Source organism: Papaver somniferum, chromosome 2, assembly GCF_003573695.1.
Source record: "Papaver somniferum cultivar HN1 chromosome 2, ASM357369v1, whole genome shotgun sequence".
NCBI lineage: Eukaryota > Viridiplantae > Streptophyta > Magnoliopsida > Ranunculales > Papaveraceae > Papaver > Papaver somniferum.
In genome coordinates, this window is record NC_039359.1 from 194,513,229 (window position 1) to 194,585,317 (window position 72,089).

At 36.3% G+C, this 72,089-nt stretch overlaps 2 protein-coding genes and 3 long non-coding RNA genes across 11 annotated transcripts in view; 3 read left to right on the plus strand and 2 right to left on the minus strand.

The window, feature by feature from the left end:
• The first annotated feature begins 26,309 nt into the window (after positions 1-26,309).
• Positions 26,310-30,250, plus strand: LOC113354343. Of its 4 annotated transcripts, none has more exons than XR_003361826.1 (11): positions 26,310-26,657; positions 26,780-27,104; positions 27,210-27,328; positions 27,441-27,541; positions 27,624-27,765; positions 28,003-28,056; positions 28,223-28,484; positions 28,834-29,117; positions 29,205-29,320; positions 29,472-29,546; positions 29,913-30,250. It is a non-coding gene; the product is annotated as an uncharacterized LOC113354343 (long non-coding RNA). The 4 variants fall into 4 exon arrangements; XR_003361824.1 differs by having other exon boundaries at positions 28,834-29,097; XR_003361825.1 differs by having other exon boundaries at positions 29,014-29,117.
• Positions 30,251-35,901: 5,651 nt separating this feature from the next.
• LOC113350107 lies at positions 35,902-39,538 on the minus strand. Of its 4 annotated transcripts, none has more exons than XR_003360623.1 (6): positions 38,957-39,538; positions 38,609-38,818; positions 37,967-38,504; positions 37,655-37,741; positions 36,377-36,471; positions 35,902-36,185 (listed from the first exon to the last, which is right to left on the minus strand). It is a non-coding gene; the product is annotated as an uncharacterized LOC113350107 (long non-coding RNA). The 4 variants fall into 4 exon arrangements; XR_003360624.1 differs by having other exon boundaries at positions 37,948-38,504; XR_003360622.1 differs by having other exon boundaries at positions 37,838-38,504.
• A 9,085-nt stretch (positions 39,539-48,623) lies between these two features.
• LOC113354344 lies at positions 48,624-50,973 on the plus strand. The gene is made up of 3 exons (XR_003361827.1): positions 48,624-48,796; positions 48,893-49,046; positions 50,714-50,973. It is a non-coding gene; the product is annotated as an uncharacterized LOC113354344 (long non-coding RNA).
• Positions 50,974-52,075: 1,102 nt separating this feature from the next.
• On the plus strand, positions 52,076-52,495 carry LOC113352544 (110 kDa antigen-like). The gene has a single exon (XM_026596356.1). The coding sequence runs from the start codon at positions 52,076-52,078 to the stop codon at positions 52,493-52,495; it is 420 nt and encodes a 139-aa protein (XP_026452141.1).
• Positions 52,496-66,590: 14,095 nt separating this feature from the next.
• The window catches only part of LOC113350108 (long chain acyl-CoA synthetase 6, peroxisomal-like), a 5,980-nt gene continuing 481 nt past the window's right edge, over positions 66,591-72,089 (minus strand). The window contains exons 2-23 of the mRNA XM_026594192.1: positions 71,699-71,759; positions 71,489-71,566; positions 71,284-71,355; positions 71,122-71,203; positions 70,831-70,936; positions 70,662-70,738; positions 70,513-70,557; positions 70,314-70,400; positions 69,835-69,924; positions 69,669-69,748; positions 69,463-69,556; positions 69,255-69,343; positions 69,066-69,154; positions 68,717-68,846; positions 68,486-68,604; positions 68,234-68,357; positions 68,059-68,145; positions 67,737-67,840; positions 67,558-67,643; positions 67,337-67,423; positions 67,159-67,245; positions 66,591-67,071 (exon numbers count right to left, since the gene is read on the minus strand). Coding sequence (XP_026449977.1) covers positions 66,982-67,071; positions 67,159-67,245; positions 67,337-67,423; positions 67,558-67,643; positions 67,737-67,840; positions 68,059-68,145; positions 68,234-68,357; positions 68,486-68,604; positions 68,717-68,846; positions 69,066-69,154; positions 69,255-69,343; positions 69,463-69,556; positions 69,669-69,748; positions 69,835-69,924; positions 70,314-70,400; positions 70,513-70,557; positions 70,662-70,738; positions 70,831-70,936; positions 71,122-71,203; positions 71,284-71,355; positions 71,489-71,566; positions 71,699-71,759 — 1,964 coding nt within the window. The 3' untranslated portion in view covers positions 66,591-66,981. The remainder of the gene's footprint in view (positions 67,072-67,158; positions 67,246-67,336; positions 67,424-67,557; positions 67,644-67,736; positions 67,841-68,058; positions 68,146-68,233; positions 68,358-68,485; positions 68,605-68,716; positions 68,847-69,065; positions 69,155-69,254; positions 69,344-69,462; positions 69,557-69,668; positions 69,749-69,834; positions 69,925-70,313; positions 70,401-70,512; positions 70,558-70,661; positions 70,739-70,830; positions 70,937-71,121; positions 71,204-71,283; positions 71,356-71,488; positions 71,567-71,698; positions 71,760-72,089) is intronic.

A 72,089-nucleotide genomic window follows, 5' to 3' on the forward strand; every position in this document is an offset into this window, starting at 1 on the left:
ACCTGTGCTTAGGTAGAATTTTTTTTTTAGGTTTATTATTTTTTTTAGAATTGTTTGTTCCTTTTTACGTTTCTTTTTGTCTTTATTTTGCAGGTTCAAAGTGAAAACTAAGGACTTGGAGAGGAAAAAGCTTAAAGCGAAAAGCGAAAAGAGAAGAAAAGAGGACAATTTTAGGATTTAATTTTTAATTCTTTTTGAGTGTGTGAGGAAAACTGTTATTTTTTTTATTTTTTCTTTTTGAACTTTAAATTGGACTGGACATTTGGACTTTTATTTTTAAACCCTACGGAAGGGTACCCTTAAATACAAACTGTGTGCAGGGAAGGACGGTGATTACAATATCACCTCGGCCCCTCGGGTTCGCACACGGAATAGGAGTCGTGGCCCGAGTCGATGACAACGGTTCATCCCCCGTCTGGTACGGGAGGTAAGTCCAATCGAAACACTCGCGAATCCCCTGCAAGCGAGTTATTGTACTCCTTAAGGTGCTAATTGTTTGAGGACGAACCAGACTGTCTTTATTTTCCTAGTAAAGGGCAAGGCCTGGCCTAAACAAGATAAGGGTTCGGATTTCATCACCGCTCCCTTCTTGCCCGCTTTAGGAGAACAAAACCTAACGCGAACCCAAGCTTTAAAATCTGATTAGAAAGAGACCTATATGGTATCTAGCTTGTTAGGAAAAATTTCGAAGGATATTGGTTATTCTTTTAGCATACTTCGAAGTTCATGACGGTTTCTGTGAGTTGAATGCGTGACTGCGCCGCCTTGTACTGCGGTGAGGCCTTGGGTATCAAAGCTCCACTAAGCTTCCCTCGCCTCGATTCAACTTAATTTGACTCAGATTGATTCCAGAGGGGTTTGCTTAAATTGTAACGAATTCCCTTTCGAGATATAGAATCTAGTCTAGAGACAATCTAAGTGATCCATCATGCTTGTTGTTTGCTAGAAATTTCTAGGTTTGCTGTGGTAAAGTCGAGTCAGCCTGTTGTGTGATTGCTAGAACCTTCCTGTTAGGATTTTTATTTCTTTTTCATTTTTTTTAGTGTATGCCCGATTTTGTTAATAGGGCTTGGAAAAGAGATACTCTAGGTCGATTGATTAGCGAAAAACCTAGTAGTTCTTCTGATATAAGCAGGGAGCTCGAAGATTGTTCTTTTGAGAGCCCTGTTTTTGGAAACTTCAGTTTTAAGAATCTGTCTCTTCGTGAGGAAAGTACCCCTAGTACTTATGTTGTGCCAGCGATGGCAACTTTGAAAGATTACATGTTCCCAACTAGGTCCAACCGAGCTTCGTGCATTAAATTGCCAGCCACTACGGCTAATTTCGAGATAAAACATAGTATTCTTCAGATGATCCCTATATTCTTAGGAAAAGATGATGAGAATACTTATTTCCATATTAGGGACTTTGAGGAAATTTGCGGGACAATTAGAATAAAAGACCTTACTGATGAAGTCTTGAAACTTAAGATGTTTCCCTTTTCCTTGAGAGATAAAGCCAAGACCTGGCTGAACAACCTACCATCTGAATCCATAGAAACATGGCAGGAACTTATCGCTGCCTTCTATATGAAGTTCTACCCTAAGCATAAAACTGCAGTTGTTAGGCAGAACATTAGTACTAGTGTGCAACAAGAGGGAGAGTCTCTTTATAGGTTTTTAGAGAGATTCAATGATCTCCTATCCCAGTGTCCTCACCATGGATTTGATAAGATGAAACTTGTAGAGATTATTTATAATGGTTTAGACTATTCGACCAAAGCCATGGTCGAGTCTATGTGCGCTGGTGAGTTCACTAGTAAAAATGCTGATGATGCTTTTACCTTCTTAGGAGCTATCGCTGAGAAATCCCAACAGTGGGAGTCTTGTGTGGAACCCCCTAAAAGACTCTTATTCAATAGAAGTAGCACCAATATGGTAGATACAAGTTTTGCGTCAGATGCCAAGTTTGCTGCTTAATCTAGAAGGTTAGAAGCGTTGGAAATGGGTCAACCTAAAAATAAGTCCCTTGTTGAACCTAATAGAGCCTCTCAAATCCCTTGTGAAGAGCAAGCTCATGCTGTCTATAACAATGCTAGGTTTGAGAACCGTCAGAAGTTTGACCCCTACTCAGAGACCTACAACCCTGGTTGGAGAAACCATCCTAATTTCTCTTGGTCTAAGGGCCATAATCAAGGCCAGTCTAGTAATTCTCAGACTCCCCCAGGTTTTGGTTATACTAAGAACCCTTCAGGACAGACCCAGAACCCATCTGAGAATAGAATAACTAGCTTAGAGGAAACCCTTAGTATATTAAGGAAGAGCCAGGAAATGTTATCACAAAGCCAGGAAATGTTAGTAAAAAGCCAGGGTAATTTTCAAGAGGAAACCAAACAGAATTTTAAGAATAGTGCCCAGTCTTTTGCTAAATTAGAACTTCAAGTCGGCCAAATAGCTAAGTATATTAATGAGAGAGAGGAAGGAAGGTTCCCTAGTCATACTGATCCTAACCCTAGAGGAGAGAAATCGTACAGTCATGTTAACTCTGTTACGACCCTTAGGAGTGGAAGGAAAGTTTATAATAAGGTCGACATACCTGAAAGTGAACATGTTGTAGTTCACCCGTCTGAATCAGAGAATGAAGAGACTGATAGAGTCTCTAAAGAGACCAATGAGGGTCATGTTGAGTCTAATTTTGTTCCCAGAGCCCCATTCCCACAACTTCTAGTTCCGACTAAGAGGGAGTCCAACTTTAATGATATATTGGAGGTTTTTAAGCAGGTTAATATCAACCTTCCATTATTAGATGCAATTAGGCATATTCCCTCTTATGCCAAGTTCCTTAAGGACTTGTGTACGCGAAAGCGTAAGCTCAGTGTCCAGAAGAAAGCCTTCATAACTAGTCACGTGAGTTCTATTATTCAGAATACCACTACTCCTAAGTATAAAGACCCAGGGTCCCCTACCATTGCTTGTACAATAGGTAAGTACCGTGTTGAGAAAGCATTGCTTGACTTAGGAGCCAGTGTGAACTTACTGCCATACCATGTGTACCTTAAGCTAAGACTTGGTGAGATGAAACCTACCCAGATGACACTTCAGTTAGCTGATAGGTCCGTTAAAATTCCTCGTGGTGTGATCGAGGATGTTCTCATAGAGGTCGACAAGTTTATATATCCGGTGGATTTTGTTATCCTAGATACCCAACCTGTCCCTGACCCAGAGAACCAAATACCAGTGATTTTAGGTCGCCTGTTTTTAGCTACATCCAATGCGATCATTAACTGTCGAAATGGTATTATGAATTTGTCTTTTGGTAATATGACTATTGAGCTGAACATTTTTAATATTAGTAAGCTACCCTCTGAACTAGATGACTCGAATATAGAAGAGGTGAACATGATAGGAACATTAGTCGAGGAGTCATTACCAAACACTTTGTTAGAAAATCCATTAGAGAAATGCCTAGCTCACTTTGGGATTGATTTTGATGATGATAATGTGATTAATGAGGTGAATGCTTTGTTAGATTCAACCCCTTTGTTAGATACTAGTAATGGATGGAAACCTAAGTTTGAACCACTACCAGTTTCTAAGTCTACCCTAGTTCCTTCTTTAGAAGAGGCTCCTAAGTTGGACCTAAAACCATTTCCAGATACCCTGAAGTATGTGTTTTTAGGCCCGTCTGAGACTTTACATGTGATTGTTTCTTACGACTTGGATAGAGATCAGGAAAGTAGGCTAGTAACCGTCATTCAAAACAACAAGGAAGCTTTAGGGTGGACCATAGCAGACATTAAGGGTATAAGTCCTACTATTTGTATGCATCAGATCTATTTAGAAGAAGACACCAAACCTTCTAGGGAGATGCAACGTCGACTAAACCCCAATATGAAAGAAGTAGTTCGAACTGAGGTTCTTAAGCTACTAGATGCAGGCATTATCTACCCTATCTCAGACAGTAAGTGGGTTAGCCCCGTTCAGGTTGTTCCCAAGAAATCTGGTATTACTGTAGTCCAGAATGATAAAAATGAGTTAATCCCGACCCGAGTGACCACGGGTTGGCGTGTTTGTATTGACTATAGGAAATTGAATAAGGTCACTAGGAAGGACCACTTTCCCCTTCCCTTCATCGACCAGATGCTAGAGAGATTAGCTGGGCATAGTCACTACTGCTTTTTAGACGGCTACTCTGGATATAATCAGATCGTTATTGCCCCAGAAGACCAGGAGAAAACCACTTTTACTTGTCCCTTTGGTACCTTTGCGTATAGACGCATGCCTTTCGGGCTATGTAATGCCCCTGCGACTTTTCAGCGTTGCATGATGAGCATATTTTCTGACATGGTAGAACGGTTCTTAGAGGTCTTTATGGATGATTTTTCAGTGTTTGGTTCGTCTTTCGATGAGTGCTTGCATCATTTGTCATTATTTTTGACTAGGTGTAAGGAAAAAAATTTAGTGTTTAATTGGGAGAAATGTCACTTTATGGTTCCTTCAGGAATTGTTCTAGGGCATATTGTATCTTCAAAAGGTATAGAGGTAGATAGAGCCAAAGTTGACCTTATTAAAACTTTACCGGTCCCAAAAACCGTAAGAGATATTAGGTTATTCTTAGGGCATGCTGGTTTTTATCGTCGTTTCATTAAGGATTTTAGCTTAATGTCTAGACCTCTTTGAAATTTGCTTGCAAAAGATGTTAAGTTTGTCTTTGATGATGCTTGTTTAGAGGCTTTTGAGAAACTTAATTCATTACTCACTACCGCTCCCATAGTCCAGGCACCCAACTGGAACCTACCCTTTGAGATTACGTGCGATGCTTCAGATTATGCTATTGGTGTTGTGTTAGGATAGCGAGAAAACAAATTACTTCATGTGATTTACTATGCTAGCAAGACTCTGAACGAGGCCCAGTTGAACTATACCACTACAGAGAAGGAACTTTTAGCCATTGTGTTTGCTCTAGACAAGTTTAGACCCTATCTCTTAGGTTCTAAGATCGTAATCTATACTGATTATGCTGCTTTAAAATACCTTTTGTCTAAGAAGGATACGAAACCTAGATTGATTAGGTGGATCCTATTGTTGCAAGAATTTTCCCCAGACATTAGAGACAAAAAGGGCGCATAAAATGTAGTAGCAGACCACTTTTCTAGACTCGTTGTTAGTTCCCCTAATGACTCCCTTCCTATAAGGGATAACTTTCCTGATGAACAATTGTTCTTTGTTACCCAATCGCCTTGGTACGCAAATATAGTGAACTATCTTGTTACTGTTCGAATGCCCCAACATTGGGGTAAACAAGATCGTTCTAGGTTTTTAGCCGAGGTTAAGCACTTCTTTTGGGATGATCCTTATTTGTTTAAGTATTGTCCAGACCAGATTATTAGGAGATGTATACCTGAGAGTGACCAGTCCAGTATTATTTCCTTTTGTCATGATCATGCTTGTGGGGGTCACTTTAGTGCTAAGAAAACTGCTGCTAAGATATTGCAGTGTGGATTCTATTGGCCTTCGTTGTTTAAAGACTCTCACAGTTACTACGTTACTTGTGAACGATGCCAGAAATTAGGAACCATTTCCCGTAGGAACATGACGCCCTTGAACCCTATTTTAATTGTTGAGGTCTTTGATGTGTGGGGTATTGACTTTATGGGTCCGTTTCCTAATTCTTTTGGTAACCTATACATCCTTGTCTCCGTAGACTATGTCTCCAAGTGGATTGAGGCGGTTGCGTGTAAAACCAATGACCATAGGGTTGTGATTGAGTTCTTAAAAAATAATATACTTACACGTTTTGGTACACCGCGAGCTATAATTAGTGATGGAGGGTCGCACTTTTGTAATGGGCCTTTTAGGCTTATGATGAAGAAATATGGTATTACACATAAGGTAGCTACCCCGTATCATCCACAGACTAGTGGTCAGGTAGAGGTTTCCAATAGGGAGATAAAACGTATATTAGAGAAAACAGTTAATCCTAATCGGAAAGACTGGTCGTCTAGGCTTACTGATGCCTTATGGTCTTACCGTACCGCGTTTAAGACCCACATTGGAATGTCGCCTTATCGGCTTGTTTATGGCAAGGCATGTCACTTACCTGTTGAGTTAGAACATAGAGCTTATTGGGCTGTTAAGCAGCTAAATTTTTCACTTGACGAGGCAGGAGCCCATAGGAAACTCCAGCTCAATGAGTTGGACGAGATTCGTATAGATGCTTACGATAGTGCGAAGGAGCATAAGAACAAAATGAAACTTGTGCATGATAGAAACATTTTACGGAAGTCATTTTCTCCAGGTCAAAAAGTTCTTCTGTATGATACCTGCTTGCATCTTTTCCCTGGGAAGTTACGTTCTCGGTGGACGGGTCCTTTTATTGTTCGCACTGTTTTTCCTCATGGAGCTGTTGAGATCGAGACACCGGATGGTAGTATTTCTTCGAAGGTTAACGGTCAGAGATTGAAACCCTTTTTAGAGCCCTTTCCTACAGGTGATGTTGAGGAGGTCCCTCTGGAGGACCCTGTTTACCCTTGATTGACCATCGAGGCGGTTGTATGTTGTATATTAGTTTTTGATTTTCTTCACCCAGGTACTATCTTTCCAACTTCTCCTCGTGTTATTTTACTTTTGGTACTGCTCTTTAATTAGAAACATTGAGGACAATGTTAGATTTAAGTTTGGGGGTGGGTAAGAAACTTTTTGTTAGCTTTTAGTTGCAATAAATAAACTCCAGAGCCTAGAAATTTATGCGTATTCTGGATGGCACTAACTAATCTAAGTGGATGGAAGCATCTTGGTTGTAGGAGTTGAGGAACCAATCTGAATAGATGGAAACATCTAAAGAGTCTATTCATAAAAGCACAGAGCTCAGGTGTTAGAAATAACATGATAGTTTCACCATATCTCGTTGAGTCCTTTTCACTTCTATTTTTATTTTATTTTGTTTTTAAACTATGTACTCTAAGTGATCAGGTGGGGCTCACGATTCAAGTTGTTACCAATGCTAGGGTGAATTAGAGTGATTGAGATATATCAAAAAAAAAAGAAAAAATAATTGAAAAAATGGTAGTTACCAAAAAAAAAAAATTGAGACCAGACCATTTGACCAAAAGGAATAAATTCAATAAAGTCGACCACTGGTACCCTTGTATATGCCAGTTGTGTTGACCTAGAGTTAGGTTATCGACCATTGGTTCCCTTGTATATGCCAGTGTGTTGATATTAGTCAGACTAGTATCTCAATCCATTAGGATATGTTCATTTTTGCGGAGGCCTTCAGACAGATATGGGAAACGCCGTTCACTTAGTAAACATCAAAACCATCTATGTTTTTCTATATCCATATCTTAATCTTTCCATGTGATTAGTTTGACTCCGAATATGATGTCCATAGTGCAACTATCTGAGTAGAGCTCTGTCACTTATATATGAATTTTAGTATGCTTGAGTGCAAACTCGTGTACATCAATTGGAATTTCGCATCAGGGTACTTCCTCTTGTAGTCAATAAGTATGCCAACCAAGGAGATTCTTTAGTGCCTTCCAAGGTTCGTCGTAGATAGCTAGGGTCTGGAGTATAAAGGTTTTGTGGGTACACCTCTGGTAACCCTCCGGAGACAACACTCCGCCACTAGGGCCACCTAGTGGTTTAACGGCTTGCTGCACTTGCTAAGTGTAGTCATTTTATTAGATTTGCTCGAGGACTAGCAAATAATAGGTTTGGGGGTATTTGATAGACACATTTTTGTGTCTAATTTGTCCTCAATGTCTTATTGTTGGAACTCTATTTTTGTACTAATATTGTGTTTTTATGTATTTTTAGGAAATAAACATTTTTGGAAAATTCGGCTCGAAAAGTTGATTTTGGCACTCGGAGGACAAGTGTTATTCGGACTCTCTCTTTTGGATAAGGGGTAACCTAATTACTAAGGGGAACCCCCAGGTCTCCCCCAAGGCATCTGCTATTCGCACCCGAGTCCAGGATAGGGGGCATATCATCTTCAACCTTTTGAAATTCAAATTTTGGCGGGAAAAAATTGTTCTTGAACTGCCGTGACTAGGGTTGAGGATTTGAAGGTGTTCCAGTGAGATTCAACGGCCCAAATTAAATGGGTTTGTTCCTAGGGCCTAGACAGAGCTAGTATGGGTGTTGGATTCGGTCAAATTTGGTTAGATAATCGGTGGGAATCAAAACAGGGAAGATATTCTCAAATAGGGAAGATATTCTATTCTTGGAATTGTTGGATGGAAGAGACGTGCATGGGTTAACTCTATTGGCTGGAAACTTCTCCTACAGCTCAGAGATGATGCGTGAAAGAGATAAACCAGGAAACAATCCGTAACAAATCAGAGAAATAAATAAAAATATTTCGGAAAATATTCTTTTTATGGCCGGATATTCTTGGAGTTATTACAAGGATTGGAGTGACCTGTTGTGTATAAATAGGTCCCTAGTGTCGAGCAGAAGGGGTTAGCGAAGTTTAGAGAGAATTGGGAGAGGTTGAGAGCACTACACAGCAAGAAAATCCAAGTTGCAGAGATTCTGGTTCTGCTACTGCTACTGCTGCTGCTGCGAGGAGGAAGAACGTGAAGAACAGACTCTCCAAGGCCGTCGTTCATCAACAGTGACATCGACTGTCACCTGTGGGTCGTAGTTTCCCAACGACAACAACACTTCAGATCTGTCGTTGACTCTGGACGCCTTCTGTGGGTCGCAAAATCCTGTTTTACATCATTTTCTTGTCTTTCTCTTCATTGTAAAACACTTTTGAGCATCAATGAAATTCTTTGAGAGGTTTTCCAACATGATGAGCGGCTAAAATACCTGGTGATTGAGGCAATGGAGGATCTATTCACTCATGTTTGATTGGTAATATTTTTATTTATAATTTCGTTAATTATTTATTTTATTTAATTCACTTGGATAAAAATATAAAAAAAGGGATAAAATGGTTTTCTTAATTATTTGTGAATCAGTTTGATGTTTTATGCTTAGAATATATTCTTTGATAAATCATGCTTAAGGATTACAACTTAATATTTGGACACCTTTTAAATTAAAAAGTGATTTAATAAGAAAAAGAGCTTAATAATAATTTTTGAAATATTATTTATAACCAATCAACTTGAAGTAATAGTGAATCATGAGCCTTAATCTTTCTAAAATCTTGACATTACTATTAATTTCCTTCATTTATTTATTTGTTTAAATCTTAAAAAAAAAAAGAGTTACCTCCACAAGTTCGAAAAGAACCCCTTTTACCACTATCTACAACAACATTTGAAAATACATCAGGTACCCAAATATACCTCAAGCTAAAACTTTTCCTACTTATAAGTCCTTTCTCCGAAAGTGATTGTCTATGGACTGAGTCGAGAGAATACAACTAATCGTTTCACACTTCGTGTGATCGTCTATGGATACGAGATCGAGACAATACAACAACGAAGTATGTTTACTTGATACAAAGGTTATAACTTAACCAAACACAATAGGATTGATTATCAAGTAAATAGGAATTAACGTTTCTATAATTTACTTTAATTATATAAAAAAATTATAATGCGGAATATAAAAGTAAACACAGCAAGATTTTGTTAACGAGGAAACCGCAAATACAGAGAAACCTCGGGACCTATTCCAGAATTGAATACTCTTAGGATTAGGCTGCTACACTAACTTCGTATAGTTGAGACCAAGTAACTAACCCTATAGTTCACCTAGTTCCATCTGTATTCCCACGCCTCCAACTTATAAATAAGTCACGTACTTGGAACAATTCCTTTGGTTCGTATTCCAAACAGTAAAGGAACAACAAATATGTTTGGTATCAACTCTATTCAACCAAGTGATATGAGTCGGACAAAGGCTCTTCCGTTTATCTCAACATAAACTCCTTCGTCAGGTCCTTAGATTTATCTTATATTCAATCACCCAAAGGTAATCATTTAAGATTAAGCCAACAACACCTTTAATACGAAGAATCGTGTTGATGCCGATCTAATCAATTAATCAATCCAATCTACCACAAGGATAAACCGATTATTAGTTGGATCCTCTTTTACCGAAACAAGTATTGTGCACACCAAAGATTATAAAACCCAAGTCAGATCTTCAATATTTTCTTTGTCTTCAAATCTTCTTAAATCTTCAATAAAAACCTGCACACAATCACATGAATCTCTTGTGATCAATCACGCACATAACGGAGTCTGTTAACAATGGATTATCACAAGATCGTCTTTAGAACTTACAACAATCTAAAGATCCCAGTCGAAACTCTGAACTAGTTTGAGTGAATCTTATATCAGAAGAGAAGATTCTCAAGAATAAAAAAACTAGTTGCAATCATATTTCAACCGCCGTTAGTCAATCAAATCAATCGAAAACAAAAGATAAACCGCAATTATCTAGTTTTCCACCAACGGTACTGTCACAATGTGACAGTTAAGGGCTATACATTTCGTCCGCCTCTAGTAATTATATGAGTGCGAGTAGTCTGAGTGGGAGTGTTTGCTATTGGGTCGTTGTGACCATTTGATTTTGTTTACGTGTCTTTCAACCTTTGAGTAGAGTTAGGGTTAATGATTGGTTATTTAAGGTGTAAGAGAGGCTTATCTTCCTCTCATCTGAAATTTAATGAAACTCAAAACCTTTGGCTGCGTTCTGATGAACACAGATTTGGCTCAATCCTCACGGATTTGAGATTTATCCTTCAATTTTATCACATTTTCATTCTTCCTGATTGTTATTTGTTGTGTTATCACAACAATTGGCATCAGAGTCGTTCTATCCACCTAAAATTTCATCAATTTTTTTTTCCAATGACAATCAAAGATGTTAATGACAAAGTAGAGGCTAACACCGCTGCAATTGCAAAATTACAGGCAAACTTCACGAGTTTCTCCTCCGATCTGAGTTCAAAGTTTGATTTACTTCTCACAAAGTTTGCTTCAATACCGCAATCATCTCATAATTCTCATACATACCTTCAGGGTGATAATCAGTTTTCAAACTCTCATCAACATCATAGACTACCTAAGCTAGATTTTCCAAGATTTGATGGTGAGAATCCGAGGGCATGGATTCAAAAAAGTGAAAGATATTTAGAGATGAATGACATTGAGGAGCACAAGAGGGTGAATATAGCTGTCATCTTTCTTGAGGTTAAGGCCGAAACTTGGTTTTCAAATTTTCAAGTTAATCGACATAGAATTACTTGGCAGGATTTAGCTACCAATTTGTGTGCTCGATTTGAAAACCCTGTGGAAGAAAATTTTGTTGGCAGTTTTAATAAATTAGTTCAAACTACTTCTTTGGATGACTATTATGAAGAGTTTGAGCTGCTCAAAACATTGATGCTGAAAATGAATCCTACTCTTGGTGAAGAATACTTTGTTATGAGTTTTCTTAGTGGGTTGAAAGATGACATTGGCAAAACTATTTCTATGTTTCATCCAAAATCATTAGAAGATGCTTTCCCACTCGCTAGATTACAAGAACAAAAAATAGCTCTCACAGCAACTGCCAATAAGCCATTCACTAGGTCATTCAAAAATTCTTTCAACTCTAACAGATAATCCTCTTATAGTAATTTTCCTCCAAAACCCATTGTCACTTCTCCAAGGTCTGCTACTTTAACACCAAAACCTTATATCAACCCTCCCACCAAAATCACTTCACCAACTCCTACCATCAAAAGGCTTACACCTGAAGAAATGAATAGAAGGAGAGCTCAAGGGCTATGTTATAATTGTGATGAGGTGTATAAGACAGGGCATTTTTGTAAAGGCAAACAAAATATTTTTATGCTAAAAATAGGCACTAATGATGCTTCAGACACTGAGGAAGAAGATGAAGTTTTTGAAGAGACTACTGAGTCTCCAATTGAATCTTATATTGAAATTTCTTTACATGCTCTTACAAGCACTGCTACTGGTGACACAATTATAATCCCTGGTATTCTTAAGAATAAAACAGTTTCCATTCTAATTGATTCTGGCAGCACCACCAGTTTCATTGATAGTGCTTTAGCAAGTTCACTACAATGCAACATGCAAGCAACTGATCCAATGGTAGTCACAGTTTCCAATGGCGACAAAACTTTAAGCAAGGGAATTTGTCCACAAGTTACTTGGACCATGCAGAGCCACAAATTTGTGGAAAATCTTAGAGTACTTCCACTAGGGGGATGTGACATTGTGCTGGGAGCAGACTGGCTAAGAACTTTAGGTGATGTAATTTTTAACTTCTCTAAGTTGTGTATTTCTTTCAAGTACCTCAACAAGAAAATTACACTACAAGGTACAACCCCACAATGTTCCTTCTCCATGATGATCAATGATGCAGCCAACAAGTTTTTGGACAGCAATTCTCATGGCTTGGTGGGCCACTTTTACTCCATTTCTTCTACCACACCCCAACCCACACCCCCTGAAATATTGCCATTAATTCAGGAGTTTGATGATATTTTTGCAGAGCTAACTCAGCTACCCCCTCAGAGGAGCTTAGACCACAAAATTCCTTTACAACCAAACTCAATACCAGTGAATCAAAGAGCTTATAAATGCCCTTATATTCAAAAAGATGTAGTGGAACAAATGGTCAAAGAAATGCTCAATTATGAGATTATTCAACCTAGCCATAGCCCTTTTGCATCACCAATTTTTTTGGTCAAAAAGAAAGACAACACATGGAGGTTTTGTGTTGACCATAGAAAACTGAACATTATCACAGTCAAAGAAAAATTCCCCATACCCATTATTGAAGAATCATTGAATGAACTACATGAAGCTACTATCTTCACAAGAATTGATTTGAGAGCTGGATACCATCAAATCAGAGTACATCTCTCAGACATTTTCAAGACAGCTTTCAGAACTCATCAGGGCCATTATGAGTTCAAAGTAATGCCATTTGGTCTCACTAATGCACCATCTACATTTCAAGCCTTAATGAATGAGGTATTTCAGCCTGCTTTGAGGAAATTTATTTTGGTCCTTTTTGATGACATTCTGATCTATAGCAAGACAATGTCTGACCATATTGAGCACCTCAAGTTTACTTTCTCACTATTGCGACAACATCAATTGTATGCAAAACTTTCTAAATGTTGTTTTGGTCAATCATCTCTGGAATATTTGGGCCACATCATCACAACTGAAGGTGTTTGTGCTGATCCAAGTAAAATTGCTTGTATGCAATCTTGGCCAACACCATCCACTCTAAGGGAGTTGACAGGATTTCTTGGCATTACTGGCTATTACAGAAAATTTGTTAAAGATTATGGAGCAATTAGTAGACCTCTCACCGACCTCCTCAAGAAGAATTCTTTTTTTTGTAACCACTCTGCTACTGTTTCTTTTGAAAACCTCAAAACTGCAATGAGTCATACCCCTGTATTGGCCCTACTAGATTTTACCAAGACATTTGTGGTTGAAAGTGATGCTAGTGATGCTTGTATTGGAGCAGCTTTAGTTCAAGAAGGGAGGCCAATTGCTTACTTTAGCAAACCATTGGGACCAAGATCTACAACAATGTCAACTTATGAAAAGGAACTTCTTGCTATTGTTCTAGTTGTGCAAAGATGGAGACAATACCTACAGGGCACCAAATTCATTATCAAGACTGATCATCAATTCTTAAAGTAATTATTGGAACAGAAGATCACAACCACATTCCAACAAAAATGGTTAGTCAAACTCTTAGGGTTTGACTATGTTATTCAATACGAAAGGTACTGAGAATACTGTTGCTGATGCCATTTTTAGAAAACCTTGAGATGCTGCTACTTGTCACTCCGTATCTACTTGTACTCCAAATTGGGTGCAAGATGTCACCAGAAGTTACCTAAATGACTCCAAGGCCAACCAGCTGATTTCTCAACTCCTCATCAATCCTGCCAGTAGCCCACAGTACACTTACACAGAGGGTGTTCTGAGGTATAAGACTAAACTTTATATTGGCACTGGAGGCAATATCAGACAATCAATTTTAGCATCTCTCCATGCTTCTTCAATTGGGGGCCATTCTGGAGTGCAAGCAACTTCAGTTAGAGCAAGAAACCATTTATATAGGAAGGGAATGCATAAGGACATAGTGCTTTTTGTCTCTTAATGTGATGTCTGCCAGAGAAATAAGAGTGACACCACCAATATTGCAGGTCTACTTCAACCCCTACCGATTCCAGGCAGGCCATGGCAACATATCAGTATGGACTTCATAGATGGCTTGCCTGTCAGCAATAAAAAGAGTGTGATTTTAGTCATTGTAGACAGGCTAACCAAATATGCCCATTTTTTGGCCCTTCACCACCCTTACACTGCTGCTTCAGTTGCTCATGTCTTCCTCAACGAGGTGTTCAAATTACATGGCTTGCCTTATTTAATTGTCTCTGACAGGGACAAGGTCTTCACCAACAATTTTTGGCAGGATTTGTTTAAGTCATTAGGCACAAATCTCAACCTCAGCATTGCATATCATCCTCAAACAGATGGCCAAACTGAGAGGGTCAATGCTTTCCTAGAAACTTATTTAAGATGCCTCACTGGCCATAAACCAGGAAAATGGAGTCAGTGGCTAGCTCTTGCAGAATGGTGGTACAATACCAGCTTTCACACCAGCATTAAGATGTCTCCATTTCAAGCATTATATGGGTATGTGTCTCCAAACCTTGCATTTCCTTCTTCTGTCACCACCTCTGTTGCTGCTGTTGAGTCATATTTGAAATAAAGAAACTCCCTACTGGATATCCTTAAAGAGTCACTCCACATAGCTCAGGCAAGAATGAAGTTTTATGCAGATCAGTGTAGAAAAGACAGATCTTTTGAAGTGGGTGATTTAATGTATCTCAAGCTCCAGCCATACAGGCAGGCCTCTTTGTCTCTAAGGAAGCATTTCAAATTGTCCTTCAAATTCTATGGTCCATTTCCAGTTTTGCAGAAGGTTGGTCAAGTGGCTTACAAATTACATCTTCCCTCTCATGCACGCATACATCCAGTATTCCATGTGTCCCAGCTCAAGAAACATATAGGCCTCAAGCACACTCCAGTTCCAAACCGTCTTGTGGTGGATCATGAAGGTGAAATCATCATGCTGCCTGAAAAGATTCTACAGACCAGACAGGTTTTACAAGGTGGCAGATTGGTCAAGAAAATTCTCCTACATTGAACCAACTCTTCGGCTGAGAATGCAACATGGGAAGCTCTTTCAGATGTTAAAGCACATTACCCAAAGTTCATCCTTGAGGACAAGGATTCTTTTGAGGGAGAGGAATGTCACAGTGTGACAGTTAAGGGATATCCATTTCGGCCGCCTCTAGTAATTCTGTGAACGCGAGTAGTCTGAGTGGGAGTGTTTGCTATTGGGTCGTTGTGACCATTTGAATTTGTTTACGTGTCTTCATCCGTTGAGTAGAGTTAGGGTTAATGATTGGTTATTTAAGTTGTAAGAGAGGCTTATCTTCCTCTCATCTGAAATTTAATAAAACTCAAAACCTTTGGCTGCGTTCTGAAGAACACAGATTTGGATCAATCCTCACGGATTTGAGATTTATCCTTCAATTTTATCACATTTTCATTCTTCCTGATTGTTAATTTGTTGTGTTATCACAACAGGTACACGCTAGAGCTTCTCAATCCCAAAGAAGACTTTAAACTGAGCGTCCGTAAGAGATTTCACCTAATTAGGTTACTCTCCTCTCCGAATAAGCGGCTACACCAGTAACAACAACAAAAGAGTAAATATGTTGTTACGAAGGATTAGTTTGCTAGAAAGGCAAACTTCGAGTATTTATAGACAAGGAAGTTTGGACACCAAGGAATTTCCAAAACCGATAATATTCTCAAGATATTCATTAAAGCACAGATTCGGTTTTCATAATACCTGTAAATGCTCTGTCCAAAAATAACGATCGAAATCTCTCGGAAAATCTAATTAGTAAATGCACATTACTAATTCTGTAATTTCCCTACAAAATGAATTTAATATCCTTAATTAAAAGATTCTTAACTTACTTATGTTTCGATCCTGGGATTCTCTTCCCTTAGCCGTTAAGGAATATCTTTAAACAATTAAAGAAATAACATTCACATCACGTGTTCAAAGTTTGTCGACATCTTTACTTTGTAATTTCTCTTTCACACTTACAACCTTGAAACCGATTTGCCACACTTCCAAACAAGTTTAGAATTGGTTCATCTGACTTTCAAGAACTATGTGATTGATCAAACCAACATTCAATCACAATCATGGGTTTACGGTTCTACCAAAACAAGTTTTGGTTCTACCTCCATGTGAGTATTGTGCATAGTCACACTAGCTTTCCAAAAATTCGGTTGACTAAGTACTAGGATCGGTTCCCCACATATATATGGTATCTAACTTATATGTGTTGCACATGTCCATAGGATCGGTTCCCCTTTCTTCTATAAACCTTGTTGCACCCCATACAAGGATTGGTTCCCTTTGATATACTGCACCCCTTACAATGATCGGTTCCCCGTTCCTTTTAATTGGTCATACATACAAAATCCGATCATACCACAGGTGATTACTTAAGATCGGTTTTACTAATATAAGTTATACCAATATATAAGTCAGGACTTTGTAAATATTTCTACCAAGAACACAACAAGTTGTGAGCGGTTATACTCTATCACACATATTGGTTGTTCATAAGATATGCAATCAATAACAAAACCAATAACACATGTCAATTTCCTTTTCGGTCCACAAGTAAGTTTATGAACTTACTTCCTTAGAACACATGTAAACATTGTTCCCTAGGATGAAATCCTCACCTCATACCCATACATAATCACAATAGCATTCAAATGATTATAGCGATGTCTTATCTACAAAGTTTAATGGTTAAGCAATAAACCTCGTATTGTATTCCTTAATATTATGTCTATCTAGAGTTCAAATATGATTCGCAATTATGTTTTCAATATGCACGAATTGAAAGATACGTTAGGGAATGAAATGGTTCTAGTCAAATATCACTAGCCTTAAGTGGAAGGATGATTGTTGTCGTTGAAGCTCCTTGCTTCTTCACATCAAGACTTCGCAATACTTGTAATGTCTCATATCCTAATATTTTCAAGCTAACCTATACGAAGTTGACTCTGGTACATAATCAAGCGACTCTTAACATGAGTTTTGATTCACTAAAATATGACAACCAAACTTGACATACCAATGCTTGGTGGGTTCAACCGAGCAATGTTCTAACAATGATTTTCATCATTCACCCATGATATCCACTACTTCACAACTCCCACTTCCAACGAGATCAGTGTGTTCGACTATGACTTGTATAAATATATTTTTCAACCTATTTCAACCAACAATACCGGTTATCAACGCAAGTATTCAGAAATCTTCCAGGATTCACAGCTTACACTTTGCAAGCAAATTCTACATTATGATACAAGTCATAAAAACTACACTTTACAAAATTCATCACTTTGATCTCAACACCTTCTCTGCTTCCTTCCCTAAGATCAACCATTCTCCTTCATTTTGTGATCGAAGCAAGACTGGAACAGCCATTTCTTGGCTTTGGCCAGGATTTTACAGATTCATCTCTCGAATCTAAAAGTACCCCTATGTAGTACATTTGTTTAGGGTTTAGATACGTTTCTCATCGACATACCCAATTTACCATTTTCGGCAGAATCAGTTTTTCCCCTATTACAGTATGATCACAAGAACCGTCAAGAGTATCACATCTTTGTCTTTTGAAATTCATCTTCATAGGTTTGATAATACTTGGACGAACCGGTTTGGGAGTTCCAATAAAGTTGCCAATGGGAGCAACGGAATTTATGTGACATCAAGCATGGAAAGCCTAACTTCTTTTTTGGATGATTTCATTGAGACCATTTGAAGAATAATAAATCCACAAATATCAAGACCTTAATCACCCATTTCAAGGAAATAGACCAACTCCGCAAAATCACGACTCCACCGAGATTTCTCGATCATGGAGGGACAAAGATTATAAATACCAAGTTTTCTAAAGATCCTCAAAGCAATACTAAGATCTTGGGTAGTAAATTTCCCTTCTATCCAATCAAAATTCTTGCGACAAAGACCATAAGAAATGGTTTCACAAGATGGTTTTCTCCCTTTGGTCTAGGAATATAAAAATTACCCAAGGGAATTTTGGTAATCTTTGAGATTAACTCTCTATCAACAAGAATCTTTTTTATATTTATCATAGTCTTGAATACCAAATTATCATGATTAACATCATGGATGTTAGCATAAAAGATCCTTGTAAGAGTATTAAATCCTTCACCAAGACCATTGAAGATGTTACCAAGATTATACTTTTCAAAACAAGCTAATCTTCTTTATGACCACTTTCCTTAACCAATTTCTTTTCTAGGATGAATTTACTAGAAGAAATTATTTCAAAATTATTATTACTAGAATCATTGACAAATAAAATTCTAATAGATTCTTGGTCACTTGGTATAATCTTACTTATGAGAGTGGATGCAAAATACCCTTAGAAAATATTTTTGGCCTCTCATTATCTCCATTAGAGATTCCCGTAATAACTAAAAATAATATCTTGAGAGAAGAAGAAACAAGATTAGAATATCACTTGATGGACTCCCTTGTAGATGATTGCCCACTTTGCTCTTCCTTGGTTCAAATTTAAGCTTTCATGGTGCTAGTACGGAAACCCTTAAAACAAACCCTCACGTTCGGGGACGATATTAAGAAAGAGAAGGAAGGGTCTGCGTACTATAGGCTTTATAGATCCTTAACGGGCTTGGACCCATACTAATACCATGTCCCATCAGAATTACAAGTCTTGAAAAACAAGCCAAAATTCAAAAACAGTGGAGACGCACACTGTGAGAGATGAAAATTATTCTTAGCTTCATGGCACAAGAACTATATTCACACTTAGTCAAAGTGATAAATAATATAAAAGAACAATATTCTCCAAATCATTATTTTGACTCAGATGAGCAGAAAATAATCTGACATGATAGTATTAAATAACTGGAGTTTCCTCAACAAATTGGAATACTTTAATTGTCAGTAACATTCTGCTAAGAAGCTTTTCTCATAAACTGTAAACAGTTTACTTAAAAAAAAACTAACCCAAACTAATACAAAAACACAAAGTTAATCAATCTGTTACTTGCCCCATCCCAAGCTATATACAGATAGGGTGAAGCCAATTCTTGTTACCAAGAGGCTAGGAGACTGCTCACGGACCATCTCAGGTTGATATTTGTGATTTGTACCAGAGGTATAATCATATTAGTGATGATACTTAGGGTTAATTAATCGCTTTGATTCCTCCTTTTTACGATTAAGGGATGGAATTTTCCGATATTTGGAACTCGTAACAAACTCAGCATAACAGATTTTACATGAGTTGTTAACATGACCATACTATACATCATGAATACATGACTTTACAGGATCGGAACTAACACCATGAGAACCTTTTTCCTTAAGCGAATTAAGTCGTTCTAAGAATTTAAAAACATATTCAAAAGCCGTAAACAGATCTTTGTCAATAAATCCATCATGATAGTATTGCTTAAATAGAATGAGTAGCAGTATAGTGAGGTTCCATATCCTTGAGCTTTTGTCCACACGTTTCATGCACCAACTTTTCTTAGAGGAACCTTTTCCTTTTCCTTTAGATTGTTTTCCATCATCTATAATTTTTAATTATTTAGAAGAGTCGGGATTATCTTGAGAGACCAGAGGTCTTGTAGAGAATCATCTCTCAACAACATTTAAGGATTTCTGGTGTGCGTCACAGATGAGCAAAACAAGGTTCCCAAAGTGATTTCCCATCAGGACAAACTGTAGGATCAAACAAGCACAAAATTATTAGGTTTATCGTGTTTGCCCGCTCTGATACCAATTGAAAACACCGGGGTATAACAACCACACTCAATATTTTGTTCGACAATCTGTATGGACTAAACTCCAATATAATTCTGAGAGCACCAACTTAAAAGTGAGACTCAATCAAGAAAGATATCAAAGAGATTTATCTCTTTCCCAATACAATCAGTAAATCAACTAGATATAAATCCATGAGACTGATTGATATGAGAATAACTCGGATGGTACCAAAGACCAATGTCCGAGTGTCAATCAAGTTTTATCCAACAAACAAGGTCGGATTTATCAACTGTGATTGAATTACGCACAACCTGTGATATTTTGATTATATAAAAAAATATAATGCGGAAAAGAAATAACACAGATACCAGAAATTTTGTTAACGAGGAAACCGCAAATGCAGAAAAGCCTCGGGACCTAGTCCATATTTGAGCACCACATTGTATTAAGCCTCTACAGACTCTAGCCTACTACAAGTTAACTTTGGACTGGAATGTAGTTTATCCCTAACCAAGTCTCATATCGATTAAGGTAAAGTCGCATTCCTTACGCCTTTTGAATCCCAGCAGGACTCTGCGCACGTGATTCCCTGAGCTGATCTCACCTACAACTAAGAGTTGTTACGAACCAAATTCGAAGACTTATATAAACAAATCTGTCTCCCACAGATAATTATATTCTGGTTTTGTTTTCGTTTTTAGATAAATCAAGGAGAACATGAAACTCAATTAATAATCCGATCTTATACTCCCGAAGAGCAGCTTAGAAATATTAGTCAACTCATAATAACCTAACTGATTATAACAGAAGAAGATACTGCAGAATCAAAAGAGTCTAAGACGAAGAACTGTTGTGATTACTTTTTATATCTTACCTATTGGAGATAAATCTCTAGTAAATCTTATAGAACATAAAACTCAATACGATAGAAAAAGTAAGATCAAAATACGCAACTACATAGAAAATAGTTGGATCTGGCTTCACGAATCCCAAATGAAGTCTTCAAGTCGTTAACCTAATAATAGTTCTGGAAAACCTAGGTTAAACGAGAATTGACTCTAGTTTGCAACTAGCACACATGAGAGTGTCGGGATTAGGTTTCCCATATGTTAGAGTTCTCCCTTATATAGTATTTCAAATCAGGGTTGCTTCAAATCAAAGCTAAAATAGCTTAGTAACGAAGCAATTAATATTCACTGTTAGATAAACTCCTGATTTAAGATTCAAGCTAAGTCTGCTTAGAAACTAAGAAATCAATCTCCACCGTTAGATGATATTAGCTTGATACACACAAATGAAATATACTTATATTTAGATACGGATGAACCGTACCTAAACGTGTATAACCGTTGGCTCAATAATAGTTAACCGAAGTTAGCCATATGAACACTTATAATCTAGCCACATTCATATAGCACTTCAAGATAAAATATGATGATCAATCAATCATGAAAGATAATCAAATGAATGTAACTGTGCTTTAAAAGAGTTGTTCAAATGTTCACTATCTCATAGAAATATATATGAACCATTTGAAACAAATTCGATTTGGTTTGTAATTGTACAAAGTACTATACACGAACCAATTCATGAACATAATTCCACGATTTACAAAACAAGTTCACATAACTTATTTCATTACAGTTCCATAGAATTTAGCTCGCAAACGAACCGGAGTTCATCAGTATGAAAAGCATACTTACCGATTTTAGAACCTTATCACTGTGTTCGCAAACAGAGCACGTGAACCACAGTTTCGGACTTTGGCCTTGTCGTTTCGTTGGTAAATAGAGTACGCGAACCACAGTTCCTGACTTAGCCTTATCTATCCGTTCGTAAACAGATTATGCGAACTACAGTTCCAGACCTTTCACGGGTAAATCCGTTCGCAAACAAGAGTTTCGGACCTGAACTAGAGATTCACAGTTAGCATACAAAGTATACAACCTAAGTTATATCCAGACATTGGTAGTAGTTCCAAATTCTCATTTAATCATTGAAACATCCGTAGAAGACAACAACGGAAATCTTACACATACCACTAGCTTCAAGTGATTTTCCAAGTGACTAATCAATTAATTCGAAACTTCCTAAGTTAACATCAAATGACTGTCTCACACAAATCATGTAAGGATGTTCAAGGTAATTTTCACATGATCATCTTGACTTAATATTTAGTTTCCAACAAATAAATTGTCTCCAACTACACTCGTCAAGTGGATGATGAAGTTTAAGCTAAAGCTAAAAGCTTCCGACACGTATTTCGAGAAATATATAAATGAGATAAACTCGACTCGAAATTTCAATTGTGTATAATGTAAAAGTCTATATAGTTATACGACTTAGTATGTTTAGAAGATAGAATAGAATAAACTTCTGAGTAATAGATAAGTTTTAGTCTCCATATTCCTTTGTTGATAAAGTTCCTCCAAGCTCTTCAATAGATCTTTTTCTTCAATTGGTGAACGCCGTGAAGTATAAAGATCTACTACACACTCTTATCCTAATCCTAGAAATATTTATAAGTAGACTAGAAATCAAGTATATAGTTTTGATCAACTAAACTTTGACAAACAAGCTTGAGATAGCAACGCTTGCGAGTTCGACCGAGCAGTGCTCTAATAGACTGTATTGCCATGCTTCAGGAGGCCGGGAAATATCATTTTTTTCTAGCTGCATAAGAATTGTGTACCTTAGATTGACCCACCTAGCGTACTACTAATTTGAACAAAATGACCAAAGATGAGGAAAAATAAAGAGAGACATAAACCACAATCTAATCACCAATAACTAAAAAAAATCACAGTAGGAGGTTAAAGCAGAGTGAACAAAGTTTGAAGTTGAATCTAGATATATATATGAGCAAGGAACCACGAATTTTTTACCCTCTGAAACTTTTCTAATTAAGTTATAAGTATTAGTCAAACAAACTAAATTAAGTTATTAAGAATTAGCTAAAGTTATTCCATGCTTCAAAAAAAAAAAGATTTAAAGCTTTCCCCAATTGCGACGGCATAGGCCTACTCTTGTTGGTATATAACACCTACTAACAATGATATAGATGTATTCTATCTACATATATACCCACTAACAATGACATAGATGTCTTCTATCTAAAACCCAAAAGAAATGATCTACAAATGTACATACAGTGAGTCTAATTTATTGCTTGATTTAATAGGATTTTACCACTTGAGCCGTATACTGCTTATAATTGGTAGATGACCATTAAGAAGATTTCACACACTCATAATTTTCCTCCCAGATATCTGTGATGTGCAATGGAAATATGTTTACAATAGCTTCCCTCTCATTTGTGCTATCCTGTTGCCTCATGACAAACCCTTGTAACAAAAAAAATAACATCAAAATCAGGCCAGATGCTACGCACTGAAATAATAAAAGTTATAATACATGATACGGTTTTCTCAAATTAGTTAATCAACCCCAACAAAAGACAGAAACTATTGCATAAACTATAAGAAGAAACCCCAAACTCTGATTGAGCACAACTGTGCATTATTATTGGTGAAGAACTTCAGTGTCCGTGCACCCAAAAAATTGCATAAACGATTAGATGAAAACAAAAAACTTCATTCTAGTTGTTCAACCAAAAAAACCTTATAACTAATTACAAACTTCGATTATTAACCTCCATAATTTAACTATGCGGGACTTTTTTTGATGTGACTGAGAAATATCAGAGTAAAGAGGAAAAAAAATAAAGTTGTATTTATACTGTCTATACTCTATAATCAATACCATCTTGTTGATTATAACCTAAAGCCACTAATCTTGACTTATACCAATCTATTGTTCCGTTTGCTTTTAACTTAATTCAAACACCCATTTACAACCCAAAATATTCATATGAGGTTCAGGTTTTACCAGTTCCCAAGTACCATTATCATGTAAAGCTTTATGTTCTTCCTTCATAGAGACTTGCCAGTTTAGATTTTTCATTGCACTCTTAAAAGGTTTTGGCTCAGGTGGAATAGCTAATAAAGAAGAAAAAGCAACTGAGATAGGATGTTTACCAGTCAATTGCGTAACATGATCCTGATATTTTTTTGGCTTTGCAATGCCTCTCATAGATCTTGTTACAATGGAACCTGAAGGAGAAGAATCAGATGGTAATTCAGTTAAGATGTGAGAACAGGAAGTTGAATTAGCATTTGAGTAATATAGTTCTTGTTCTGAAAAGACTACATTTCTTGATATATGAAGTTTTCTAAGAATATGATCATAGCATTTATACCCTTTGTGTAAAGATCTATATCCATAAAAACACACCTAACTGACTTTGGATAAAGTTTATCAGGTCATGAATGACCCAAAAAAGGATAACATACAGTTCCAAAAACTTTAGAAAACCATAATCAGGCAAAGAATTGTAAAGAACTTCAAAAGGAGATTTATTATGAAGAAATGGAGTTGGTGTTCTATTTATGAGATAAGTGGCAGCTAAGAAAGCATCAAACCAAAAATATTTTGGACAAGATGATTAAAAAGTAAAATGTTTCCAATCTCAGTAATGTGTATATACTTTCTCTCGGCTAGGCCATTATGTTCAGGAGTTTTGGGACAAGAAATTCTTAAACCAATACCATTAGAAGTGAGATAATTTCCTAAAGGACCTTTAACAAGTTCACTTGCACCATCAGTTTGAAAAGACTGAATTTTTGTTGAAAATAAATTTTCAGTTAAATTCTTAAAATGAATGAAGCATTTTAAAACATCTGATTTCAGTTCCATTGGATAATTCCAATGAAACCTACTAAAATCATCTATGAAAAATATATAATATATATAACCTTGTAAACAACAAACTGGAGAGGGTCCCCGTTCATCACAGTGAATTAATGATAAAAGAGAAAGAGCATGAGATGGAGATAATTGAAAAGGCAATCTTTTACTCTTTGCAATTTGACAAGAATGACACAAAGAAGTAGATAATTTTGAAGGAGTAACAATAATTTGTTTAGAATATTGAAGTTGATGAAATTTTTTTATAGATGGATGTCCTAATCTACTATGCCATATTTCAGGAGAAGTATGTAATGCAAAAAAAAAAAATGATACAAAGAGGAATAAGAGATTGGATATAGATTATTAACCATCATACCTTTTGCCAAAAGTGCATCAGTGGACAAATCTTTAATCTCATATCATGTAGGATCAGGTCTAAAATAACACTTATTATATGTGGTAAACTGGCCTACTGAAAGTAAGTTATGTTTTATAGCAGGCACATGAAGAATATTTTGTAACTGAAAACTAGTATTTGGAGTATGTAAACTAGAATTACCAGTTAAAGATATAGGTAAGGACTTACCATTCCTAATTCTAACACTCTCTTTGCCTTTGTAAGTAGAAGTACTTTGTAGAATTGAAGAGTCACCAGTCATGTGAGCCGAAGCACCAGAATCTGACAACCATAATGTTGAACTAGAAGGATCATCATTAGCATTGACTGAATTCATATGTAAACTGGTAAAAGCCTGATGAGCACAATTAGTTGAATTTCAATTTGCCGATGATTGAGGATCAGTGAGACTAACAAACCCAGAATCAGATGGAGGATAATATCTGAAATGGCACATGGTTGCATAATGACCTTTATTCCTGCAGATTTGACAATCAACTTGAGACAAATCAAACTGAAACTTTCTAGGTTCACCAGTTGATGTATACCCATTCCTTACATCAATATTATTATTTGATACATAACCATTCTGTCCATTTTTATTTCCATATCCTCTACCATTTATAAAATTTGACATATTCTTTTTATTATTACCGTTATTATTTGAATTGCCACTTCCAGCACCAGAATTCCCATTTCTTGCATAAAAACCAGAAGGATGTTGAGTATCAAAATTTGTAACACTATCTTGTTCTTGATCAGATAACCATTATTCATGTGTTAGTAACCTTGCCTTCAACTCACCAAAAGTATATAGGGTTTCCCTATTCTGAGCTGAAATTTCAAAATTGTCATATTCTCTTCCTAATCCATTCAAAACATGCATTAGTAGATCAGGTGAACTAACTTTTTCACCAATAGCACACTACACCAAATTCCCGGATTAGTAACAGAAATTCGTAACGACTTAATGGCCGTTACGAAATCCCGTTTCAAATGGCCGTTACAAAAAAGATTGTAACACGTTGTGGTCGTTACAAATTTACAAAATTTTGTAACAGATGTCAGCCGTTACGAAAGTTTTTATAGGCGTGCCAGCCACACGCTTCGTTACACCTGGGTCGTAACACCTGGAATCTGTATGTGTGCCATTCACACGCGTTTCATTGTGTTTCCACCCAAACTGAAAAACACTAGAGGATATTTCCTCCCATGCATGTGCGATTCACATGCGTGATATCAGTATACCCTAATGAAAGCAGATCGAATTTTCACTCGACCAAAATTCCATTATCTCTCTTTCTTCATTCTTCTTCTTTTGTTCCCTGGAGAACCATTAACAATCGCCTTTGTATTACCACCACTATCAACGGCAACGTCAAAAACAACCAAATCTCTTTCAAAATCAATAAACCATCGATTAGATTTCATACCTTACTTCATGAAACAAGGTTCGGTAAACTTTGAGTTCTAGATCTAGGTTTTTTAATGGGTTTTCAAAGTTTTGAAGTTAATGATTTCCAGTGAAATAGTGATAGATCGAGTGGCTTTTTGGAGATGATTAGTTATTATTGAAGGAAGAACACAAATTTCAGAGAGGTTGAATTTCTTTCTCCATCAAGGGAGCTTAATTAAAGATCATGGTAATTCAAAACGATAAGTTCTTTAAACCCAATTCCATTTTTCATTGTATATTCACATCTATGTTGTTTAATTTTTGTTTAATCGAAATATTGAATTTAAGATTCTGCAAAATTGATTTTAGGGTTTTGAGAGTTGGGAACTCTGTTTGAAACGTGAAATTTTTTTGGAAGAAGAGGAGAATGAGAATTTCGACAGTGTAATTAAGACGAAGAAGATGAGGGGAAAGGGGGAATTTATGAGATTAATGGCTTAAGAAAAAAACAGATTCAGAAGATTCAGATACAGGGTGGAGGGAGGAGAGAAAAGAGAAAAATTGTGCTAGTGGAAGTACAAGTAGAAGAAGAAGCAGAAGAACACCACCTCCACATTCTTTTTCTTGTTATGCAGAAAGGGTTTCTAAGGATGAGCGAATAAAGATGTCTGTGGAGACATCAAAGAAGAACAAAGTGAGCTCTTTTTCCATTTATATTTTGATTTACAATTACAATTTACAGCCTTGTTTTGCTGTGATTTTCTGTTTATGAGATTAATTATTTGTTGTCAATAAGTAGGGGAAAGATGAGGAGTTTTGAAGATGTCACTAATGTGTTGGTTTGACATACAAAGGGGTGGTTGTTTGTTGCAAAAACTGTAAAGTTAAACACTATTGTTTGACGTGCATTCGTCGTTGGTAACACTCAATAGAGAAGTTGTTTCGTTTTCGCATTGTTCATTAAATACATATGTTGGTGATCTAATATGAACTAATTCATGCTTTTGTGTTGTTTTTTCATGGTGCACAGGTATCCTGGGCATACAACTGAAGCGATTGCAGAGTCTTTCCCATTTTGTCATGGAAGCTGTAATTGCAAAACTATGCTTGCGTTTTTGCAACATGTCTAAGGTTGATATTTTTGTACTTGTTGTTGGCTTTATTAAAGTGACCACTTGACCTTATTCAATTTATGAGTTCCATCCTTACGTAGGATTTGAAGAGCCAGAAAATGAAGATGGAGGCAGAAGAGAGACTTAAATATTGTCAATATTTGTTACAAGATCTTTTACCAGTCTTAAATCAAATCCACCAAGAGCAAGCAATGAAAAAGGAGCTCGAGGCGAATATTCAAGGTTCCTGGCTTAAGCTTGTTCAACATTCACCCTTTTTATATTTGTCCGTTTTGAGTTAAGCAATATGTTTCTTTACTTCGAATAAATATTCTCCAAGATCAAAGTAATGTATGTTGGAAAGTGCTGGGTTAGGTTCATGCTTTTTTTTTATGTCAGTCAACTGTTTATGGTCTTTCCAGTTATTTGTAGTTATCTCACTATCTTCATGTTCTTTTATCTATAAAATGGGCTTTACAGTTGAGTGTACGAGATTGCAATCGAGCTGTTGTACGTCTTCCTTCCTACACAAAGGTAAGGTTGTTATTTCTGAATGTAAGATAATGCTGCATGAATTGCTTAAACTTTATTTGTTGAATCGCCTCTTGGAAAAGATAAGCTTATAAGGTTTGCATTATGGTAAAAACCTCATAGTTAAATGCATCTTCCAGCTCTGAATTGCGTTTTGTTTTTTCCGTAGTCTAACCTAACTGCGAGAGGTTGAGTTTGCGTTTCTCAAAACTGTTTGTCATCGCTTAAGGCATGGTATAGGAGAGGGATGGCAAATGCTTCTATGGGAAACTACAAGGATGCAATCAAGGATCTAGATATTGCCATGAACATGGAACTTTCCTCCGGTGGAAACAGTAAAATAAAAGAGGAACTTGAGATAATTAAAAAACAGAGTCGCAGAGTAAAAAACTCACCTAAGAAGGCCAGCAATATGAATTGTAACTCCATTGGTTAGTACATCTCCATTGTTATCACTTTTTAAGATAAGCAGTTTCGTTATCTTTATCGTGAATTCTAGAAAATGCTCCTATTGGGTGACCCCAGTTTCTGTTAAGGTACTATGTATCTTTGGAATATGACTCATTTTCTATGATTTATGTTAAATCCTACTTAGTTGTATGATGTTACAGAAGGTGGTTCACATAATATGTCTTCATCATAGCCAAGCATTTTTTTTCTTTCGCCTCACCCTAAAGATTGAATTATAATTGTTGGGCAGGAATATCAGTTCTAGGTAACTAGTCTATTTAAGCAGGAGTATCACTTCTAGGTAACTAGTCTGTTTGAAATGTATTACAGAAACACAGATGATAGATGAGATTAATGAGCAGATTGAGAACATGAAGCAGGTTCAGGGAGCGTTGTGAAACCCCATTGGAGCAGCTACTGACTTTGATGAGTTAACCTTTTGTATTTTATTTTTGTTAAGATTAAAATTAACCTTGACCGGAGAGTCATAGTTATCTTTGTTGGTTGTAGGAGGAATTGGAATATGAACTCGAGGAGTTGGAAGGAGCTGAGTTGGAGGAACAACTTTTACAACCTGCAACCATGGTAATCATGGTAAGACATTGGCAATCATGGTAATAATTTCTAATCATGACTTGGGTTCTATTGCTTAGTAATTCTTGTAATGGTCTGATTTTGTTTTTGTTTTTCTTACCTCGCAGTTATGATGAAAAAGCTTTGACGAAGAAGATTTTGCACTCGTAGTTGCAGCTTCAGCACCTGCAACTCCACCACCTACAATTCAGACAGTTCACAGTTGATACGTCAAAAGTTCCAGGTAGCTCTTCTTTTTTATATGTTTGTTATCTTTCCGTTTACTTGACCTCTGAGCATTATGAAACAATTACCGGATGTACTTACAATATTTGTTTTTCATAGCTGATACTTGCGTTTTTCATTTCTTTGCTTCTTTATTTTGCTTGATGCAGCTGGAGTGATCAAAGCTTAACCAAATGATGAAAGCTTAAGGGATCGAATGGTTGGCTCCAGTTGGGATTCTGATAGTAAGTGTTCTTATGCTAAGTCTACTACCAAACTCCTCATTTTTTTTCTCTTTTCATTGACTGTTACTTGGCATTTTGGGTTTCCACTATTTAAAACTTAAAATGCTATTAGGTAAATGTAATGTACTGTTATTCTATCTTTTATCCGCTGTTGGCCACTAATTGATATCTTCCAAGTTTCCTTCACATAGTTTTGTTGCATATTCTCAATGGTTGTGCTTTGCATGATTTTTTAGTTTTCTGGTTATTTTCACGGTTGCAGCAACATAGCTGTTATAAATACTCATGGATTAAAAATCATACATGAATATTATGGCACATAGTATTCTTCTAAGATGTCTTACTGTTGTTTTCATATCTCCTCAGCTATGCGGTGGAAGATCTTTCGAGGGGTTCCCGTCGGTGTTTCTCCGGCAACTTGAGATGTTGGAAGGACAAGAGGGCTTATACCCCTGAAATGATATTCAAGCAAGAGGTTCTACCATTAAATGGCAGCCATTAGCTCCCTTTGTAGCTGCAAGTTTTGAGTAAGTTTCTGCTTGTAGTGATTTAGAGAATGAACTGAACTTAGGAACTTAGTAGGTTTCTATGAATTTCCTCAGAATTTGATACTTTACAATAACAAATCTTTTTGGTACTTAATAGAATTTTTATTCTTTTTGAATTTGTATTCTTCTTTGAATTGATTGAATGTTGATATGATTGATTGATTGAAAAAAGTATTGAATGTGGGTTATGGATAGAATAAAAGATGTGTGTAGGATACTTGGAATGACAGGCGTATTTCCGGCAGAAAATGAACTGCCGGTCAATATTGACCTGGTCAGGATTGACTATTTTGACCAGGTCAATATTGACTGGCAGTAATTTTTTTTGTTGTTACCAAAATGTTCGTAACAGCTTGCAGATGTTACGACTGTCAGGTTACAAAATTTCGTAATGGCTGTTGCCTGTTACGACACGCCACGTAGTAACGGATAACGCCTGTTACAAATGCCGTTACAATTTACAAAAAAATTGTAATACCCCTTTTTGAAACACGCACTAGCCGTTACAACCCGTTTTAGTAACGACTTATTTCTGTTTCTAATCCCAAAATTTGGTGTAGTGGCAGCTAATGAATCTGCAATAGTTTTAATCTTCTGCAAATACACTAAGACACTCAAATTCCTTTCCTTATACCAAAGTGGTCTTAACATATTCTTGCGAGCTAGATTTTGAGTTCTAAAACTATATTCAAGAAATTGCCAAATATCTCTTGATGTAGTTAAACCAAGAACATCACCAGATATAGTTGCAGTAAAAGTAGCTTTTAGACAACTAACTACAAACCTATCCATCTTTCTCCAATAAACCCATCTGGGATTCAGATTAAGAACACCATTAATCATAATTCTTTCCTCTGTTCTTGTGTTTCACCAGTAACATGACCAAATAAATCAGTTGTGATTAAAACCGATTCAAATTTATCACCCAATAGAAGAAATTTGTATTATCTAACTTCAATGAGATAAAATTGGTAATATTGGTGAAAGAAAGAGATTTTTTTTTTTTGAATTACCGTTATCCGTAGGTTCAGCAGTAGAAGACATTGTTGAATCTATGTGATTGTTGTTATTATTTTTGTTGATGTTTTTATTTCTTTGAACGTAGACCAACATAACCAGATCGACGAACTAATCTCTGAAAACCAAGAATTTGAATGATCTTGATAAAAATTCCATAAGATTGATGAAAAGATGTTTGAATTGATGTTGAAATCAACCAAAAAAGGTTATTAACAAATATTTTAGCCTTGATTGAAAAATTGTGTGTTATTAACATGTGAAATATCAGAGTATAGAGGAAAAGAAATAAATATGTATTCCAAAAGATAACTCCAAAAATTACAGACCAAACTGTTTTAGACAGTATTAATACAAAAACATTATATAATTGACTTGATTGCTTGACTAGTACATTTGACTAAAACTTGACTTGGTAGTCATTCCTAATAGTAACTCTACACATAGGAGATCAAATTAATAGTGAATGAAAGAAAACAAAGCAAAACAAAATTATATAGAGATTACAGTTTCACGTGAAAAACCAAATTTATTTAACCTTGACTATCATGCAACAACTATGATAAAAATACAAAGCAAACGGATAAGGATTGAAGTCTAAAAATCTAAATCTAACTTGAAATATTGGGAGTACCCAAAATTATAATTGAGTATTCAGTTAAAAGAGTGATTCAAAACTTAATCGTAAATTCACAATATTTGGAAATCAATTAAATGACTTATACATGAGTATAGAACCAAATTCATTTATACGTCATGTAGGCGTGAACATTAAATTTGAAAAATTACGGGAGTTTTTAAGTGTGATAAGACTTTTGTTGTGTCAAAACCTGCGGAAGCGTTAAGTATGCACAGCTGCAATGATACTCCAATATTGCCAAGAACACAATCACACGCACATATAAGAAGACCAAGCATTTAACGAGGTTGAATCCTCGGGAACGGATAAGCAATTTTACATATAACCGTATAGGAGGAGTAATATACAAATCCTTTGAAGAGAAGACGAGAAATTCTAGTGTATTTCTACCAGGTTCTCTCTATGGCTATTTATATATATCAATAGGACTAGACACATTCCTTAACAAGGATTACTTTTCCTACAAGTATATGGTTTCCTAAACCAATTATATTTCCTAATCTAGTCTCCTTGGCCGACCTACCAACAATTCTCCACCTAGGATCATGCATTCATGCATGAGACGATCAATATATAAAATCACCTCCATCTTCCAACGTCGATTGAACCATCACTGGATTGCTAAGTATCCTCAATAAGAATCAAATCCGACTGTAGTTCTCTTAAATGGCATTTCTAGAAGGCATCTACCAAGTTCATAACAACCTTTACCCCAAAAGGGTCTCTTACCGAACATGAAGGATGTGGATCAATTTCGAGCAATGTCGAAACTTGACCCCAGATACTACTTTAGTCAACATATCAACTGGATTGTCTTTGGTATCGATCTTCACAAGTAGATCATAGGTCTTAGCTATTGTCTTTGGATTGACTTAGATATTGTTTTCTTCTTCAAGAATTCTCTAAAAAAGTGAAAGCATATGTATATATGTTTGGTTCTAACATGATGCACTTGATTCTTAGTTAAGTAAATTGCACTAAGACTGTCACAATGCACATGCAGTTGGTCTTGCACAACTTCTAAATCATCTAGCAAACCCTATAACCATATAGCTTCTTTAAATGTATCTCTCACTGAGAGATCCACGGTAGACTGCAGTCTTGATCTACACCTAACCGGTGCCCCTGCTACGGTAAATACATACCTTGTAGTTGAACGTCTCTTGTCCAAATCACCGGCATAGTCAGAATCCACATACCCAACACACAACTGATTGTTACTTATATCCTTCACAAACTTCATTCGAACATCAACTGTACCATAAAGATACCTCAAAATTCATTTCACAGCTTGCCTATGTCCTTTACCATGACAATGCATATAACGGCTGACCATATTATCCGCATGTGACATTTCCGGCCTTGTAAATACCATAGCATATATCAAGCTACCAACAACCTCAGCATATGGGACTTGGGCCATATACCTTTGTTCGTCTTCAGTTGTAGGAAACATACGAGCATTCAACTTAAAATGAAGAGCAAGGGGAGTATTTACAGATTTAGTTCCTTCATGGACACTAAACTTCTGTAACACTTTCTTCAAATATGCCCTTTGAGACAAACAAACTTTACCCTTCTCCCTGTCACGTCAAATCTCCATACCAAAAATCTTCTTAGCCTATCTCAGATCTTTCATCTCGAACTCGGATGACAACTTGTGCTTCAAATTATCAATCTTTTCCTTATTATTCGATGGAATCATTATATCATCGACATACAAGAGAAATTATATGAAATACCCATCACGTAGCTTCTTGAAGTATACACAATGGTCATATTGACTTCTTGTGTATGTTTGGCCTATCATAAACTAGTCAAATCGCTTGTACCATTGTCTTAGAGACTGTTGTAGCATGTATGACGATCTCTTCAGTTTACATACACAATCTTCTTTTCCAGCAACCTTGAACCCACTCGGCTGAGTAATATAGATCTCCTCTTCTAGATCACTATGTAAGAACGTCGTCTTTACATCAAGTTGAAATAAGCCTAAATCATATTGTGCTACCAAGGCCAACAAAATACGGATTCATGAGTATTTTACTGCCGGAGAGAACATCTCATTATCGTCAATCCCTTCTCTTTGGGCATAACCTTTTTCAACTAACCTTTCCTTGCAGCGTACTTAATTCACCGAAGATCCTTCTTTCTTAGCATATACCCACTTGCACCCTCTGGCCTTCTTACCGTTCGGAAGCTTCATAAAAATCCATGTGCCATTCTTTTCAAGAGATTCCATCTCTTCCCACATTGCACTTTCCAATTTTTACACTCTGCACTGCATACGTCTTCTAAATAGAAAGTAGGAGTACCATTTTCTACAACATGTAATGCATAAGCAACATGATCGTCCATCCAACCAGGTTTCCTGATTGATGCTCTCGGTTTTCTGGTTGCTGGTCTTCGTGATCGTAGCTTCTGTATGTCATACTAACTCTTGTTCTTTCTCTTCAACAACTTTAGTAACTTTTGGACTTCAGAAGTATTCTCAACAAATACAAACTTAGCAGGAACTAGTGGAGTTGCACCAATCTCCACCTTATGCAAAGGCTCACTAATACTGGTGTTTTTGTTCTCCACCTGCAGAGAACCCCAATACTTTACCATAGACATCTCATCAAATGTGACATCTCTATTCATGATTATCTTCTTTTCAACTGGATTCCAAATCTTGAACCCCAATCTTCATACCCATAAATATTTTTTTTCACGGCACGACTATCAAGCTTGTTTTCACTAACATTATACCACGCAAGACAACCAAATATATGAATCGAGTCATAGTCATAAGCTGGTTGACCAAACCATTTTTCCGCAGGAGTTTTACCTTCTAATGCAGCTGATGGCAACCTATTAATGTGGAAGCATGCACATGTAACTGCCTCATCCCAAAATGCCTTACCTAATCCAGCATTAGATAACATACATTGTACTTTGCTCGAGCAAAGTACGATTCATGCGTTCAGCTAACCTATTCTGTTGCAGTGTCTTCTTAACTTTGAAGTGCCTCTTTATTCCTTCATCTTGACATACTTGCAATAACGAATCACTCTTGTACTCTCCACCATTTTCCGAACGTAGTACTTTTATCTTTCTGCCAATTTGAGTCTTAGTTGCATTTTTCCACCTGACAAAGACTTCTAGAACTTCATCCTTATGCCTCATGGTGTACACCAATACGCGCCTAGGATAGTTATAAATGAACTACACAAAATAATGTTTCCCTCCCAATGATGCATCCTTGGAGGGACCCCAAACATCTGAGTGAGCATGGTCAAGAACTCCATCGGTATCGTGGATTGTTGTGCCAAAGCTTGTTATTATTTTCTTTCCCTTTACATAATGTTGACAAAATGCTAACTTGCAGGCAGTAGCACCTTTTAACAAGTCTTGTTGAATCAAACTATGCAACGACTTCTCACCAGGATGTGCAAGTCTCATGTGCCATAGCTTTGTCTTCTCGGTAGTTTCACTCTCGATGTATTCAGAGACGGACACATTCCCGTTTGTTGTACTCCCTATCAAGTAATACAAGTTATGATGACGTGTTCCCTTGATGATTACCATGGATCCATATATTACCTTTAGAATACCATTTTCAGCGACCAACTTATAGCTTGTAGCTTCTAAAGTTCCGAGTGAAATCATATTCTTCTTTATGGAAGGTACATATCTTACCTCCTTCAGCTCTCTAACCATACCATCATGCATATTGATACGAACACTACCAATCCCAATCACCCTGCGCAGGTATAATTGTTTCCCATATGTATTTCTCCATCAAGCTCTTCAAAGCTTGAGAACCAGTCCCGATACGCACATATATGATACGGTACTCCAGTATCTAATACCCATCACTAGTGGAAAATGCAAAAACAAAAAGTCTGCCAAAAAAGCACTTAAGATCGTTAAAAAGGACTGTTTTGGGGAGCCCTAGAATCGTAATCTTAATTCTCAAAAGACTGCTTCTTTAAATTTTCAAAATACGTTTACCATCAACAGCCTTTTAAATAATAGTGATACACAAAGTCATTTATATTGATCATGTTTTATATAAAAAAAAAGGGAAAATTGATTCAGCAAAATCCGATCAGATTCAGATGAATCTTAAACTAATATGAAAATCAGATCAAAATTGAAACCCAAATTAATATGGAAACAAAGTAAATATTTACATTAAAAGCTAGATTCAATTTACACTTCAATTTCTAACTACTACCCAAGTTCACAATATATGAAAACTTGAATATCCACTTCAATTGTTTATACATAATAAAACAAATTCGTAATAGCTACCTAAAGTTTTTTCAACCTTGTGCTCTCAATTGCAATACCGATCGCTTGTTATTTTCGTTCCAGGATGCACCTGCATGAAAACTGGACTTTCATCTTCCCTGGTGCTATCTCTTTTGGCCCTTCTTCGTCTCCGACCTGAAATAAGGATATAAGCACAACCAAATCAAGACAAATGAGATAATCAAAGTAAAGAGAAAACATGCAATCTATTGCCATGGAGTTCTTTCTAAAAGAATAGCATATCCATTAGAAGTGAGCACACAAATAACTTTGTATGGGTACCTGAAATAAGTACAGTTGGAAATCGGTGAAGTTTAGAACAATACCATTGATTTTTATGTGGTGACCAATGACTCCATAATAACCAGCAAATGGCTCTAACTAGATGACCCAACACAGAATCGTAAGCAGATTGGACAAGCTAATAAGAGAAGAAAAGCGCATGCAATTAGAATGATTGAAGTTCTGTCAATTGTAAGAGCATTATAGCACAACACATATACTTCTTGAAAAATAGCAGTCAAAGATTAACAACAATGGTATGCTGGTGACAATTAGAATGTGTTGTGCATTATAGCACAACACATATTATTTGATTTCTATATATCAAATGAAAAAACTAGAGAAAAAACGATGATATCTATCATTTAGGAAAGAAATGCTAATGACAGTCATGAAAGAAGCAACAATAGCAAGTGGTCTCCTAAGAAACCCCATCCCTGCAGTAAAGGAAAACAATGTTAATGGACGCCATATGCAAGTTTAACTTTTTCAAGGATCTGTATTAGCAAATAATAGTATATAAAGGATAGTTGCATCAGCTAATAGACATGGTGGGGATTTAGGCATGTCATACTCAACCAACGAAAGCTTGATCAAAGAAAAAGAGAGAAGCTCAATCTGGTTCAAGATGCAGAAAATGTACAAGTATCCAAGTCATAAAAGTTATCAAATACTATGGATCAACAGTTTAATCTAAAGAAAGACGAACTATACATAACTTTTTATCAGACTAAGTCCATTTAAGGATTTTTTTCATACATACATATGAAGTTAGAACTGAAATATAGAATTGCAATGTATTTACAATCAATTTCTTCTGCATACATGTTTACGCTGTGTTAGAATGTTAATGTCGAAGTTGGAAAAACAAAGCATACTTGAAAACAGGTCTGCGACATAGAAGTGAAACATTTACCGAAACAACTAGTATGACCCTCATCTTCTCGTTGATGTCTAACTGTTAAACCATATAGTTGGTAGATACACAGCTAGAATTATGCAAAATAAGTAAGGTTTAGTCATTACCTCGACCTACGTGTTACAAGCCTAACCCATCTAACATTACCCAAAGTTCGCATTCTTCCATTTGAAGTTTTTTAGGATTTCAGTAATAAAGCAAGTATATTAAAGTAAAATACATTTTCAATTGGAACAATTGTGAAAGCATATGAAGGTTCAGATTGAAGAATGTCACTAGAGCAAGTAAGACTATGAATCAGTTGATTTTCAATCCTACACTTTGAGTAAATGGAACAGGAAAATCAAACAATGTCACAACAAAACTGAAATAAGCAAGAGCGGAAAACAGTGTTAAGATTAACCTCAGTTTTCTTGTAGTGAGCATATTTATCGTGGACAATATCCAGAATCGATTCTGCAACAATATCCTCCACCTCAACTTTCTCTTCCTACAACAAACATTAAAGAATTTTTAACACTACACTACAAGAAACTAAAGAAGGAACTCTTAACACAAACACAAAACACAAATTCATCATCAATACCATTAGGGGTCCAATCGCAATATCCAATAAGACATAAGAAAAATAAAACAACTCAGATGTTGATTAACTTTAAAACGAGGCAAGGAAAAGAAAAATGAAACTTATATAACCTGTAATGTGGAAGCAAACCTGCAAGCTTGGCATCCCCGATATCATATATCAGATAAGAAGAAATAGTTTGGATTTTCAGATCATCACTTGGATGCAAATTAAATGACCACATGAGGAATTCCATGAAATAATTGATGGCCCCTGGTACTTGTGGAGCTCTCGGTAATGTAACTTATCAATCACAAATTCTATATTTACAAAACCAAAAGTCCAATAAGTCACAAATTCTTCGGTACAACTGGAACATAGCATACGGTCTCAATCTAAAGCATCTCCAAAATTCAGAGCAACCAAATCATACGAAGCATGCCTACAGAAAATAGGACTAACCAAAATATTTCAGACCATGAGCTCCATAATTGGGAGAATATGAAATTCCAATTTGAGTTTCATACCAAGAAACCCATTTGAAGAATTTCAACATTCCCTGAGCAGAGATTATACCACAAGTTATCCAAATGAAAATAAGGGGGTTGTCAAAATGATTGAAAGCATGAGCTTTACCCCAACCTAAATGATCAATTAATGCCACTGCATCTTTTGCCATATTGTTGTCCTGTATCATTACACCAATTTTTAAAAAATGAATGAAAATCACACTATTTTTGTGTACCTAATAAAAGTCAAATCGAATTCACAAGAGGGGGTGATAGAAATTACCATGTGTTCAGATTTTCTAATGGGTATCGAACTCTAGCCCATTCCACAATTATCAAATGCACAAACCTCAATAGTCAATTCCATTTCTTACTCAACTGAGATCATCAATAAACTAAATGAATCGTATCTAATGATGTTCATCTCATCATTTGGTGTCTCAAGTAAGACCCTTAATTTGAGGTCCCCAAGAATCATGTGTTCCAGCTGATCCTGTGTTCATTAAACAATCAAACTGATCAAAACTCACCATTAAAACACCAATAAAAGCACTTGATAGAAATGAATCAACTTTATTTATTGCAAGAAATCAAAATCAAAAAATTAGCGTTTTCAATTTGGGTTGCTTACCCTGATGACTGCTTTGTAGATGTATTACTTCGAATAAAACATAACACAAATAAATCCAATGATAATAACCAGAACATCTTCTCTGATTTTTGTGGTACTCTTCTCCGATATACTACTGATGTTGAAATAAAAGGGGGTTCCGTTTACGAAATAGAAGAATAGTTGATTAGAACCCTAACAGATAAAGGCAAAAAAATGGATTTAAGAATGGTTCACAATTAAGATTACATGTTACAAATCTAAGAAATTGGTTACAGATCTAAGAAATGGTTCTGTTTCTGTTTCCAGAAAACGGAAAAATTAATAGAAGACATCAATAAGAACGAGGTGGAGTAAAGGGCTTGTTTAATGACGATGCACATAATTTAGAAGATAGGGTTTTCGTTGTGTAGGTGATAAAGAAACTTTAGTAGAGGAGATGAAGAAAGGGTTTGGGGATATCATAAAAAAAAAACGATGATTATCTTAGTTCTTCTATTTCACTATTATTGTTGAAGTTGGGTTTCAAATTCTAATTTCTTGGAGGAGATGAAAATAGATGGAGAAGAGTTGCAGAACTCGGAAGAAAAAGGAAAAGGCTGCCTTTGGAAGCCCAATCTATACAGAAAGCCCTAGCAAGTCTTATCTATAAATCTCCAGCAGACTTAAAAAATTCATTTTCCACTAATGCATGTACCATCTGTAATAGCACAAGCTGATGGTGTCAGAATTAGCGAGAAATCAGAAGCATCGTCTAATTCTTTACTTGCTTTTGCAGTGTTCACCTTGGTGTTACTGTTATCTCCTTTTCTCGCCTTACGCTTGGTATAATCCTTAGCCCAATGACTAAAGTCATGGCACCACGAACACTCATCCTTCTGTCGTCGCATTCTACTCTTAGAACATCCTCTACCATTAACATGATCACCAGTTTTCTTTCTCTTGTCTGTTGAACGACCTCTAGCAAGAAGAAAATCATTGTTAGCTTCACTTGAAAGGTGTTCACGGTTCATCTTTCTGAACTCCTCACTACGCAATGTTGTAGTGACCTTAGCGTATGTCATTTTATGATTTCCGTGCATTAAAGCCTTAATCACGGGTTCATACCTTTCAGGGAGAGAGTTTATCAGACGCAAAACTTGTTCCTCTTCCTCGATTGTCTCATCGTAGTTAACCAACTCGGCAAGATGTTTATTATATGAATATAGGTGCTCAGTATGTAAGTAAAAAGGACATCTCCACATAGAAATAAACGCTGGCAGAAAAAAATTTCTGATAATTGTTAGAGGGAAAGCTACTTTTACTAGGGGAAAGCTGATTTCGGGGTGGATTAAAGAAAAAAAAAAATCCTCTCTTGACAACCGATAAACAACTAACAAAAAACAATTACATGTAATTTTGAAATGTTTCACAAGTGCTACAAAGCAATAACCAAGAGATGCAAGTATCCGACTGTCTAGGTCGGTAACTAGTATTGTAACACAATTGAGAGGTAAGATTCGGATTAAATCGCAAAACTAAACTAAATACCAAGACTAAGAGTACTCAATATGATAACTCAGAAATGCACACGCAATGCTGTAAATTTAATGATGTAGCCTTGGATACACTTGATATATATTGCGATTAATAAGAGCATGTACACTTTGAGTAATTAAACAAACAAACAAAAAGAGTGTAAACCCCAAAAAATCAGCATAGGTTATCTAAGTTTAATCCCTAGAGCTTTTTATAAAATACATCAAATCAAATATGTCAACCTCAACCTCTCAACTGTGCCTTTCAGTTAGCCCAAACTCTATTTATTACTATTTTTGCGAGAATGGCCTACGTTTAACTAAGAGCTCTTTAACTAAGTTACTCTTTAAGATCAACCATGCTGCGGTTCAATGATCGTGGTTCCAAAACACTTATTTAGACAGGGTAAGAGTGCCTACGTTTAACTAAGTTACTCTTCAAGATCAACCATGTTGCGGTTCGATGATCATGGTACACTTATTTAGACAGAGTAAGAGTGCCTACGTTTAACTAAGTTACTCTTTAAGATCAACCATGTTGCGGTTCAATGATCATGGTTCCAAAACACTTATTTAGACAGAGTAAGAGTGATATGGAAAATCAAATTATTGGGGCGTCACACTCCAATAAAGAGGCTTCACTTGGATTTTTAGTGTCCAAAAAAGTGGTTATAGGATATCCTAACACAAAAAAAAATGTCTAGATTACCCTTTAACTAAAATAAAAACTTAAAAACCTAATCTTTTCTATTCTAATTTAACAACAACCGATTCAATCAACTGAAGAATCAGAATTTCAAACTCCTCAACAACAACCCATGGTGTATGTTAGGTAACGAGTAAACAAACCCATCTTTGTTTACTCGTTTTTGTGCTTAAAATAGGTTAGATTGAATGAAATTGAAGTAAATTGAGGGTTCCAGTACGTTTCTACTAGTGTTACGTCTAGGTTCTGTACTGCTTTTCTAGCCGTAACTTTAGTTTATGAAGAACTTATGGCCAGGTTTGGATTAATTCCAACCGTAAATTTTTATTTGCATGTAATTTTATGTCCAGGTTTGGAAATCAATTAAATGATTTATACATGAGTATAGAACCAATTTCATTTATACGTCATGTAGGCGTGATCATTAAATTTGAAAAACTACGTGAGTTTTTAAGTGTGATAAGACTTTTGTCGTGTCAAAACCTGCGGAAGCGTTAAGTCTGCACAGCTGCAATGATACTCCAATATTGCCAAGAACACAATCACACGCACATATAAGAAAACCAAGCATTTAACGAGGTTGAATCCTCGGGAACGGATAAGCAATTTTACATATAACCGTATAGGAGGAGTAATATACAAAGCCTTTGAAGAGAAGATGAGAAATTCTAGTGTATTTTTACCAGGTTCTCTCTATGGCTATTTATATATATCAATAGGAATAGACACATTCCTTAACAAGGATTACTTTTCCTACAAGTATAGGGTTTCCTAAACCAATTATATTTCCTAATCTAGTCTCCTTGGCCGACCTACCAACAATTCTCCACCTAGGATCATGCATTCATGCATGAGACGATCAATATATAAAATCACCTCCATCTTCCAACGTCGATTGAACCATCACTGGATGGCTAAGTATCCTCAATAAGAATCAAATCTGACTGTAGTTCTCTTAAATGGCATTTCTAGAAGGCATCTACCAAGTTCATAACAACCTTTACCCCAAAAGGGTATCTTACCGAACAGGAAGGATGTGGATCAATTTCGAGCAATGTCGAAACTTGACCCCAGATGCTACTTTAGTCAACATATCAACTGGATTGTCTTTGGTATCGATCTTCACAAGTAGATCATACGTCTTAGCTATTGTCTTTGGATTGTCTTAGATATTGTTTTCTTCTTCAAGAATTTCTCTAAAAAAGTGAAATCATACGTCTATACGTTTGGTTCTAACATGATGCACTTGATTCTTAGTTAAGTAAATTGCACCAAGACTTTCACAATGCACATGCAGTTGGTCTTGCACAACTTCCAAATCATCTAGCAAACCCTATAACCATATAGCTTCTTAAATGTATCTCTCACTGCGATATACTCTGCTTCAGTAGTTGAGAGAGCCACGGTAGACTGCAGTCTTGATCTACAGCTAACAGGTGCCCCTGCTACGGTAAATACATACCCTGTAATTGAACGTCTCTTGTCCAAGTCACCGGCATAGTCAGAATCCACATACCCAACACACAACTGATTGTTACTTATATCCTTCATAAACTTCATTCGAACATCAGCTGTACCATAAAGATACCTCAAAATTCATTTCACAGCTTGCGTGTGTCCTTTACCATGACAATGCATATAACGGCTGACCATACTATCCGCATGTGACATTTCCGGCTTTGTACATACCACAGCATATATCAAGCTACCAACAGCCTCATCATATGGGACTTGGCCATATACCTTTGTTCTTCTTCAGTTGTAGAAAACATACGAGCATTCAACTTAAAATGAAGAGCAAGGGGAGTATTTACAGATTTAGTTCCTTCATGGACACCAAACTTTTGTAACACTTTCTTCAAATATTCCCTTTGAGACAAACAAACTTTACCCTTCTCCCTATCACGTCGAATCTCCATACCAAAAATCTTCTTAGTTTATCTCAGATCTTTCATCTCGAACTCGGATGACAACTTGTGCTTCAAATTATCAATCTTTTTCTTATTATTCGATGCAATCATTATATCATCGGCATACAAGAGAAAATATATGAAATACCCATCACGTAGCTTCTTGAAGTATACACAATGGTCATATTGACTTCTTGTGTATGTTTGGCCTATCATAAACTAGTCAAATCGCTTGTACCATTGTCTTAGAGACTGTTGTAGCCCGTATGACGATCTCTTCAGTTTACATACACAATCTTCTTTTCCAGCAACCTTGAACCCACTCGGCTGAGTAATATAGATCTCCTCTTCTAGATCACTATGTAAGCACGTCGTCTTTACATCAAGTTGAAATAGGTCTAAATCATATTGTGCTACCAAGGCCAACAAAATACGGATTCATGAGTATTTTACTGCCGGAGAGAACATCTCATTATCGTCAATCCCTTCTCTTTGGGCATAACCTTTTTCAACTAACCTTTCCTTGCAGTGTACTTGATTCACCGAAGATCCTTCTTTCTTAGCATATACCCACTTGCACCCTATGGCCTTCTTACCGTTCGGAAGCTTCATAAAAATCCATGTGCCATTCTTGTCAAGAGATTACATCTCTTCCCGCATTGCACTTTCCAATTTTTACACTCTGCACTGCATACGTCTTCTAAACAGAAAGTAGGAGTACCATTTTCTACAACAGGTAATGCATAAGCAACATGATCGTCCATCCAACCAGGTTTCCTGATTGATGCTCTCGGTTTTCTGGTTGCTGGTCTTCGTGATCGTAGCTTCTGTATCTCATACTAACTCTTGTTCTTTCTCCTCAACAACTTTAGTAACTTTTGGACTTCAGAAGTATTCTCAACAAATACAAACTTAGCAGGAACTAGTGGAGTTGCACCAATCTCCACCTTATGCAAAGGCTCACTAATACTGGTGCTTTTGTTCTCCACCTGCAGAGAACCCCAATACTTTACCATACACATCTCATCAAATGTGACATCTCTATTCATGATTATCTTCTTTTCAACTGGATTCCAAATCTTGAACCCTACTCTTCATACCCATAAAGATTTTTTTTCACGGCACGACTATCAAGCTTGTTTCACTAACATTATACCACGCAAGACAACTAAATATATGAATTGAGTCATAGTCATAAGTTGGTTTACCAAACCATTTTTCCGTAGGAGTTTTACCTTCTAATGCAGCTGATGGAAACCTATTAATGAGGAAGCATGCACATGTAACTGCCTCAGCCCAAAATTCCTTACCTAATCCAGCATTAGATAACATACATTGTACTTTGCTCGAGCAAAGTACGATTCATGCGTTCAGCTAACCTATTCGGTTGCAGTGTCTTCTTAACTTTGAAGTGCCTCTTTATTCCCTCATCTTGACATGCTTGCAAGAACGGATCACTCTTGTACTCTCCACCATTTTCTGAACGTAGTACTTTTATCTTTCTGCCAATTTGAGTCTTAGTTGCCTTTTTCCACCTGACAAAGACTTCTAGAACTTCATCCTTATGCCTCATGATGTACACCGATACGCGTCTAGGATAGTCATAAATGAACTATACAAACCAATGTTTCCCTCCCAATGATGCATCCTTTGAGGGACCCCAAACATCTGAGTGAGCATGGTCAAGAACTCCATCGGTATCGTGGATTGTTGTGCCAAAGATTGTTATTGTTTTCTTTCCCTTTACATAATGTTGACAAAATGCTAACTTGCAGGCAGTAGCACCTTTTAACAAGTCTTGTTGAATCAAACTATGCAACGACTTCTCACCAGGATGTGCAAGTCTCATGTGCCATAGCTTTGTCTTCTCGGTAGTTTCACTCTCGATGTATTCAGAGACGGACACATTCCCGTTTGTTGTACTCCCTATCAAGTAATACAAGTTCTGATGACGTGTTCCTTTGATGATTACCATGGATCCATATATTACCTTTAGAATACCATTTTCAGCGACCAACTTATAGCTTGTAGCTTCTAAAGTTCCGAGTGAAATCATATTCTTCTTTATGGAAGGTACATATCTTACCTCCTTCAGCTCTCTAACCATACCATCATGCATATTGATACGAACACTACCAATCCCAATCACCCTGCGCAGGTATGATTGTTTCCCATATGTATTTCTCCATCAAGCTCTTCAAAGCTTGAGAACCAGTCCCGATACGCACATATATGATACGGTACTTCAGTATCTAATACCCATCACTAGTGGAAAATGCAAAAACAAAAAGTCTGCCAAAAAAGCACTTAAGATCGTTAAAAATGACTGTTTTGGGGAGCCCTAGAATCGTAATCTTAATTCTCAAAAGATTGCTTCTTTAAATTTTCAAATTACGTTTACCATCAACAGCCTTTTAAATAATAGTGATACACAAAGTCATTTATATTGATCATGTTTTATAAAAAAAAAAGGGAAAATTGATTCAGCAAAATCCGATCAGATTCAGATGAATCTTAAACTAATATGAAAATCAGATCAAAATTGAAACCCAAATTAATATGGAAACAAAGTACATATTTACATTAAAAGCTAGATTCAATTTACACTTCAATTTCTAACTACTACCCAAGTTCACAATATATGAAAACTTGAATATCCACTTCAATTGTTTATACATAATAAAACAAATTCGTAATAGCTACCTAAAGTTTTTTCAACCTTGTGCCTACGTTTAACTAAGTTACTCTTTAAGATCAACCATGTTGCGGTTCAATGATCATGGTTCCAAAACACTTATTTAGACATAGTAAGAGTGATATGGAAAATCAATAAAGCTATTATTTGGGCATCACACTCCAATAAAGGGGCTTCACTTGGATTTTTAGTGTCCAAAAAAGTGGTTATGGGATATCCTAACACAAATACAAAATGTCTAGATTACCCTTTAACTAAAATAAAAACTTAAAAACCTAATCTTTTCTATTCTAATTTAACAACAACCGATTCAAGCAACTGAAGAATCATAATTTCAAACTCCTCAACAACAACCTATGGTGTATGTTAGGTAATAATCGAACAAACCCATCTTTGTTTACTCGTTTTTGTGCTTAAAATAGGTTAGATTGAATGAAATTGAAGAAAATTTAGGGTTCCAGTACGTTTCTGCTAGTGTTACGTCTAGGTTCCGTACTGCTTTTCTAGCCGTAACTTTAGTTTATGAAGAACTTACGGCCAGGTTTGGATTAATTCCAACCGTAAATTTTGATTTGCATGTAATTTTATGTCCAAGTTTGGATTAATTCCAATCGTAGAAGTTGATTTTACGGCCTGTTTATTGACTAATTTTTCCAACCGTATTTAATTACATCCAAGTTTATCCAAACCTAACCGTAAGTACAAACAAACAGATTACGGTTGGGAACGAAGCTTCAACACAACCTTAAGTACAAATTACGGTTGGGAACGAAGCTTCAACCCAACCGTAACATGAGCTGTAAGTGGAAAAATCTAAACTTTTTTCTTCTCTCTAGTTTTTCTTCCTACAAAAACTTTGTCCCGGAATTCATCAAGTATATAACAAAATTCATTAATTTAATTATTATCTAATTAAATTAAATTAAAATTAACTAAATAAGGGTTGTTTGGTCATTACAAAATTATTTTAGATAAGTGGTTTTCGAAATTACTTATGAGTGACCCGTTTTTGTCCTATTAGATAACGCCCCTCTAATAGAATGTGGCGCCCCAATAATAGCCTTCAAAATCAAAGTAAAAAATAGGGGGTGAAATAATTTAAAATCCACCCCAAAGCTAGCTTTCCCTCTAGTAAAAGTGGTATCCCCCCTAACAGTTATCTTTTTTTTCCTCACTTACGAAACCTGGTTTAATCGGGGGCCTCTGAAAACAGTTAGGGTCATGCACTACAAGACAAAAAGGGACATGAAATAACAATTATGGGTTATTCCTTATCCTAAATTTTTGAAATGACTAAACTACCCCTAAATTATTAGTGTTAATTAAGTTAATTAGGTAAGATGTTAATTAGTTTAGTTAGATTAAAATCAGATTTCGGGTAAATTTTATTATAAAAGAAAAATAGTGTTTTTGTGTTGTGGGGAAGGAGAAGTTGAGTTTTTGGGGGAAAAGTTAGGGTTATTTGAAATGAGTAATTCTAGTGGAGGAAATGATGTTGGTGAAGCTTCAAATAACAAACGTGATTGTGTTGATGGTGAGATTGTCTCAACTAATCCTATGGATTGGATGTTTGATGAAGAGATGTTAATAGAGGGAGCCATGAATATTGGTGCAAATGAAAATCCCATTGCTCAAAATGAAGTAACCAACCCTCAAAATGAGGAACCCGAAGCTCAAAACAATCAGGTAAACATCTTATACCCTTTGATTTATCTGTTTGTTGCTCCAAGTGGTCGAATCATCCACACTATGGAACAACTCAGTGTAAGGGTCGTCATAGGCGGGGGTGTATACCCAAACGACTCTCTAATATCGTCATTTTATTGACACTACCAATGACGACTCAAACCTGCAACTTTTTGAGGTTATGAAAAATCGTTAGGTAGTGTGATAAACATTAACAACCCTTTTTAGCTAGGTCACTTAGAGTCGTTATGTTGTTTTGTTTACACAAGAACGACTCTAAAACTAAAACTCTTTGTAAAATATAACATTTAGGATCGTCATATTTGTAGTCATATGAAATGACGATTATTGAATACACAATGACGATTCTACTAAATTAAGATAACGATCCTTCCATTTTTTTAGACAGAAAGATAGTTTTTGGTCATATAGAGTCGTTAGTGTATAAAAAAGAGTCGTCGGAGTAGGATCGTCAATTGGTTCTATAACACATTGACGACTCTATTTTAGGGGAAAAAACCCTTAAAACCCAGAAAAATGGTCATTATCTCCTACATCTTAGACATCAACGATTTTTCATACCTTAAAACCCAGAAAAATGGTCGTTAGTATATAACTATCGAGGTTGACGACCCTTATTCTGTAACTGTTATTTTTCAGTTAGAAACTGAATTTTACAAACAAAAAATTTCATATTAAACGCAAATAGGAAGTAGATTAATAAGTTTTAGTTCACTTACTTTCTAATTGGGTGAAGAAAAAAAAATTCTAATCGGGTAAAGAAAAAAAATGATCTTGGAATCACTAATGGAGTCGTGATGGAGAGGCGAGAAAGAAGATAGAACTGATTTTTTTTTGGTTTAGAAACGAAAATAAATTAGGACTTAGAGTTAACGATTAATAGTTTTTTTGCTTTTATTATTAGGAAAGGACAAAATAGACCTTTCACTGAATTTTGGAAACCCCTATAATTTATGGTGTGCGTATAAATTGGTCAGGCCCCTGAATGTTTTTTGGGGCCCAATTAAACGAGGTTACGAAAGATTTGGAAAGTCACATAGATAATAATAGCCTGTTTGGATACATCCACGCAAGTAAGTTTTCTACTTCTGGAAGTAGATAAGTCAGAAGCTCGTTTGGGTATTAGTTTTGCAAACGACTTTTAAGTAGAAAATTGACTTTTTCTCGGAGCAAACATTTTTTGCTTTTCTCAGAAGCAACTCCTCGTTTTCTTTCTCTCTTCGTCAAAATCAAAAGAGCTCTGGGAGAAGAACAAGTTAAAGAGTTTTTTTCTTTCTTTCTTTTACCATCATTAAAAACTATTCAAGATTAGATGGTGGAAAAACTGTATGAGATCTTTGTGTTTCAGTTTTCTTTTTCTTTTCTTTTTTTTCGTAATTTTTTCCTAATTTTCAATATTATGGGTTTTTCATTTTGTTGCAGGGTTGAGTTTTCTATCTGAGTCTTGATGTAATAGGGGAAATTGATTTTTAGTTAGCCCGTTGAACTATTATTGCAGCATCTGCAAAGACATGACGAAGCCTAAAGCTGATATAAGTTCTTAATTTCTTAGAGATTGAAGATGAACAAAAATAAGGTATGTAGAATTAATCTTGTTCCTGTAATCATTCTTTGTCTTATACCCGTAATCGTACTTCAATTTTAGGGTATATGAAGATCTGTGTTAATTCAAGAGTTTTTATTTATCAATTGGGGATTTCTAGATTTTGATGTAATGGTTTAAATAGATTACAGCCCAGTGATTCATTCCATAACATGCTTCTCGTATTGGAATCTTAAACAAATTAACGAACTCAATTTTTGTGTGCATGATTATACCATCTTGTTTTCTAATTTTGGGTTGCACAAGGGAATGGAATGTCATATGTCTCTTGTACTGATTATATATGTCACATTAGGATGTATATTTTGGGTTCTGTCTAAACTGGTCTTAGTGGTGGAGGTTGTATTGAAAAACTTAGACATCGGAAGAAGATGACACCGACCACTCTATCAAATGAGACTGTAGACGTGAGTAATAGAGCAGTCAGTTCATTTATTTAATTAGTCGGTGGTGGGGATAACTCGTTGGTCTTGCAATCAATTGAAGAAGGGGTGATACAGATGATGTAAAAAAAAGGAACATTTTAATGGAGTAGTCATGTCTGCTACTAGGTTTCAGATGATGTAGTTGGCTTAGCTCTTGTAACCATTAGTGACGCGACTTAGAAGGCTAGGGTCAGAAATAAGAACTGGTGCTCTGGACCTATGGATGGATTTGGAAAGAAGGGGAAGGTGACTACTGTGGCAGTGGTGGTTTTTTCTCTAGCATCTGCAGTGAGTTTTGGATGGAATTGTCTGAATGGTGGTTTTATGGGTGATTCTGCAGACGTAAATGAAGACGAAAATATGGTCTAGATTTTATGCTAGGAAACTCAAACTCAAGTTGTTCAAACAAGTGATGAATGGATGGGTGTTGAGATGATGGTCTGTCTGTTGGAGTCTCGCAGCACCTATACTAATGTGTTTTCCTTTTCTGTCTCACCTGGATGTTTTTTGATAGCATGGGCAGTGTGCTATGCAAGTTGAGGTCTATTTGATACGCTATTTGTCGATAGAAACTGCCGGATGCTTGAATGCTAGTAGACAGTGCTCTGCCAAACTACAAGAAGTAGTGAACAACCATTCTATTGGGCTGTCTCCTCAATTTGTTGAATATAACTTGGTTAAGATGGTCCTAGGTGATAGGATTAGCATATACTATTGTCATGGATTTTTAGACAATGCGGCTACATCCCACAGACAATAGCACACATTTATTTATTAATGTATAGTTGTGAGATATAGATAATTGGAGTACATCTCCAGGCAGTAAGTTTTGGTGCATGGAAATAAAGATTAGAAAGTTAAACGTGTAAGTGTCACACCAGAGTGAGTTGAATCTAGGATCTTTACATCTCACAGCTACTCTGCTTATTTAGAACCATGAATTTTACGTTACCAAACAGTGTTTATGCATCTAGTTCATATAAGGCTAACCGAATTTCGCCCCCTTTGTTTTGTGTTTGCAACAAATGAGTACAAATCTATATGTGGCTTCAATATCAAAAAAACTGTAACAAATATTGAGTAGCCACTGTCTGAGTTACACAGTTCTCTATAGCGTCTTGTTGTTGACTGCAAAATAGGTACATTAGTGTTTTGTTTACTTAATTTGTTATACGTAGAATGCTGGATTTCTTATTTATCTATCTGTGCTTGCAGAGACTAGAAAATGCAACACCAACCCCATTAGCTCCATTGTCTGAAGCAAGGATTACAGCTTCCAAACCAAACGCGGCAGCTTCCTCGACTTTGAAGACATCAACTTAGCTGACAGGAACCTAACTATGGAGGAGTTAGAAACCCATGGTTTCCTCATTTTTTGAACTTTTTTTGTAGATAATAGAAATCTGATGTTGGTTTGAAAATTATATTTGTTTGGATGCATAAATTTTCTTTGCAACAAATAACAAAACCTGGCATTTTTAGGGGCCGCTCAAAAGGAATTAGGGGCCAAGATTTTATACCCATCCAAGGAAACTAGTTAAGGGATGCCCTATAGGACATTGAAGTTACCTAAATGCCCTTCTAGTAAAAAGAAGGTAGAAACCAAATCAAAAACATTTCAACCCATTTCAACTCTTCTTCTTCTCCTGTTCCCTTCTCTCTCTCGATTTTGGAGGGGAAAAAAATTCCTCATTCAATTCAACACCACACGACGATGAATCGTAAAATCAAAACATCGTCGATTCGTTTATAAAAAATGGGTAAGGATGATGAACACCACAGACCTAAAACTAAAAACGTTGTTCGCGGTATCGATCCAAAAATTGGAATTTTTGCAAAAAATAAAGATATTGTTGCTGAAAATGACGAAGAACGCGAATAACACGAAGCCGCGGATTTAGTTGGTGGTGGCGAATCTGATAGTCAAACATTCCGGTAACTTCAAATGGCCCCAATTAGGTAAGATTTCGTCAATTTCTTGGTTTATATCGCTTTAAATCGTCGAATCGCCAAAAAGAAAATTCTAGGGTTTTCTGAATATTACCAGATTCGGGAGATATGTATGTCTCTTAAACTTCCGAATATAGTCGTGTTCTTCATTTCTGAAGAACATCGACGGTATTCGGGAGATAGTTATATAGGTTTACTTCCGAATATGTTAGGTCATTTCTTTCTGTAACTTTAGATGGACATATTCGGAGGTTACAATTAATTTTTACTTCAGAATATATTGATGTTGGACATACTATTCGGATATTCATCTACTACCGAATATATATATATATATATATATATATATATATATGATGAAAAATTCTCAAAATTGTGATTTTGGCAAAATCCCATTTTGGGGCCGGCATTTACTCGGAAGACAATATAAGGTTTTATACGTCCGATTATATAGGATGAAAAATTTAGAGTTTCTGAACTCCAATTGATGCATATTCGGTAGCACATATATTTGATTATCTTCCGTTTGATTTGTAATCGGGAACAAAATGTGTTGTCTTATACCCGAATGTCCACATTCGGGTATTAATTATGTACCTTTTCTTCCGATTGTATAGTTTGTAACCAATGTTCCTTATTTTGTTGTTTAGACAAAGTCGAGCTAAGCAAGCCCCAAAAACAGACGACTTAGGGCCTCGTCGAGAAGGGAGTAAGAAAGTGACAGCTAGTGCTAGGAGAGAAAGGAGTTCCAAGGATAATTCAAGTGCTCAACCAAGTGTAGAACCACAAGGCAGTGAACAAGGTGTGCAACCAAGTGCTGAACAAGCCACTCAACAAGGTGTAGAACCAACTGGTCCACAAGGCAGTGAACAAGGTGTGCAACCAAGTGCTGAACAAGCCACTCAACAAGGTGTAAAACCAACTGGTCCACAAGTTACATCCCACCATGAAATTGAACCAATTGATCCAGTGCCAACAGTACAAGAAGAAGTTCAACCAAGTGTACCCCAAAAGCCAAAAAGAACCCAACAAAGGAGAAGCAGGTGAAAAAAGGGATATTGCTAAGAAAGGCAAACATCTTGTCCCTGAGCATTTGAAGGTGAAGAATATTCCAGCAGGCAAAATCCTTGGGCTACTGGAGGATGGAGGAAAATTTCTATTTGGATACAAAGACTCCTGGGCCAAAGACATATACGAAACCAAGGTAATAATAATCGTATCTTATGTGTTCTATCGTAATAGTTGTCTTTAGGGTTTTTGTATTTACTTTAAACATTTTTTGTGTGTTTAATAGTATCATCAAGATGTGGTTCATCTACTCAAACCCACCTCCGCACCAGCAAAAATGCTTGATTGGCCTTTATCCGGTGAATGTGAAAGGTTCAAGACTATTATAGCCAACTCGGGGTTAGATGCTTCTGCCGAGAATTCATATTTGGAACATGATCGTGTGGCTATATATGCGTTCGTGGAGAGAATGTATCCTGAGACCGACACCTTTCATATGCCGTTTGGAAAAATGGAGATTACACCTGATGATGTTCTGCAGATTCTTAACCTCCCTGACCAAGGCATAACTGTGATGTTCAACTACACAAAGCAATTATCTTGGGAAAAACTTTATGCTCTAACTAAAAAGTGCTTAGGTTGGGATGAAGAAACATCAAGACAAGAGTTCACGAGGCATGCAAGTTACAGAACTAGACAGATAAACATTAGCGTTTTGATGGATATGTACCGAGGCACCTTGGATAAAGAAAATAAAGGAACGTTAACCGATGATCAAGTGGACCACGCGGCGACCGCATATCTCCTTTGTGTATTGGGATGTGTCATTTTCCCCAATACTTCTGGAAACTGGATCGACGCCAACCTTATACAACTTTTGGATCTTCTCCATAAATTCGGTGACTATTCTTGGGGAACGGCATGCCTAGCATTCTTGATGGAAGAGTTGAGAAAGGCGTCGAGGCGAGGAACTAGCCAAGTTGCCAGGAATGTGGCTCTATTGCAGGTATTTTTTTTATATCTATCAGTCCATCTATAGTAGTTATTCGGTAGACAGTACATATGATGCATATTCTGAACTCTAAATGATTCATATTCGGTAGGAATAACATATTTTTAGCTACCGAATATAGTTTATTCGGAAACATATAACTTAGTTTTTGTTCCGATTATTTCTAATCGTTACTTAATGTTGAGAATTTATTACCGAATATATAGGCAAAAAAACTTGAGTTTACTGAACTCCAAGTGATGCATATTCGGTAGGAATAACATATAGTTATCCTCCGAATATGTTGTATTCGTTGATCACTTACTTCCGAATATGTGTATTCGGTTTCAATTTATGTACCTTTACTTCCGATTGTTTAGAATACATTTCCTAATACTTGTTTTCTTATCTATAAAGGCATGGATCTATGACCACTTCCCCATCCTGAACTTGGCCGGAGAGAACCCGGAGTGGCGCAAAGGTAATCCTAGAGGAAAAAATATATCTTCCAAGATAACCGTTCTCATTCAAAAGAGCAGCATTTGGTTAGCATGAGGGAGATTTTGGCCAAATGAAGGCCTCGGACCTATCCTTTGATCCATACAAGGAAGATCGAGCTACAGGGCATATAAGAGTTCGGTCGGACTTGTCCCTTTATTTTGGACCGTTGTGGCACCCCACAGGATATGTGATGTACAACCCCTCTAGGGTGATGCGACAACTCGGGTATATACAACATAAACCAATGGATCATATAGGGGATTACTACAAATTGGAGTTGGAAAAATGCTCTTCTAGTAGTGACAATCTCACGATAGTTCACTCAGTCCCACCTACTGTTCTTGATAACTGGGATAAGAGGTCTGCGTTCATTATCAACACTGATAGACTTGTCACCCGAGGTGATGAAAATTCTCCAGGCTTTATGAGTTGGTATAAGAACGTATCCCATCCTTTGGTCATCCGTGAAGTTAAATCAAAGACTACTTCGCGCGGGGTCCAGTTATAATTGTATCATCAAAGACAAACCAAATGGTTATGATAGAATGGTGCGTATTCTTAAAAAAATATATATTTTATATTATGGCTATAAATCTTAGGTAATACCCGTTTGATGTTATGTCATTATGTATAAAAACAGGTGAATAGGTTCAAGTGTGTTTCCAAAATGTTAACTTCATGCATGAGGAGCGGAGATCCCGTGCCAGTTGAGAAGATAAAAGAGGCTAGAGACCTAATGGATAATATGGATAATAAAGATTATGCAGCTCAGTTTGGGGAGAAAAAAGGCACGAAGAAGAATCCGCCCAAGAAGGCAGTATCAAAGACGGGTAAAAGAAGTCGAGATTCATCGAGCGCTGAAGGTGCTCCAAATGAAGGTTCTCCAACTGAAGGTGCTCCAACTGAAGGTGTCTTAACTCGCGGTCGTGCGGGACTTGGAGGTAGTCACGGTCGTAAAGTCAAGAAGTATAGATAAATGACAATGAATTGTGTTGTGTTGGATTATGTCGTTTCATAGTATTTATAGTTTGTGTTGGATCATGTAGTTTTTAAGGTTTAGATAGGATTTTAAGTTCTTAAATAACGTTATGTTTGTGAATGGTTAGTTTCATGGAGTATGAATGGTGTATGAATTTATCGATCATTTGCATGTTAGTTTCATGGATTATGGCAGTGTTGGATTTGTTGGCCACTCCATATTGGGAGGTTTGGTAGACTGGTTTCCTTCCGATTATTACCAGTACCCAATTTGAAATTTTTTGAAGTTTCTGAATTTTGGGCCACTATATATTCGGAGGACAAAAAATTAGAATGATTACCGAATATATTAGTTAAGCATTTCGAAATTCCAAGGTTTATGGTCGTTCCAAAATGGCAAAACCTAAGCATTATGGCATGTTTGGATTTTTGGGTCACTATATATTCGGAGGTTTAGGAGACTTTGTTTCCTTCCGATTATTATCAGTTACCAATTTGAAGATTTTGGTAGTTTTCAAAATTCTGAATTTTGGGCCACTATATATTCGGAGGATAAAAAATTAGAATGATTACCGAATATATTAGTTAAGCATTTCGAAATTCCAAGGCTGATGGTCGTTCCAAAATGACAAAACCTAAGCATTATAGCATGTTTGGATTTTTGGCCACTACATATTTGGAGGTTTAGGAGACTTTGTTTCCTTCCAATTATTATCAGTTCCCAATTTGAAGATTTTGAAGTTTTCAAAATTCTGAATTTTGGACCACCATATATTCGGAGGACAAGGGAGGGAAGGTTTCCTTCCGATTGTCTTAATCGGAAGATAAAATTCACATTTACCCTCCGAATATGAAAACTTTTGTAGCGCCCCCTAAGCTAGGAGCTGACTAATCCAAGAGATTAACTAAATAAAGAGGCACTATGAATCTAATTCAAATACTTAAACATTCAATTAAGAAATCTGCTACAAAATTTACCCCAAAACTAACCCAGCTCAGAATATATGTACATGAACTTCTCTCAAATTATACATATATAATAGTCAATTGGTTTACAGATACAACAAACAACATAATAAACATAGCAGAAATTAACTAATTAACGGAGTCAACACTTGTAGATTTCGCTGCGCAACTCTGATTTGTCTCTGAAAACTGAAAGTGAGAATAATTAACATTTAATTTCTAAGTAATCATAAGCAAGATTAAGAAAAAACAATTATGTTTTCCCAGACATTAAATAGTGACCAAGTCACTGAAATATACAATCACGAATATGGACATTAAATAGTGACCAAGTCACTGAGATACACAATCACGAATATGGAAAGAGCATATCCTCACAGAAGTAAACAAACATGTATATGGACAAACTCCTTCTTCAAACAATGTATACTATGGTTGTGCAATTCCGAACTCGCAAATCCACACCTAATCGTAAATATGGATGTCGACAATTCCGAACTCGCAAACTTTCGACCAATATAAGCATAAAAGCTGAATTCATGTAGATATAAATGTGAAGGAGCGTACCCTATATACCACAAGTGGAAATTCTCATTTCCCATAACAATTCATAATGACATACCTTACAAGTTCTTTCCATTTCATGGAAAGATTCAAAGAATCAACAGAATTATCATAATGCAATTTAAATAAAGCATGGAATACATAGACAGACAATTCATGGTTTGTTAAATATAAACTTTTGTAAAAGAAACAACAATGATTACAAAAGAGTCAAATGTATTCCCACTTCTTTTGATGACAAGCCACGCCTACCTCGAGATCCGTGATCCATTGGTTCATCCTTTGAATCGATCGTTGTTAATCACACAAGAATTTTATTCTAGCCAAAATGGCTCACACAAGTATTATACAAATCTAACTAATGGTTCTAAGCCCATTCAGGACTTTACACCTTTCATTCTCTATCTTTAGCAAAACTAAGGTTTACTAATTGTACTAGGTTGATTCTATAGTCCTTAGCTAAGCCAAATGAATATCTACAACTTTGTAGAAAAAGTCAAAAATCTAATCCAGACCATAAGGATCTAATACATCAAAATAAGAAAACTATACCTAAGCCCAAATTCATTAAACAAACCCATTGCACAAGGCCTGGTTCATTAAGGTCAACTAAGGGCCACTAACAGTCCATGGGGTCAACTGATGGTCAACGTCTAAAAGTCAGGTCAACAGGTCAATGTCAGGTCCTGGTCAAAGATCGAATATAAATCGGTCAACTGAGTCAACTCAAGCCAAGTCAGATAACTCAGTGGGTCAATACGATTCAACTCAGTCAGATACTAAGTCAGACAGGAACTAATCTGAGTCAGACTGAATAAGCTCAGTCAGACAGACCAAAGCTCTACTACAGACTTCATTCCATCCCTTTAATAACAATATCAATATCTATCTCAAATCAGTTCTAACAATCAATTAACACAACAATACATAAGCTTAACTTAAACTTCATAAATCATTTACAACAACAACTTTGATTACCTGCAATTGCAATAGTTGCAAGCTTCCAAGATTTCATAGGAATACAATCTACAATTCTATAATCACTAATAAACTAAGCCCAACCTCAGCTTCATCAATACAAGTCATCTAAACCACCCATTCAACTCACAACTATATACCCTTCATTAGCAGTACCAAACCATCACACTTCTCATTCCAACAGTTCAATGCAGCATCATTACTTTAACACGATCAACACCACCAGTTCAGTTCCATTACCTCCAAGTTCATTTCAACTCCATTACCACAACCATACACTCCACTCTTAACACAATCCTCATCTTTACTCATTACAGTTCACCTCCATAACAATTCTTAACTCAACATCACCTGCAACACCATAACAATCAAGTCCTTTCTTGTTCACACCAACACATAACCACCACTAATATCTGCAGCAACAATATTCAATACAGACTAAACACAATCTCTTCAAAAATTAAACATTATCACATCATCACCTCAACCATCTACAGATCCACGTCATTAAACATCTATAACTCATTTAAATGAAATCAAAACTTTACTGAGATACTCAAAAGACTTTCTCCCCCAATTGAAATCAACCCCTTCTTTAGATTGATTCGACTCAGCTCATCACCGTCTAACCCTTAAACCACAGTTCATCACAGCCAATTCCCAAAATCTTCACTCAAACAGAATCATAACCCCAGTTATCAATTTCTTCAACCTTATTCTAATTCAGAGAAAACCCATCTTCAATTCCTTCTTAGTACCATTAAAATGAATTCTAAATCCCTAATCTTTTTATCCACAGGAACCCTAATTCAAACCCTAACTTCTTGATTCAAACATCAAAGAACCTACAGCTTCAATCAAACATCAAATAAGAACAAACCCATCTCAAATACTCAATCCCATCCTCAATATCACATAAATCTTCTATCGATCCATCTCTCAGAAACCCCAGTTCTTCGAATCATCACTGAATCCAATTCAAAGTCTCAATTAAACACCAACCCGTGGTTCTTTATCTAGTCATAGTTCTATATCTTGTCTTCATCAACAAAATAACGACCAAAATCACAAACCCTAACTTCACTTATCCTTTTTCATCTTCTTCCAGGAATTAATCGGCTTTCATAAACACCACCACCTTCGGCAACTCGATAATCAACTAAGCTTCTGATGATCAATCACAAGAAATCGCTCTCAATTCATCTCTCGAGCAGCAACAACGAAGGAGGGAAGAAAGACGAGAAGAGCAGAGGACGAGGAGAAGGAAACGAGGAGAATAAGAGAGAAGAAGAGAGAAGAAAAAGAAGAGAAAATGATTTTCTCTATCGAACGGTTTAGAGATAAGACCAAGGGAGAACACTATTACACCCACCTGATTTGCTAAGGGTATCTCAGGTCGGCTAATTGATAAAAAACTATTTTTCCCTTCACACATATCTGATGATATCTTTTTCTTCTGATTACCAAATGACAAGTTCGAGTAGTCCAATCTGCGTAAATATTCGAGATCTATCCGGCGGTACTAGTTTCGTATCTAGATCGTTGTTAGATTAATTTTTATTAATTAATGTTCGTGTTAAACTAATCGAGTTACTATCGGTTAATACGTTTCTTGACTAGTCTAATAGCGTTGACGAGCTTGGAGGTCCTTACAACTTTAATGTGTTGATGAGTCACATGTTGCGTACACCCGTGTTACACCTCGCCTACACGGGCATATTTTCAAAAAGAAAAAGAGTCGTTAGAACTATATTCTATATAAGGAGGGTATCCTCTTCCCCTATATGCAACAAAAATACATTTCAATTCTCTCCAACATTGAAGAACCTCATCTTCAATATAATGGCACAACCATTCATTAATCCTACGGAGTTTACGATAGAAGAAGATTTATCTTTATGTAGGCGTAATTGTGCTATGTAATCTACCGAATGTGTCAATATTTTCAAAATCGTATCACAGTTTGGTTAAATTCGGTACTTAACATGTTAATTAATCAACCGATTATATTCCAACGGATTTAAAAAAAAAAAAAAATAGTTATGCATCGAAATACAAACTCAATCGGTAGAAAGGAAATAAACTTGTCTACAGAATATTGTTATTGAAGAAATCAAAAGTCTTTGAGTACAAAAATGCATATATTCGGAAATTAAGCAAAAACGCTAGTACTCAGATTACCATATTCGGCAGTTAAAAGTATAACACAATCTACCGAATGTGGTTCATTATTGTTTACATAGTGTACCACGTGTTCGTACACTCGTGTTACACATGACCTCAACGGCCAAATTTTCAAAATTTTCAAAAAAAAACAGCCGTTGGGACTCTCATCTATATAAGGAGGTTAACCTATTCTCATTGTTTCACCAAACTACACAAATCTAGTATTGTGAGCGTTACAACAAGATCTTCCATCGTCTACTATTTCTAATTCATTCTATATCTCATATTACAATCATGGAAAATTTTGACACAGCTGAAGATTTGGCCATTGTCAAAACATGGTATCAAGAAACAAGACGTGAAGATGTCATAGCCGGAAAGTTAACACCGGAATTCTTTTGGGGGAGAGTGTATATCCAATTTGTGCGAGAATATGGAAATCCAAAGCAAAGATCCCTCCAACAAGTTCATGATCGTTTCCGGCTTATCCAAAAAGGGGTAAATGATTACATATCAATACAAAAGAGGATTTTCAACACTAGCCACTTAAGCTTGTCGATCCAACAATAAGTAAGTATTTGCATAATTCTTTTACAAAACACCGGGTGACTATATCTTATTACTAAACTATACGAACTTAGCATTCTTTTGTATTTGTTGGTTTATGTAGGAGGCACTCGCAAAAAGACACTACTTAGAGGAACAAGGAGAATAATTAATATATGATGGAAGGTATGAATTCTTGAAGGCCGCGGCCACAGTAAAGAGTTTGGCACAAGTTGGACACATTCGGAAGTTACTGTCTGATATTATCTACCGATTCTGTGAACAATTCCTTAAATTACTGTCTGATATTTGCTATAATCGAAAGTTAGTATGTTATGTAATCTACCGATTCGGAGAATTTTTTAAAAGTTTGATTTCAGTGTAGTAAGGTGATAATCGGAAGTTATTCTATTATTTAAATTACCGATTATCGGAGTGTTCCAATTTCTTCAGGTTTTGAGTTCAAAATAACATTATATTCGGAAGACAAAACTATAACATTAACCACCGATTCTAATATTCGGTGGAATATACTATAACATTATCCACTGATTATCTGAGTGTTCCAGTTTCTTCAGGTTCTGAGTTCAAAATAACATCATATTCGGAAGACAAAACTATAATACTAACCACCGATTCTAATATTCGGTGGAATATGCTATAACATTATCCACCGATTTTTATATTCGGAAGCCAGCACTATAACATTATCCACCGATCATATCATATATCTTCACAATATTTTTCAAAAAAAATTGTACAAAAAAGCCGGTTCAAATTACATCTTTCAAAAGTAACGATCGTTCATCTTCATCATCCGAGGGAACCAATTCGAGTAGGCCTTCCGTAAAGTTGTCCTTCATGACGCGATCCCAATCCAACATGTTGGTCTCATATTATTTCAACCAATCCTTACAATGATTCGTTGGGAATTAATCAGTCCAACCACCCAACGGAGGTAATGGGCAATCTCTCTTTACTTTTAAACCGATAAAATGCATCTCATTCACAAATGTCATAACAATTCTTCTATTTTTAACCGATTCATCACAAACCATCCTTGTAGGTGTAAACGTAAAAGAATTTTCATACTTAGGAGGAACAAAGAAATGTACCACGCAATTCAAAACATCCGCTAAGAGATATCCACATTTAGGCATTGTCATCCAATACTTGGATCCGATTTTCTTCAATCCCTTTCGGCACTTTACACGCGTAACTAAGTCTTTGAACTCTAGTTCTTTGTCGTGTATATCTCCTCGCTTCATCATCTCCATATAGAAATCCTTGTCCTTTATTAGTTGTACCGCCATCTTAGTTCTTAAGTATTGCCATTGGGTGACATCTTCTTTAACCGCCTCTCCAAAGTAACCAATTTGCTCCGTAGAGACATGAAACCCACAATTTCCATCCCCATAAACCTCGTCCGTGGACAAAACAAAAGGAACAATGAGAGGAGAGAGTTGTTCCAAATACTATTCGTATATTTTATACATAAATCGATTTGGTCTTCCATGAAGATCCCTAGGACAATGAAGAGTACCATTCTTCTCTTTGATAGTCACAATTTCCGTTGGTTGCGAGTTGCTCATTTGATCAACAACTATAGAGCTAGTTTGGGTCTCCACTAACACAACTTCTTCCACCACCTCGGATTGACTTACTTGAGAAGGCTCCGTAGTGACCTTTGGTTTCACTTTTCGTGCGGTTGGTCCACTTTGATCATTTCTTGGACGACCTCTTTTCTTAGGTTGCGGCTCATCTTCAAATTCGGCTTCGTATACATGTGCCTACTCGGGTCACTTTTGGTAGAAAAATACTCTCTCAAATCTTTTCTTTGGATGGTCCTCGACACTTCGGTGTTGGGCCTACCGGCCCCCTTTTGCTTAATAGGTTCATCAACCTCCCGTAAACAAGGGTGAAGGGCTTCCTCCAAATTGTGCATTAATATTTGCTTTTTGGTGCCATTTGATGTAGGATAACGCTCGGCTATTCGTGCACACAATTCCGACTCAAGGAAAGACGGACCATCAACTACCGGGGTGCTTGGAGTGAAATTTAATTGCTTCCAAAATGGATGAATATCATTGATGTCAGTCACTTCAACATACCTACCCATCTTATGACGACACGGGAATCCAATACCTATCATATCCTTGCAAATACAAACTGTATTCTCGTCATCGTAAGCTTTATAAAGGTTCAATTGTTTCATCATGTGATTTATTACCCATCTTGAAACTTTTGAACAATTCCCCCTTAGAAGCAATTTTGCCTTATCATGTTCCATTGGGAATTGGTGTACACTAAATTGCATACATTTCCTAATCTTTACGAGATCACGATTGGTGTATTCATGGATTGCTTCTTGGATCGACACAACTCCATTTTGATTACCAAGTAGTATTTTCTTTAATCAACCATGAGACCCCTCCGCAATGCTTATCGCCTCGTTCTTGAAGTTACGATATTCATATGTCCATGCAAACACAAACCTTTCCTTAAGCGGTAACCATTGTGTTTTACAATACTCAACGGGTTTTGGGTAGTTCATGCCATATTCATCCTTAAATTTTTTCAAGTTAGATTCGTAAATATCCTCGGTCATCGACCAAACGATCTTGTCCCATGCTTTCATGAACATATTCCAAATCATTCCATCCTTCTTCCATTTTTCATCAAATAACCTCTTATCTTCCTTTCGTTCTTCCACGGTTAATTTACTAATGCTCCCATTCTCTTCCTTTGACCTCTTGGTACCCTTCCTTTGTTTTTTAGCTTGGAAATTATGATGGCAATTGGATTTGAGGTTGCATTGAATGTGCCACATACATTGCAAGTTTCGGGCTTCCGGAAACACGACCGCTATTGCATGCATTAAGGCTTGATCGTTATTCTTACAATAACCCTTGGAAAATTATCACCTTTATAAATGGACCTCAACGTCTCCAACATCCAAATGAAACTCACGTTGTTCTCATGATCCATTAAACCCCATGCAATCGTAAACGTGTTTTTGTCCGAAGTCTGGCAAGCAATGTTCAACAACGGCATGTTATATTTGTTTGTCTTGTAAGTTGCATCTATCAACAAAATTTGATGAAAGCATTGAGCCAATTGGATCATTTCGGGATGTGCCAAGAAAATACGAACCACTTTACCATCCTTTTCTTCCCTTCTCAACGTGTAGTCGTGTAACTCCGCTAACCACTCCGATTGTTGCATGAACGATCTACCATCCCATTCCGTCCTTTTGATCGTATCTAGGGCCGCCTTAATTATAGACAAAGAAGACAAGTTGTCGGGGTCGTCCGCCTTTATTTTACTTAAGATTGCACTCGCTTTTTGGATCCGCATAGACTTCACCGTCTCCATTTCTTTTGGTTTTAGCTTGGAAACCATTATATGTCCAATTAGAGTATCCAGATCATCGTGGTTGTGACAACCATTATCAACTTTAAACATTTTCCACTCTTTACCTTCCTTACCTTCGGGCTTATAGAAGACAATCTTAAACGAGCATCCTATTTTCTTTGAATTGCTTCGGTATTTCCTCTGCGTCTTCCTTACGTACTTACTATTCTTTCCCGCGTGACTCTTTCGATCCCCACCTCGCTCACAAATCATTTCAAACCGAGTGTCACCCACATGATTGTTTTGAACTACAACTCACATGTTCTCTTTTGCCTTGTTCATAAGTCATTCCTTTGCCTCCTCCTTACTTCCAAATGACTACACGCGCATATAACAAAATAAATATCATAAGTATAGCATTTAACATACATATTTGAAAAAATAAATAAATAATAGTAATGAACAAACCAAATCATTTACATAGCGTAGGGAAGTATCGGGAATCAAATAGAAATCATCAACAACCGCTACAACGGCCTGCAAAATGAAGCAACATGTTTTAGTACAATAATCGGAAGACATTCGGTAAGTTTTCCAACCGATTTTCCAATAATCGGTAGAATACTGTGTGCCCTCAACTAACGAATTCAATAGAAATATTTAGACAGTCTCCTGAGTACAAAAAAAAAACATAATCGGAATACATGAATATGGTAATGCTGCCGAATACAAAAAATCGGAGGATAAAGTAATTAATATTCCTCCGATTTTCAAAGAACAAAAAATTTTATAAGTTCGCGAAAATTATATTTTGGGGACATTCGGTAGAAAATATACTCTACCTAACTGCCGAATGTAGATATTTTCTCAAAGAAGAATTACAATTTTTTCAAATTTGCGGAAATTTTATTTTGGGGCCATTCGGTAGAAAATATACTCTAAATAACTACCGAATGTAGATATTTTGGGAAATCAATTTGGGGGTTTTCGCATATTTTGGGGTCATTCGGTAGAAAACATACTCTATATATCAACCGAATTCATATATTTGGTACTCAGTAAGTTATATTCTGTAGATATGTAGATACATTATCTACCGATTCTGGGTAGTTCATGGCATTCAATGCATGCATTAATCGGGTTTTCTTGTTTATAAACGCATACAAACACATTCAAAGTGGGTATTTGAGTTTCTTAACACAATACATGTATGTTTGATGCATCATTAGTTACTATCTCGGGTGATTCTCCGTTTTCTTCCATGAAAGCGTCGTCTAGGGTTTCCTCTCCACAAAAGTTTGGATCATTCAACATATACTCGAAATCGTCTTCTCTAAACGTTCGCGAACCTTCAACATTATGTTCTTCACGATGATTCTCAACTTCTTCTTCGTATCCATCCATATTTGTTGATTATTAAAAAAAATGGTTTTTCCCTTTTTTTTTCCTTCTTCTTCTTCTTCTCTATAACTCAAAAATTAAAACAAATGAAAACAATGAAACAAATCTCATCCAAATATTAACCTGACTACAATCAGAAGCAAATTGTTTATTTTATCTACCGAATTCATTCGGAGGATAAAAATCTTATAATATCTACCGAATGTGTAAGGGCAATTTTGCCATTACGATTTACGCGAGATAAGGGCTGGCTTCAATTTACGTTTGGGTGACCTTATTTTGTTTTATTGTTGGCCCCTAATTCCTTTTGAGTGGCCCCTAAAAACGCAAGGCAACAAAATCGATGATGTTATGTTTTCTTAACTATTATTCTATAAACCAAATATATTTTGACTTCTACTTTTATTGTGTTGCCAAACTTACTTATTGACTTTTCAACTTATAAGTAAAGTCCTTGCCAAACTAACTTATCCACTTTTTAACTTCTGAGAAGTTCAGAAGCATTTCTTGCTTCTACTTCTGTATCCAAACAGGCTATAAAAGAAACTTGTTTTGAGGCATACTGAATTTTTTTTGAGGCATACTTATTTATTATCCCATCTAGAGTGGTTTTATAAAGGGTGTCTAAAGGTAGTGCAATTACTTATATATCCTTAAACAATCTAATTACTAGAGTGCCCCTTATCCTCAAAAATCAAAAATCAAAATAACCTTTAAACTTAGACATCTTGGACTCCAATTCAATCAAACAATCAATCAATCAAAGGAAACACGAATAGAAGTGAGCGATGTTGGAGTGCGAAATCCAAATCTCAATTGCTCTTATACGTATTTTAGAATGCATTTGTAACAAACCAATCTTGTTTTTGATTGATTTTATTTTGTTTGATCGATAAAATATGATTTCAAAGATGAAATTAGGGTTTTCAGAAGATCAGTTCGCCTGATCTTGGAATATCAATTTTGAGTCGAACCTAGTTTATGATTTAGAGAAACACTATGTTCGGCTAATGCGATTTTGCTAGATTTTGTTCGAATCAACCGAACCTAAATTCGTCAGTTACAGAGTGAAGTTCGGCTGACAAGATATCAATCGAACCTCTGTTTTTTGAAAATACACATAGGTTCGGCTAACAACGATTTTGTTCGAATCAGCCGAACCTAATTTCGTGAGTTACAAAGTAAAGTTCGGCTGATAACTTATCAGCCGAAACACAGAGGTTCGCCTGACAAGTTACCAGCCGAACTGTTCATCTGGTCAGTAGATCTGGGTTTTAAAATTCAAATTTTTGATAGATTCAACTTATAAAAGGACATTAAACCTCATATAGAAGTCTACCCCTAATTTGAATCACACTTTTTGGTCACTTCTAATCACTAAAATCTCAAAACCCAATTTTTTTTCACTTCTTCTTCTTACTCTCAAAAATTCTAAATCTCTCACATGACTTTGATTTCTTTACTAATTTAACACTAATAATTTAATTTTTAATCAATCTTGAAAATTCCTAATTAATCAAATCTAATCATAATCATTAACACTAATTATGTAAGGATAGCTATTCCATTATCAAAAAGGATGGATAATAGGTGATGTTGTTTTTTATTCAGTGACCCTCGAAAAAATCCGGTATGCCTCAAAACACGATAAATAGAAGAGAGAAAGTGCGGCCTTCAAAATCCTATGGGTTCAAGTAAACCCAAGCCCGGGTAATTTGCCTTGAACTACCAAAATGACAAATTTTATTAGGGATAATCTAGAAAATGATACAAGGATACAAATTACAGACTTCTGTAATTACTATAGTAACAATTTATTTTTGCTGAATGTTTCAACACTTCTTCAACAGTAAGATTTTGGTGTTTAATCTGGCCTTCAATACCTCCCTTGCTTCCCGAATAAGATAGAACCTTAGCTAAAAATGGTAACAACCCTTTCAATTGTACTCGAGTTTGGGTCCGACATTTCTGTCGTTTTTCTTTTGCTTTCTGTGATTTTACTAGTTAACGGGAGGCACATCATGCACTCCCTGTTTTCTGAATGATTATTATCTAGTGTCAACAAAAATAAAATTGTACTTCACATGGGGATAGGATCAGATGTCGCCAACTCTGCATACATGTCTGATATTGCTTTTGCAAAGTACGCTTTTGCCTGGGGTCTCTTGACCTGAAAAGTAAATGAGAAGGAAAGAATGAAAAGTTGAACATTTAGTACCCGTTTTTCTTCATATACCTATATAAATGAAATACTCGCCTTGAATGTAGGAGTAAGAAGGCCATTCTCCAAAGTGAACGGCTCAAGGACTAAAGTTACGGCTTTCACAAACTCAAAACCTCTCAACTGCAGCAGATAACAAAAATAAGCTTGGAGCATATTATAAATAGTCGTTTCCACCTTTTTTTATAAAAAGCTGTGGGTCGTGGATGTTTACCTGAGCTTCCCTTCCAGCAGCATCCATTTCCGCCATAACAGCTGCCCTTGCTCTTGGATCATTGCACAATTGCCCTAAAGATTCGTACTACATAAAACATAGCACCACTATTACATTGACCATCATAGTATTCTATTTTGATGAGAGGAACAGTGTTTAGATAATACTTGGATATATTTATATTCACAGTGTATGTATGTGCTAGTTCAAAAGAGAACAACCTTGATGCCTTCAGAGTCGGCCCAAGCCTTTAATAAATCTTGGTCAACAGAAACAATTGCTACTAAGCAGGAGTTCAGACTATCACCTGAAAAAAAAAACAGCACACAAAAGGTCAGCTAGGAAAAAATACTTGGCCAGATAAACTGCAAAGATAAAGTAGTACCCAAGAAATGCTTACCATATACAAAGATCTGTGCAACATACTTGCACTTGGCATATACATTTTCAACCTTCTCTGGTGCTATGTATTCTCCCTGAGCTAACTTAAAAATATTCTTTTTCCTGTCAAAATAACACAAGAATCTTTCAGAAGGGGAATACCTAAATGTGAGAAACACACATTTTTGTAGGTATTATAAATATGATTATTTAGGGAAGAAATCTGAAGGTGGTCTCGACAATCACATATTAGTTATTTCTGCTAATCTAGGAAAAAAAGGGTTTCATAACAGAGAAAATGTATTAAAAACACATTGAGAAAGATAACCTAGATATCTAACCTGTCAATGATTTTTAAGCGTCCTCCCTGCCACCACAACCCAATATCTCCCGTATGTAGCCAACCATCCTCATCAATAACTTCACGCCTATACCATTTAATAGAATCATGAGTTGGCCTCTTTTCAAGAAATTTCACAATATGACATGAAAGCATGGTATGTTTAACACAAGTACGTTTGCACTTCATCTTTATGGTAGCCTTTGAAAATGATAGGACCCCTGACGCAGATTTCTCCACGCGGATATGGCTGGTCATCAGATGTATAATTCATCTCAGGAACATCTACAAGCTTAATTTCTGAAACAGAAGAGAAAATTAGCTTAATTCAACAAGAGAAAAACACGTGACAAATACAGAGAAAGATACGTGTGTGATGCCAATTCCAGTCAGAATGACTGATTCATCTACATCTATAACATGCTTACCACAAGCAGTATTAGGAGAGCCCACATGGCCAGACAAGATATCACCCTCATCCATTGAACTAATAACACAGGAAGTTTCGGTCATCCCATACCCTTCAGATACTCGACAACCAAAGCACCTGTGAAAAAATTCACAAGTCTTGTTATGAATCGAGTACTCGATATATGCAAAGGATAGAACATGAACTGTTAGGACTTAGTTCCACACACCGAAAAGGAAAAGAAACTTACACCCTTAAAAAATCCATGACATCTGGAGACAAAGGTGATGCACCTGAAGCAATAAATCGAACCCGTCCTCCGAGTTTATCTTTTATTTTGTTAAATACCAATCTATCCCACATAGGAGATGGATTCTTACCTGAAGCATTTAATGCATAAATAAGAAAGTGAGTAAGAAATACCAAGTATAATGATCAACATTAACTAAAAAAAGGTTCAGGATTCACAATCTCAATCTTTCAGATCCTACTGTGTCAGTGTAAGATGGGATTAAGGTGGACAAAAATAGCTGGACCAAATAGAATACTGAAGAGATGATTCACAATTAATTCTGCTAGTTCTCCTTCGTTTTTATTACCACTCATTATCGCCTGTTTCTTGGCATTAAAAGCAGCATTGAACAGCCTCTCCCTAAGAGCCCCTGATGATTTCACAGCACTAGTGATTCTGTGGGAATCAACGTTAGACTAAACGGACCAAATATACAAACTTAAATGCAATATTGTAATGAAGGAATAATTGACAGAATATTAATTGGCCAAATTACCCTGCGTATATTCTATTGTAAAGCCGAGGAACGCTACAAAATATGGTTGGTCTCAGAGCAGCCATATCATCCATCAATTTCAAGTTGTCCTGAAGATAAAGATGGCATGTTAACTTGTGAAGAGAAACTATTATCATGTAAATCAGTATAGGGAAAATTGTGGCGAGGCTGAAACTAATATGCTTCCCTACAACCAGTGAATCCATACCCCTTGATAGAAACCAACTGCAACTCCGAAGTAAACAGTCATAACTTGATTTGCCCGTTCGTATATGTGCGCCAGAGGAAGATAGGAAATGTAGCTGTGAAGCATAAAGATGATTTTAAAAACAACTGTGATCAAGTTAGAACAAATAAAACAGACTAAACAACATATGAAAAATGAATGGCACAGGGAGACTAAACGACACTCACACATCAGAAGTGTAAAATTTGACGGAAATAGTGGCACCGGCAACACTTGCAATCAAATTCTCGTGAGTCAGTATTGCTCCCTTTTCAAAGACACAACACAGTCAAATAAAGAGAAGAACAGTTGCAAAACGGGTAATCTGAAGTTGCTTCATTATAAAATACATACCTTAGGGGTCCCAGTAGTACCACTTGTATAGCAGATGGTTGCAATATCTTCGGGGTTTGGAGGGGCAAATGGTTGAGGATTTCCACATCCCTAAAAAGGAAAATTTGTAGCACGATCAAACAACTAAATTATAAATAAATCTCTACATGACTATCATCTAAAAGATTAGCAAAACATCATCAGGTAAATAGAAGCAAAGGCCAACCAAGTTTGTCTGACAAACGATTAAACAGGGGCAAACATAAAATCTTGAATATGAACAATAAACATCTCAATATAAACATTTCAGAATGATTGCGCATCACAAGCAGCAAAACAAAAGATTAAACAAGACCAGAAAAAGCACTACACGACACCTAGTCATGTCCCATCATAGAAGGACACCTCGGCATGGGTTCCTTATGCTTGGGTGGAAGCCTAGGCACAATTAACAAGAAGCTTAACAAATAGGATACAATAAAGTATTCCAGAAGTTGTACCTGAGCCAGTAATTTTGAATATGATATAACCTCAACCCCGGATGATCTTGGAAGTGAAGGCATGTGTTCATCTACTCCCCCTACTACCTGTTAAGGAAAACAAAACGAATATAGGCGAGTTAAATTATTTGAACGAAGGCAGCGGGGTTTTCAATGACTAGTAGTTCAATCTAGAAAGAGTGTGACTATAATTTCTTACCACTATTAGTCGTACAGATGGAATTTCAGACAAGAAACTCAACATCTGCGAATTCCAGATAAATTAAGAAACGTCACAAAGTCAATTCACAACCAAACACAAACCTGTACCATCATAAAAATGGCTCAAGGCATGCATGAAAAACTCACACTGTGCAACGTCTCCGGGACACAAAAAATAGCTTGTACAACAGCATGGTTCACGATATACTTAACAGCATCGGGACCTACAAGGACCAACATATAATTCATAAGATTATAATTCTTCAACAGGCAGGCATAACGTCAGTTGTTATTCACAAAACAGCTGAGGTCATACCTAAAGTGTCATATAAAGGTACCGAAATGTTAGAATATGCCGAACAGGCATGATCGACAATAAGCCACTCCGGTCGGTTAATGAAGTATAAACCAATGCAAGATCCCTATCATAAAAAGAAAATATCACAAGTAAACTTTAGAGTAAGAAGGAACACTTCCCACCATTCTCGGACACAGAACTTCATATATGTTCGACAAAAATAATGAAAAGATGCATGGAGAGGTAAGCGAATCAGAAAAAACCAAACATTTGAGTATCTGAACACAAATTTGTAAAAGAAAAACTCACTTTTGGAATACCATGATAAATTAAGCCAGAACCTATTGCCGTCCGGGCTGTACTTGCTTCTCCATATGTCATCCATTTGTACCTTTAATCGTAGAGAATAAGTTAACAGAAGAAAGTAGGTGAAACAAATTTTATAAAGTCCAATTGAGAACACTAACTTACTCTCCAACTGTTCCGTCCACCCGAATTCGTGTCCCCAAATACTTGTAATCTTGAAAAGTCTCAACAGCATGCCTAATTTCACAACATTAATGACAAAGAACTGAAATCATAAAAAATGAAATAATTCGTCTAAGAAGGTAAAACCATGAGAGAACCAAAAAGCAAAGCCAACTTAGCAAATGTAAAAGGAATGAGAAATACTCACACAAAATTGTCATGCAAAGTTCCAATTTCAGGATGATCAGGAAATCTACTCACAAGCTTCAAAGGAGATTTTGCAGATCTGCCACAAAAAATGACATATTTATTACACATTTAAAACCAGTGCACCCAACATTATGAAATTTTAGCAACATCTCATTTGTTAACTTTAAGCCTTTGTATCAATCAACAAAAAACTCATAGGTGGGGATACCTGTATACATTCCATTTTCCTGTATGCAGCTTCTCCGGAAGAACTACACTATAGCCTTGGCCTGCTCACAAACACATCCAGTCCCATTTCAGTACTTACACAGATCAATGTAAAACTAGACCTAGTAGTCATTTTTAAAGCAAGGATGCCCAACTGGTACACAAGGCTCCAACAACAGAAGCAAGTATCAAATAGAATCCAGCACAAGACAAAAAAAACAGCACAATAACTTCGGAATAACCAAAAAGTTCCATTCTATTAAATGTTCACAGTTAAGATCCAATCTTACGAGCCAGCTATAATCAACCACAGTTATGAACAACAACAAAATCCGAACTTTCGAAGTAAATGAGTACTTCATAGATACGCATTCAAGTTACACATAAAAATT

Excerpts from the sequence above, each read along its gene's own strand:
- LOC113352544 (XM_026596356.1), top strand. The coding sequence starts at position 52,076 with ATGTTCCTTATTTTGTTGTTTAGACAAAGTCGAGCTAAGCAAGCCCCA.